This window comes from Papio anubis, chromosome 2 (genome assembly GCF_008728515.1).
Source record: "Papio anubis isolate 15944 chromosome 2, Panubis1.0, whole genome shotgun sequence".
NCBI lineage: Eukaryota > Metazoa > Chordata > Mammalia > Primates > Cercopithecidae > Papio > Papio anubis.
In genome coordinates this window covers 133,990,826-134,062,914 of record NC_044977.1, presented here as the reverse complement: position 1 = coordinate 134,062,914, position 72,089 = coordinate 133,990,826, and positions in this window count along the sequence as shown.

Below are 72,089 nucleotides of genomic sequence, written 5' to 3'. Positions count from 1 at the left end.
AATTAAATATTTATATATTATTTAATTGATTTTCAACAAAAATGCCAGGGTAATTCAATGGGATAGGATAGCTTTTGCAATAAATAATGTGGAACTATTGGATATCTATGTGCAAAAATATAAACATTGACCCTTACATAATATGATATACAAAAATTAGCTCCTAATGAGTAAAAAGTCTACATGTGGGGGATGAAACTATAAAACTCACAGAAGAAAACATAAAATAAATAATTTTTAATTTATACAAGCAAACCACAAGAATAAAATCACAAGGACAAAATCTTTGTCATCTTCAGTTAAAGGTCAAATATTCTTAAAATAAGAATAATATGAGCCATAAAAATTGATAAAATGGACTTCATCAAAATTAAAAATTTCCTCTTCAAAAGACACTGTTAAGAAAACACAAATGCAGTCAGATCTAGAGAATATATATACAGAACTTACATATATTAAAGTTATATCCAGAATACATTAATTTATAAACTCTTACAATGAGACAACAATAAAGAGAAATAATCCATTTTTAAATTTTTTCCATAGATTATTGGGGTACAGATGGTGTTTGGTTACATGAGTACGTTCTTTAGTGGTGATTTGTGAGATTTTGGTGCACCCATCACCCAAGCACTATACACTGCACCCTATTTGTAATCTTTTATCCCTCGCACCTCTCCCATCCTTCCGCCTGAGTCCCCAGAGTTCGTTGTTTCATTCTTATACCTTTGTGCTCCCCCACGTATCAGTGAGAACATTCAATGTTTGATTTTCTATTCCTGAGTTACTTCACTTAGAATAATAGTCTCCAGTCTCATCCAGGTCACTGCGAATGCTGTTAATTCATTCCTTTTTATGGCTGAGTAGTATTCCATCATATATTTATACCAGTTTCTTCATCCACTTGTTGATTGATGGGCATTTGGGTTGGTTTCATGATTTTGCAATTGCAAATTGTGCTGCTATAAACATCCATGTGCAAGTATCTTTTTCTTACAATGACTCCTTTTCCTCTGGGTAGACACCCAGTAGTGGGATTGCTGGATCAAATGGTAGTTATATTTTTAGTTCTTTAAGGAATCTTCACACTGTTTTCCATAGTGGTTGTACTAGTTTACATTCCCACCAACAGTGTAGAAGGGTTCCCTGATCACTACATCCACACCAACGTCTACTGTTTTTTTAATTTTTTTATTATGGCAATTCTCGCAGGACTAAGGTGGTATCCTTAGTGGTTTTGATTTGCATTTCCCTGATCATTAGTGATGTTGAACATATTTTTGTATATTTCTTGGCCATTTGTATATCTTCAAGAATTGTCTATTCATTTTCTTAGCCCACTTTTTAATGGGATTGTTTGTTTGTTTTTTTCTGATTTGTTGGTGCTCCTTGTAGATTCTGGATATTAGTCCTTTGTCAGATGTATAGATTGTGAAGATTTTATCCCACCCTGTGGGTTGCCTGTTTACTCTGCTAACTGTTCCTTTTGCCATGCAAAAGCTCTTTAGTTTAATTAGGTCTCAGCCATTTATCTTTGTTTTATTGCATTTGTTTTTGGGTTTTTGGTCATGAAATCCTTGCCTAAGCCAATGTCTAGAAGGATTTTCCAATGTTATCTTCTAGAATATAATTTTTATAGTTTTAGGTCTTAGATTTAAGTCCTTAATCCATCTTGAGTTTATTTTTTTATAAGGTGAGAGATGAAGATTCAGTTTCATTCTCCTACATGTGGCTAGCCAATTATCCCAGCACCATTTTTTGAAAACGGTGTTCTTTCCCCACTTTATGTTTTCATTTGCTTTGTTGAAGATCAGTTGGCTGTAAGTATTTGGGTTTATTTCTCAGTTCTCTATTCTATTCCTTTGGTCTATTTGCCTACTTTTATACAAGTACCATGCTGTTTTGGTAACTATGACTTTATAGTATAGTTTGAAATCAGATAATGTGATGCCTCCACATTTGTTATTTTTGCTTAGTCTTGCTTTGGCTATGCGGGCTCCTTTTTGGTTCCATATGAATTTTAGAATTGTTTTTTCTAATTCTGTGAAGAATGATGGTGGTATTTTGATTGGAATTGCACTGAATTTGTAGATTCCTTTTGGCAGTATGGTCATTTTCACAATACTGATTCTACCCATCCATGAGTATGGGATGTGTTTCCATTTGTTTGTGTCATCTATAATTTCTTTCAGCAGTGTTTTGTAATTTTGCTTATAGAGGTCTTTTACCTCCTTGGTTAAGTATATTCCTAAGTATTTTACTTTTTTGCAGCTTATTGTAAAATGGGTTGAATTCTTGATTTGATTCTCCACTTGGTCACTGTTGGTGTATAGAAGAGTTACTGATTTGTGTACATTAATTTTGTATCTGGAAATGTTGCTGAATTATTTTATCAGTTCTAGAAGCTTTCTGGAGGATTTTTTAGGGTTTTCAAGGTAAATGATCATCAGCAAACAGTGACAGTTTAACTTCCTCTTTACTGATTTGGATGCCCTTCGTTTGTTTCTCTTGTCTGATTGCTTTAGCTAGGACTTCCAGTGCTATGTTAAATAACAGTGGTAAAAGTAGGTATCCTTTTCATTTTCCAGATCTTAGAGGAAAGGCTTTTAGTTTTTCCCAATTAGTATGATACTAGCTATGAGTCTGTCATATATGGTTTTTATTGTGTTGAGGTATTTTTTTCTACACCCAGTTTGATAGTTTTTATCATGAAGGGATGTTGAATTTTATCAAATGTGTTTTCAGCATCAGTTGAAATGATCATGTGGTTTTTGTCCTTCATTCTGTTGATATGATGTATCACACTGATTTGTGTATTTTGAACCATCCTTGCATCCCTGGATAAATCCCACTTGGTCATGATGAATGATTTTTTTAATGTGTTGTTGAATTTGGTTTGTGTGTATTTTGTTGAGGATTTTTGCATCAATGTTCACCAGGGATATTGGCCTGTATTAAAGTAAATCTAAATGTATTAATTTAAAAACTCTTACAATGTAATAAAAATAAAGAGAAAGAATTCAACTTTTAAAATAGGCAAATGACTTTACAGATATTTTAACAAAGAATATACACAAATGGCAAATAAACACTTTAAAATATTCTCAGCATCATTAGTCATCAGAGAAATGTGATTTAAAATCACAATGAGATGCCACTATACACCCACTAGAATTGCTAAAATTAAAAAGATTGAAAATGTCAAGTGTTTGTAAGAATGTGGAGCAACTGGAATGCTAATTAACCACTAGTAAGATAGTGAAACTGCACAGCCATTTTGGAGAGCAATTTAGCAGTTTCTCAGAGAGTTAAATATAACATAACATAACCATGCATATAAAAACATAATATAACTCAGTAATCCCACTCCTTTGTTTTTACCCAAGAGGAATTAAAGCATATATCCACAAGAAATTGCATGTGGATGTTCATAGCAGCTTTACTCATAATAGCAAAAAACTGGAAACAACCCAAATGCCCATCAACTGGTGAATGGATAAACAAATTGTGGCATACAAAACAATGAAAATGAATGAACTAGTGATATCCACACAGTACAATGAAAAAACCTAGCAATGCACATAACAACATAAAAAAGGAGCAAACTGATATATATATATGTGTGTGTGTGTGTGTATGTGTATATATATATATATATATAAAATAACATTGATGACTCTCGAAAGCATTGTGTTAAATGAAAGTAGCTGGATACAAAAGGCCATACATAATTCCATGTACAGTTGACCTTTGAACAACATGGGGGTTAGGGGTATCGACCCCTCGAGCAGTAAAAATCCCCATTTAACTTTTGATTCCCCAAGACTTAACTACTAATAGCCTACTGTTGATCAGAAGTTTTATTGATAGCATAGTTAATTAATACATATTTTGCATGTTACATCTATTGTATACTGTATTCTTACAAAAGTTAGCTAGAGAAAAGAAATTGTTGTTAAGAAAAGTATATAAAGGAGAAAATATACTTACTATTTATTAAGTGGAAGTGGCTCATCATAAAGATCTTCATCTTTGTTATCTTCACATTTTGTAGGGTGAAAAGGAGGAGGAAGGGGTTGGTCTGGTCTCAAGAGTGGCAGAGGTAGAAGAGGTGGAGGAGGAAGAAAGGAGGCAGGAAAGGCAGGCACATTTACAGTAACTTTACAGAAACATTATAATTCCTGTCTGACTTTTTTGCTTTTTCATTTCTGTATAAAAATGTTTCTATACAGTACTAGTCCTTCTTTCATCATTTGCTTTGGTTTCAGTGTCCCTGCATAGAAGGGTTCGTGTCATAAAAGAAGTCAAAAGCAATCTTGAATAATCAGAACCCTTCTGCCAGATTGTCTAATGACAATTTGCTTTCTGGTATTGCTTCTTCTATGTCTTCTTCCTCATTACCTGGACTCATCTCCACCAAGTCATTTTCTGTTAATTCCTCTGGTGTGGTGTCTATTAGCTCTAAGTTCCTCCATGATTCATATCTTGAAACCATTCACCCCACACGCCTTTTCTGCCATAGTCACAATTTTTTTCATGATTTCTTTGATCAGCTCTGTTTTAAATCCTGTGAGGTCATGCACAACATTTGGACAGTTTCCTCCAGAAGAAATTTATTGCTCCAGGCTTGATTGATTTCACAGCTTTTTCTATAACAATGGTGTAAACCTTTCAGACTTTCATGATACTCTCTCTAGCAGAGTTTGTTTCCTTTCATGATATTTTTTCTATCAGAATTCGCTTCCATAGCACTGACAGTCCTTTCCATACAGTAACGTGTGTAATGAGTTTTAAAGGTCCTCATGACCTCCTGAGCTAGAGCCTGATTTAGAGATGTTGTGTTTAGGGGCAAGCTTTGACACCCTCGGTGTTGAGCTCTTAGGCTTCTGGGTGGCCAGGGTCATTATCCAATATCAAAGGAATTTTAAAAGGCAGTCACTTTGTGGCAAGGTACTTCCTGACTTCAGAGACAAAGCATCAGTAGAAACCAATCAAGAAAAAGTGTTCTAGTTGTCTAGGCCTTCTTGTTACACAATCAAAAGACTGACAACTGGTGTTTATCTTTTTCCTTCAATGTTCTGGGGTTAGCAGCTTCGTAAGGGCAGTCCTGGTCATAAACCTGACCATATTTTCACGAAACACTAGAGTTAGCCTATACCTTCTTGCCTTAAGTCCTGGTGCTCACTTCTCTTCCTTACTAATCAATGTCCTTTGTGGCATTTTTTTTTTTTTTCCAGAATGGGCACGTTGGTCTTCATTAAAGACCTGTTTGGACAGACATCCTTTCTTCTCAATTATTTTCTAAATGGCATCTGGAACTCATCTGTTGCCTCTTGGTCAGCAGAAGCAGCTTCTCTTGTTATCTTGTTACATTGACTTTGTTGTTGTTGTTGTTGTTGATAGAGCTTTGCTTTGTCACCCAGGCTGGAGTGTAGTGGTGCAATCTTGGCTCACTGCAATCCCCACCTCTTAGGATCAAGCGATTCACATGCCTCAGCCTCCCAAGCAGCTGGGATTACAGGCATGCACCACCACACCCAGCTAAGTTTTGTATTTTTAGTAGAGACAAAAATGCACCGTGTTATCCAGGCTGGTCTCTTACTCTGGGCCTTAAGTGATATACTCACCTCGGACTCCCACAGTACTGGAATTACAGGCATGAGCTACCATGCCCTGCCCTATCTTGAGATTTTTTAAGTGAAACTTATTTCTAAAGTTATGAAACCATCTTTTGCTGGCATTAGCTTTTTCACCTTCCTTTTGCTTTAAGTTGTGATATAATCACTTTGCTTTTCATTGAATAATATTTGTCTATAGGTGTCCTTTCTTCTTCTTCTTCTTCTTCTTTTTTTTTTTTTTTTGGAAAAGGTCTTACTCTCACCCAGGCTGGAATGCAATGGCATGATCATGGCTCACTGCAGCCTTGACCTCCTGGCTCAAAAAATCCTCTCACCTCAGCCTCCCAAGTAGCCAGGACTACAAATACGTGCCACCACACCTGGATAAATTTTTTTTATTTTTATTTTTTTACAGATGGAGTCTTGCTTTGTTGTCCTGACTGGTCTCAAGTGATCCACCTCAGCATCCCAAAGTGCTGGGATTACATGTGTGAGCCACTGCACTCAGCCTGTATGTCTTTCTTACAGCAATTCTGTACCCATACAAAAGCAGCATTTTCAATATGAGAAAAAAAGGTGTTTTGTAAAAAGTGTAGGATTTTCACACTTACTAGCATAGCTGCAGCATCAGCTTTACAAATTTCCTTTTCTTTTTTTATGATGGTACTTATGCTGGATTCATTTATCTTGAAAATGGTGGGCAACCATAGCTGCAGACCTCAGTCTGTGGCACGTATCAAGCAATTCAACTTTGTTTGTTTGTTTTATTGTTTGTTTTTGATTTGTTTTGTTTTGTTTTTGGAGATGGAGTTTTGCTCTTGTTGCCCAGGCTGGAGTGCAATGGCATGATCTTGACTCACTGCAACTCCACCTCCCAGATTCAAGCAATTCTCCTGCCTCAGCCTCCTGAGTAGCTCGGATTATAGTCATGTGCCACCATACATGGCTAATTTTGTATTTTTAGTAGAGCTAGGGTTTCTCCATTTTGGTCAGGCTAGTCTCGAACTCCCAAGCTCAGGTGATCCGCCTGCCTCGTCCTCCCAAAATGCTGGGATTACAGGTATGAGCCACCATGCCCAGCCGCAATTCACTTTTTCTTTTTTCTTGTAATGTAATAACTTATCTCTACTTCTTGTGGGTACTTTTAGAATCACTTTCATATCAGCTTTGTGGTATAATTTGAAGCAGGGGTGTTCAATCTTTTGGCTTCCCTGAGCCACATTGGAAGAAAAATATTTGTCTTGGGACACACATAAAATACACTAACACTAACAATAGCTGATGGGCTTTTAAAAAATCACCAAAAAAACTCATAATATTTTAAGAAAGTTTACAAATTTGTGTTGGACTATATTCAAAGCCATCCTGGGCTGCATGCAGTGGGGCTGCAGGTTGGACAAGCTCGATTTAAGATTTATGGTTTCACACCAAACACAATGAAAGACAATGCAAGGACTGTGAGAGACCACTTACTGCAATACATAATTTACTGCAGAGACCAGTTGCTCACAGAGATGATTAGTGTCACATGGCATGTTAAGCAAATACAACACTGGAGCTCACTGCAACAGCAACAAGATGTGACTATGAAATTATCACAGTAGTATGGTATGTGCTACAGTTAATTTTATGCAATTACTACATAATACTGCATCTTTATGTTTGTTTATATTTCTCTCAACTGCAAATGGCACCATATATGGTGTATAAGTGTTTGTATGCCTATGTTCTTATAAATTTTAACTTTTTGTAATACATTTGTGTATACTTTATAATAGTAGGTGGTACAATAGACTAGTATATATATTATATTTATATATTTATATTTATAAATATAAATAAATAATACATAATATATTCATAAATATGTAAATATATAAATATACATTTATAAAGTTATATGTAATATATTATATATTAATAAATACGTAAGTATTTATAAGTATATATTTATATAAGTATTTATATATAAATATAAGTATTTTAATATGTAAATTTATATATTTATATAAGTATTTATATTTAAGTATATATTTATAAATATATGTATATATTTACATATTTATAAATATATTATGTGTTATTTATATTTATATAAAATGTACATATATATATATATATATATATGGAGAGAGAGAGAGACCCTTGCTCTGTTGCTAAGACTGGAGTGCAGTGATGTGATTATGACTTGCTACAGCCTTGGACTCCTGGGCTCGAGAGATTCTCCCACCTCAACTTCCTAAGTAACTAGGACTACAGGTACATGCTGCCATGCTTGGCTAATTTTTAATTTGTTTTTTTGTGTATGTGTGTGTGTGTTTTAGAGACAAGATCTCGCTATGTTGCCCAGGCTGGTTTTGAACTCCTGGACTCAAGCAATCCTCCCACCTCAGCCTCCCAAAGTGCCAGCATTACAGGTGTGAGCTACTGCACCTGGCCATACATATATTTTATGCATTCATGACATATATATCTTTTTCTCTGTTTTTAGGGGGTTATTTCTATGCTACATGGTTTGCCTGCATGTTTTTTCAAATTGTCACAAATCAATTAAAACATTTCCAATATATTAATACTTACTGAAAAAATCTGCAAAAAACTGGACTCATGCATTTTAAACTCATGTTGTTCAAGGGTCAACTGTATATGGAACCCTAGATGAGGAAAGCTTTAGTGATAGAGAGCAGGTCAATGGTTATTAGAGGGTGGGGTTGTGGGGAGAGGATTGATTGCATAAAGGCACAAGAGAATGAAAATATTTTCTACTGTGATCATAGTGTGATTACACAAATTCAAGTACCTGTGAAATCACTTTAAATTACACATTTAAAATTGGTGAATTTTATTTTATGTAAATATACCTCTCTAACAATTTTTTAAAATTAAAGTAACATAAATTTACAAACAAACAAAAATAAAATAATTTATCACCAGCAGACTGTGTATGAAAAGTATATATAAAGAGAGGTTTTGTAGACAAAAGCAGAGGTTCTTCAGAAAAAAAAAATCATATGGAAACACAGAAGATGAAATTAGTTAATAAAGTTAGAGTTCTAAGGTTTTTACATTTTTCAGAAAATGTGAAAGTGGTCATTTGTATTAAAATTTATGAGTTGAGAATACATACTGTAACTTTAAGATAACCACGCAAAGAATAGTAAAATAACGTAATAGCTAATCAATGAGGAGGAGATGAGATAGCAAAAGTAATGGATTAATAAAGAGAAGACAAGAAAGGAGAGGAAGAGGAACAGGAACAAATGAGACAAACAGAAAAAAGAGAAATATGGTAGATTTAAACACAAATACATCGGTAGTTACATCAGCTGTAAATGGACGGAATACTCTAATTAAAAGACAAACTTTGCAGACAAGATAAAAATGTAACTATATGCAAATTAGCAAATGACAGATGTTAAGTAGAGATTCACAGAAGAATCAAGAGATGGAAAACTTTGTATAAGGCAAACACGAATCAAGTCTAGCTATATTAATATAAGATAAATGCAAAGAGCATTACTGAAGATTGAAAAGGAGTATTTTATAATGACATAAGGGTCAATTTACTAGAAATACATAACAATTCCAAATTGGACTACACAAACGAACTTGCTTTAAAGCAAAACTTGACAACTAAAAGGAGACATAGACACAGTCATAATCACAATCGGAGATTTTAATACCTCTCACATAGCAACTGATAAAATAAATAGGCAAAAATAAGTAAGGATATAGATTAAACAATTGGATTAACAAAAATAACTTAATTCATGTGTAGAGAAAATGGCAGAATACAGTTTTCTTTTTTTTGAGATTTAAGATAAAGTTTAATACATATTAGGGTATTTTGGCACAGCTGATTTGGTTCATATTTGTTTATAATGGCTTTCTTAAGATGTAATTCATAAACCATAAAGTTGACCCTTTTAAAGTCCATAATTCAGTGGTTTTTAATATACTTATAAAGTTTTGCAAGCATCGCCACTATCTAGTTTCAAAACATTTTCATTACCTCAAAAAAAAAAAAAAAAAAAATCCCATACTATTAGCAGTCACATCCCATTCTACCTTCCTCCATGCCCTAGCAAGCCCTAATCTACTTTCTTCCTTAAGAATGTGCCTCAGAATATAGTTTTCAAATACATAGTAAATGTTTACAAATATTGATCATGTTCTGATTTATAAAGTGAATTTTAACAGATTTCAAATAATTAAATTCTAGAAATATAATCCCTGAACTTGGTGAAATTGTTAGAAATCAGTAACAAACAAACAAAAAAAAACTTTAAAAGTTATCCAAAGGTCAGGCGCGGTGGCTCATGCCTGTAACCCCAGCACTTTGGGAGGCCAAGGAGGGTAGATTACGAGGTCAGGAGATCGAGACCATCCTGGCTAATATGGTGAAACCCTGTCTCTACTAAAACTTATCCAAATAAAGGAATACAATTTAAAGAAATTTCATGGTAATTTTTTAAAGACCTTACTGAAATTACAATGAAATTCAGCAAAACAAAATGTGTGAAATGAAGCTAAAGCTACACTTAGAGAGAAAATTGTAGTCTTAAACACAAATATAGGAAAAGAAAAAAGGGCCTGGTGTAGTGGCTCACACTTGTAATACCAGCACTTTGGGAAGCTGAAGTGGAAAGATCACTTGAGGTCAGAAGTTTGAGACCAGTCTACCATAAAGCAAAAATAAAAATAAAGAAATAAATTAACTAGGCATGGTTGCACATATCTGTGGTCCTATAACTCGGGAGGCTGAGGTGGGAGACTCTCTTGAACTTCGGAGTTTGAGACTGCAGTGAGCTATGATTGGGCCACTGCACTCTAACCTGGGTGACAGAGTGAGACCCTGTTGGAAAAAAAAAAAAAAAAAAAAAAAGAGGCTGCAAATTAATTATCTAAGTATTCATCTCAAGAAGTTAGAAAAAGAGCAGCAAAATATACCCAATGAAAGAACAAAGACAAATTAAAAGTTAGAAAGACATAAATGAAAGCCAGGCACAGTGGCTTATGCCTGTAGTCCCAGCTATTTGAGAGGCTGAGGTGAGAGAACTGCTTGAGTCCAGGAGTTTGAGGCCAGCCTGAGCAACATAACAAGACATCATCTCTAAAAATGAGTAAATAAATAAAAATTGAACAATTTTTAAAAAGAAAGATGTAAATCAATGAAATAGAAAACAAATGTACACTAGAGAAAAATTAACAAAGTCAAAAGTTAGTTCTTTGAAAAGAACAATATACTCATATACCTCTGCTACAACTAATCAAGAACAAGAAAGAAAGATAGAAGGTGCAGATTATGAATATTGGAAAGTATGAAAAGTAACATTAAAATGAAAGGATATTATAAACAACTTTTTACCAATAAAATTGAACATGTCAATAGGGGAAGTTCCTAGAAAAACACAACCATAACTGACCCAAAAAGAAATAGGAAATTTGATTAGTACTAAATTTATCAAAGAAATTGCTTCAGTAATTAAAAATCTTCAATAATTTAAAGAAGAAACAATACCAATCATTAAACAAACTCTTACAGAGAACAGAAAATGATATAATTCTTCCCAACTTATTTATAAGGCCCCTATGATCTGATACCAAACCCTGGCAAACACATAATGAGAAAGTAAAATTATAGACCAGTTTCTTTCATGAACATAGGTGCTGAAATCCTAAACAAAATATTAGCCAATCAAAATCAGCAATAAATTGAAAATATAATACAACATAATTATTTTGGGGTTATTCCAGGAATGCAAGGTTGGTTTAGCACTATAAAATCAATGAATGTAATTCTCTAAATTAACAAAACAAAGGAGAAAATATTATAATCATCAAAATAAAGGTACTAAAAGCTTTTGATAAAATTCAAAATGCATTCGTATTAGAAACTCTTAACATTCTAGGATAGAAGGAAACTTCCTTAATCTGATAAAGAGCATCTGTAATAAATGAATGAATGAATGAGCCTACAACAAACATCATACTTAATGGTAAAAGTCTCTCTTAGATGAAGAATGAGGGAAGGATGTACACTATCTTTTACTCAGCATTGTGCTAAGGATGTTGACATTACAATAAGGAAAGAAAAATATAAATTACATAAAGATTAGAAAAGAAGATACATGATTGTTCTTTATAGACAACATAACTGTGCTTAAAAATCCAAAAGAATCTAGAAACACTGTTAAAATTTGAAAATGAATTTGGATATCATTTTTAAATTTTTGCATACAAGGCAATATCTTTGCATACAAGGCAATATAAAAATCAATTGTTTTTCTATATTCTAGCAACAAACTATTGAAAACAAAAATTTAAAAACATTTATCATAATATTAGAAAACATCAAACCCCTAAAAATAAATCGAATAAGGCCATACATGTCTTCTACACTGAAAATTACAAAACTTTGTAGAAAGAAAGTAAAGAAGACCTAAGAAAAATGTGTTGTGAACTGAATCATAACAAAATGCAACATATCAAAATGCTCACAGATTGGACATTTTAACTTTATAAGAAGTAGATTCTCCCCCAGTTGACCTATAGATTCAATGTAATCTCAATTAAATACCTGAATTTGGTTTTGGTTTGTTATTGTTAGAAATTGACAAGCTGATTTTAAGCCATATTTGGCAATGCAAAGAGCAAAGAATAGAAAAAACAAAAAAACAAAAACAAAAACAAAAATCCTTGATAAAGAAGGGACGTACAAAAAGCCAGCCCCCTTGCTTGAGGAGCTATCCATATTCCAGAGCTCCTCAAGGGATTACCATGAGGCTAGACTTTAGCCAAACATAAAGCCTTCTGTTGTGAGGCAATTTTTCCTAGCACTTTCACATTTCTGTGCACCTTGCCAACCAGAGGCATTGATGGCAATGTTCTGCACCATCCTTTCTAGGATGTTTGTATAGTGAACAGTCTTGGAAGATAAAAATAGCATCCCCCTGGAACAAAGGGCAGGTTTACTACCCAGTGGAAGAAAAATGACATATCCCTCCAGGGCAATGTTCAGACAGGTTACTACTCATTGTAAAAGATTCAGGTTCCCTAAGGTCAGGTTCCTCTCCTCTAACATAATCCACTACTTGTGCAGGACATTACCTGGCCATCTTTGCATCACTTTAGGGAAACTGAGGCTCAGGGAGCTGGTGCAAATGCTGATACTCTGGCTTCTGCTATTGCTGTCGGTGCTAAAACACTTTATTTGTGACCCAAGAGACTGCCAGCATCCATGAAACTGTGCCAGGCTAATTTGTTAGTTTGCAAGCAAGGCAAAATCTTGGACCCTTCACAGTTCTTCACAACTTTTCCCACGGAGCCTGCTTCACTTTTTCTCTCACAGGTTTCAATGGACAGTTCTCCCTAAATAAATCACTTGCGTAAAAATCCCCATCTCAGGCTCTGCTTCTAGGGAACCCATCCTAAAACAACATAGCTGTAGAGTTATGATTTGTGCAATTTTCTATGTGTACACAATACTTCTATTTTTAAATAGGACTTTTGTTTCTTTGTTTTTTGAGGCCCTTTGTCATTCAGGCTGGAGTACAGTGGTGCAATCATAGCTCACTGTAGCCTCAAACTCCTACTCTCAAGCGATCCTCCTGCCTCAACCTCTCAAGTAGCTGGGACTATAGTTATACACCACCATGCCTGCTAATATTATAATTATTTATTTGTAGAGACAGGGTCTTGCTATGTTGCCCAGGCTGATCTTGAACTCCTGTATTTAAGTGATCCTTCCACCTTGGCCTTCCAAAGTGCTGGGATTACATGCATGAGCCAGCGTACCTGGCCTAAAAAATAGTTTATGTAACTATGCAAAGTAACTGTGGCTAGAATGTGGAGCATGGATTAGAGGAGGAAGGCATTGGAGTAAAAAATACCAGTTAAATACTACTACTAAAAAAGAGAAAAAAGAGTAACCAGCTAATAATCCCCCTTAAAAAATTATTACAAGAGTCTAGATTAGAGATAACTAAAATTTGACCTAAGGTAGTGGCATGTTAATAGGGATAAAGGGGCAGATTCAAAAGATATTTAAATAGTAGAATGTAGTGGTAATATGCAAAATATTTAGCAACAAGTGCGGCTACTGTACTGCACAGATATCACCGATACAATGAATACCAGCTATAAACAACTGCTTTGACAGAACTGATGCCTACAGGCAGAATGTCACCAAGCCTCATAAAATGGATAGGACTTGATAGCCAGTTGAACCCAATGGCTGAGAAACAAATTGAGATATTTCCAAAGTTTTCAAGCTCGGAGGACACAGAGAATAATGGTGCCTTTAACTGATACGAGTAACATCATTTTTATTCACATAATCTCAATTATTTCATTCCAGCTTGAATGACTCCCAAATCTATCCAGCTTCTCTGAAAACCAGAGAATTGTCTGAATATCTTATTCCACACACACAATTTAGAATGAGATGTGTTTTTCATTTTAAAAATATTTTCAAAATCACACCAATTAGAAGCCATAAAGAAAGGAATGTAGACCAATAAAGTAAGCCAGCCTGACAGATGATGTATCACTTTTAATCACACAGCACATGCGGCTGCCAATTGCTATTTTTTTCTCTTAAAGCACACTTTACAAATCATTTGGCTTTTTCACAAATCTTCCTAAGGTAGCAGAAAAGCAGCTGGATTTTATGGAGTGAGACTCTGAATTGCTAATTCACAGTCTTTTAACATATATCCCCTTTTAATGCAAACAGCTCAGAATGAACACTCCTTAAACGATTAAGAACCCATGGCTTTCCATCTTCCCTTCCGCGTAATTACCAGTATCTTTTAAGGAAGAAAGTGTGTTTTCTGTTCATTAACGGTAATACTACCTAGGCAGACCAATCAGTAAGTCCATGATCCCGCAGTCACTGTGGAAGCCAAATTACCCTCTCTACCAGGACAAAATCAATTAACACCACTAGGGATGTCATTATTGTCACATTATGTCACCCGATAGTCTCCAGGGCCTATAAGTGATTTAAATTTTTTCTTTTTTTTTTTTAACTGCTATGATTCTAGTGTGCCTGTGTGGTATGGGGAGGAGGAATAAACTTCACATTGACAAGGGAGATTTCTATTATAGAGAAATTAATTTTACAACATAGAAAAATGATAGCCACTGTTTTAGGTCTTTGGGAGAAAAATGGTTATACACTAGGATAATTCTGAAGCCTAAATGATTTCTCATACCAAAGAGTATTTGAAAGCTTTGCTTAAACAAAAGCCACATTGGCTGGAGTCATGAGGTACTTTCATCAATGCAGAGTAAGCCAGGGGATGGAAATCAATCAAACCACGGCAAGCTACACAACAGTTGTAAGTCCAAGAGTCCAAAGTTGTGATCTCTCTTCTAATAAAATCAACTTGCTTCCCTTCATGATAAGTCGTGTAATTCTAGTTTTGCAAAGTTAGACACTTGATGTGTCAGAAAAGAGGTTGAAATGCCATGAGTGTATCTGGCAAAACCAGGTCTCATCTGGGAAGACTAGAATTCATGCTTGGAATTCCGAGGACACATAACAGCAGAGGGTATGATAGTTTGCACTCGAACTATTCCCTGTGCTTAATCTGTGGATTGGTTAGGCTCAGTAGCCAGACACTTGGAAGAAAACCACATTTGATATCAGTATCTTCTGACAGTTGTCTTTTTCTTCTCCATTTTTTTTAACTTCTCATTACTACCAGTGAATATTAAATGAGATCTGGATTCAGAGTCGTTTTTGTTATTGTAGTTGCTGTTAAAAACAAATTAAAAATTCCCAAGTAAATTAAGCAGAATGTTTTTAAATGGCAGGTTTCCTTTTTAAAAAGTAGACTCAACTTCTGTATTTTGGCCTCCATCAGGGGGTATTTAATTAAGTCTATTCTGTCTAACATGATCTGATGTCATTGTACAAGGATATGTTCTTTGTTAGCAGCACTCTTAGTTTCAGTCTCCTCTGTGTATTTGAAACCATGGTAACAGAGCAGTAAGCTAAAGCCAATGAGATAATGAGATATTCTCATTGTAATTGTGTTTCATGAGGGCACAAGATCCCACGGGTGGTATCTGACTGTCTTACAACTGCTAACAGAATTTAAGAAGCAGACATATATTAGCATGGTACCGTTTTCCATAACAGCCATGTAAACACTTGTGACATGGCATTTTTAGCTGTTTCCAGCACATAAAAGTGTGTACTGTGCATTTATGTCACAAAAGCCACACAATTAATGAATATCAATATTTAAAAATCCTTAGAACTTCAAGGAACTTCAGATTTGAAATGCACCAAGCAGGCTGTGGGGATGCTGTTTTGCATTATAATTATGAGCTGGGCTTTGGTTGATGAGGGGAGGAATCCATCAAAGCAAAGAAAAAGAGAGCAACTAGCCCTTTTTCACCTCCCAAACACCCCACATGCACCTCCTAAAGGAGGGACAAAACTAACCCTAAGCAAGGTTCCCTGCATTTTTATAAGGAAAGCCAAGTTGGGGGTTTCTAAAAGCATTTTACCTTTAAAAGAGAGAGAGGGAAAAAAAAAAACATTTGCCAAATAAAACCAAAATATTTACAAGCCATCTCTTCTTCTGAACTGAAATCAGAAAGGGAACACCTCACTTTTGAGTTTTTTCTCTTCTGTCACTGAAGTTTCCCCACAGTTTTCATTTGAGTTGCAGATTTTATGCACAAGTCACTGGATCCATGTTCTCCATCCTGATGAGGTTGCCCTAACAGGGATTGTGTCTTTTAATAAATAATTTAAAACTAAAAAGAGAAAGCACAATATAGAACGACTGGTGATTTAAGCAGGGTTAAGATTCATACACTCTTGTATCACCAAGGCTTTCCACCAGGAGGCCTGCTTTAGAAAATAACTGACCTGAGAATGCGCATTTTTTTTTTTTTTTTTTTGGTGGGGGAGTTGATAGCTTCTAGGACAGAGATGATCCAATTCACAGGAATGATATGGGCAAGGATTCTGTTTGCTTTTCACTTTTCAGACAAGGGATCACTCTGGTTTTTAAAATGTGGTGGTGCCATTTCTAAAATGTTTTGGCATAGGGAGCTAAATTGATATGAAAGCCATCTTGATAGAGCAGGGGAGTTGGTTTTCTTGAAAGTCATTCAAGTGTCTACTGTTTTGGGGGAGAGTTCTCATTCAAGATGTCAGTAGTGGCACATTCATCACTAAATGTCACTTAAAGACAGGCAGTTCTTTCTTCTGCTGTGTATGTGAGATATATACATGCGTGTAGTTGGGAAATAAAATCCAAGCCCTAAGTGGGTGCACAGAAAGAACATGCCACAGGGTTGGAAAATATGGTCTTCATCTTTGTAAGATAAGGGTGGCTTCATCACTCATGGCTGCTGTAGCAAAACATAACCACAAGTGCATAATGGGGCCACCCCTCCTGAGGGGAGATAACTTCTATATCTGAGCTGTCATGACCCATTAGGTCCTCACACTGCCTATTCTTGGATGTGTCTCTCAGCCAGCCCTTTATTTCTACATCTGAAAGGGGGAGACCTCATTCTTCTTTAAAACCTCTCCTTGTTCCTGACAAATAGGTAATGGCTGTCAGGTTTGAAGGCTCCCCTGGGAGCCATGGTGAGATGTTCAGTGAGAGCTAGGGTTGACAACATTTGCAAGACTTTAAGTATATAAATATATAAATAATTGCAAAATGGCTTTACTTGTGCAGGCTTTGAAATGGGTTACTCTATTTTATTCTAGATGAGTTCTTTATCCACTTAAGCCCAGGCTAATCCTAATTTTAGAGATTCAACAAGAATAAGGAATTGAATGTGTTTTCATAATATTGGAATCACAAAAGTGTCACTTATAAAACTGATTTGGTAATGTACTTTCTCAAATTTGAAGCCTTCCAATGCCATAATTTAGCCTGAGAATAGCAGATGTCCACAGAAGTTGATTCTATTGTGTTTAAATGATAGCCAGAAGCCGGCATTGATTTTTTTTCTCCCCTCCTATATCCCCTGCCTTCTACCCTGACAGGAGCCGACATTTCTAGGTTAAAAAACGTGGGTAGGAGCGGGTGTGCTTGTGCGGAGGGGCTAACAAAATCTGCATTTTACAAAGTGGAGGGAAGCAGGCAGAATGACGCAAAGGAGGGACTCGCGGTTCCCAGGTGCTGCGGTTCCCAGGTGAAAAGCAGGGTGAAATGGCTTTAGAGAAACAGGGATGAAGGGATTAGGTGGGCAGAAGGCAATAATTGATTGCATGTAGGTAACAGCAGCAAAATGCCTGCCTTTGGTTACTTAGGCTGGGACCAGCACCTTTCCACATCCACACCACGGAATTTCAGAGGCTGTGAGTGCTGTAGGTAGGGCAACCACCCGGCTCCCTGAGTGGGGAGAACCTGCTGTCTTGGCGGAATACGCCTCCTGAAAAAAAGCCATTTCCACGGACGGAGGTCATGGTGCGTAGAGATGAGCTTCCTCCCCGGCCAGAACAATGCCAGCCCTCGGTGGGGTAGGGCAGAGGTGGGAGCAAGAACACGGGGTTTTGAGGTTGGACATATCTGCCTCTGGATCCTGGTTTCTCCGATTAAAAGCTGGGTAATGCTCACTTGTCAAAACATAAACCCATAAATAATGCCTGCTTTACAATGCTGTGGTAAGAATTATACGAAATTATGCAGGGAGCATCTATGTGGATCTTTTTTCCTCCTAGTCACGAAAAAAAGATAGTAGGTTACATAGAGTTGCTATGTGGCTCAAACTAGAAAATGTATAATAAGGACCTTGGGAATGATAAAATACACCATAAGTGGTAATTAAAATAATATTTAAACATCTTAAATTCAGCATATATGCAAATAAGTATATTTACAAATATAAATGCTGAGCATTATTTCTAATTTCAATCTTCTACCTTTTAATTTTGAAAAAAGATTAAAAGAATGAAACATAAATAAACAAAACTTCACTTTCTAAACAATGATTACTTAGAAGAATAGCCTTGGTATTCTTTTAGTCACCCTCCTTTGCAGATATTTTGCCTGGTTCAAAGTTCTTGGGAAGGCTGAAGGCAAATAGTGACAGAAAAGGGATGGGTGTTGGGTCTCAAACTCAAAGCATACTTCAGCAATTGGTCTAAAAGGCCACACTTTTTGATGCGGGATGATCTGACAAAAACTATTATGCATGGGGTACACTTACCCAATTTTAGAATGAAAAACATGCTTTTAAAAAGTCTTGTCAAAATATGATTCTAAGCTCTTAGAATTGCTACTGGAAAAATTTGTGTAAGTAGGGGTTTCTCATGTGTGGTGAACGAGAAGCTTTGCCAGAACTACACCCAAATGCTTCCACCTTCTCTCTATCAGTGACAGACAGGTGAGAGCCTTGGCAGATTTACGCATTTAGAGAATAGGCAAAGAACTGAAAGCCCAAAACCCTCTGCCCTTTCCCTGGCTCTGCCTGAAATCCTCCATTACTAATTTATTTGGCCCATAGGGACATTAACAGTTGCTAAAGAGAAAACCAGGACCCTTAATACAGTACCTACCCACTACAGTTCAGGTTGAGTAAGTTTATCAAATACTTCCTGTCACCTAGCAAGATCTAGCAAGATCTGGAACTGAGATACAGGAAAACTACAGCTGGAATTGGGAAAACAGAGTCTGACCCAGGAAGGCAACACCAGTATGGTGCTCAGTACAAGCATTTGAAGGATTATGTTTGATTACCAAAGGAGGACAGAAAGAAAGTCACCTAAGCTTACTTCCCAATTGCATCCTATTTTGCTCTCACCTATTCTTACATCAAGGAACTCAAGTCTTTGACCATCCTGCAAAGATATTCCAACTCCATTTAAGGATAATGTACATGTCACTCTGTAATTATTCTTTCCCCAACAAAAACAAGTCTGTCTGGCAGAAATAGTCACAAACTATGGCTTGCCAACAGCCTTTCAGACTGTGAACATTAAAAATTGTTTCCTTAAGCCCATAGCTTTTGTCACTGAGGAACCACCGTGAGGCAGAGCCAACATGATGAGGACTTATTGCTCACCTGAATACATTCTGGAAAGACTGAAAGAACCTACCAGGTCAGGTGAGTTTCTCTCTTTCTGAGCAGGGGTAGGATGTATGTAGTGCCTAAATATACTTTTTAGATTGGCCTTCCTCATAGATCATAGGCTACTCTAGGGCAATAAGGGTGTCCAATTTGTTCATTGTTGTATCCTCAGCAACTAGCACAGTACTGAGCACAAAGTAGGTGCTCAGTTTGCTAAATGAATTAACAAAGGAATCAGCTGGTGTCTTGCCTTTCGCACCTCTTGTTTTCTCCTCTTTCTTTTGTAGCTCCAAGTCAAGGTCTACTATTTTTTTGCTACTTTTGTATCCTTCTATTTCTCCATTCTTATAGTCCCCACCACTATCTTGTCTTTGTTTTTTTCCTTTTTTTGTTTTTTTAATTGAGATGGAGTCTTGCTCTGTCACCCAGGCTGAAGGGCAGTGGTGCAATCTCCGCTCACTGCAACCTCTGCCTCCTGGGTTCAAGCAATTATCCTGCCTCAGCCTCCTGAGTAACTGGGACTACAGGTGCATGCCACCATGCCTAGCTAGTTTTTTTTGTATTTATAGTAGAGATGGGGTTTCACTGTGTTGCCTACGCTGGTCTCGAACTTCCAAGCTCAGGCAATCTGCCCGCCTCGGTCTCCCAAAGTGCTAGGATTACAGATGTGAGCCACTGCACCTGGCCTATCTTGTCTTTTATTGTCTCTGCTGGGTCTAAACCCTCAGGTTCGAAGTGCCAACTTCCAGATAAAAAACTGTATGTGGAGTATGTGAGCCCACACTGTTGCCTTGCTTCAGACCAACTAACATTTCCACTCCAACCCTACTCTCAGGCCATGGGACTGAAAGCATCACACACATGCAACTGATTACAGCAGAACACACCGTATGCCACATCCATCTTGTGAAACTTCAAGTCCAGCCAGCTACAACAACCTAGGAGATTACTGTGGCAAAGAAAATTATTTTCTTTAAGTGAAGACTGGTTGACCACCACAGTGTGGTCAAAAATAACTAATTCCCCCGACTCTTAAGAAGCACTAACTCAAATGTGACAGGAACTTGTGCTCACACTGAGCCCACCCTGTCATTTTCCTGCTTCTGGCATGGCCCCTGAAGAAGTGAGGCTCTCCACGGTGCCTATCAAATGAAAAGGGACTTGAAAATTCACAATCCTGCTCTCCTAAATTCCTTCACCAATGCTGTGATAAAAAAATGAGTGTCCTATGTTGGAAAACCCACTAAAAGAAAATTTGAGAAAAATGCTTCCTTTTTAACGTTCAAAACTAAAATTTATAAAAATAATGTTTGTTCCAGATCCAGGGAGTAGAATAGACTAACATTCAAAATGGAATGCATTATTAGTGACTCTCAAGACAGTAACTGAAGACACATAGCTTAATCTTCATGGTTTGTTTGAGATAAAAACAAAATTCTTGGGGAGAGAAAAGGAAAATTTTACAATTTATTTCTTAATGTACAAACTTTGAAAAATTGAAGAAATCAAGAAGTTCACAAATATTGAATTAGATTTTCTGTTCATGCTTGATTTTTTTAAAAAAACAAAATTCAAGGATAATTTTTACTTAGTGCAAGATATTTAGTATTTTTTGAAACATAAAATCTAGTCAATTAACTAATATGAATTTTCAAACTGAAATTGTTCAATAGCCAAATATTTTTAAATTGGGTGCTGAAGAAATGTTTACTGAAATGATAAAAGACCTGCTGGGATTTACAGAGACGTTTCAGGTTATCCTAGAAGAGATTTCTAGTCTCAGTGTTACGAGCTTGTCTTGGGCATTTTACGGTCATCTTGTGAAGCACTGACTATAAGTAGATTGCTTCTTACAACTCTGATTCTTAATACATCTTGAAGAAAGAACATAAAATAGAAGCATATAATTTCCGCACAGAATGGGACATTAGAGTTCCTTTTGTCAAACACATTAATTCACACATGAGAACAAAAAAGTTTTGAAAAATCAAATGATGTGCCCAGGGTCATCCAGCTAATGACTGAACTCTATCTCAGGTTTCCTGACTTCAGTTCCAAGTAGGTTTAGAAATCACCATATTCAAAAAACATATATACCAGAAAACTTTTCACTCTAATTTTTAAAATAATTATCTTAAAACGTAAGTTAACACAATAAACATTTGCATTTCATTTTGCCATTTTCAAAGTTTATTCACAATATATTTTCATTTAATGTTTGGAATAATGTTGTAGAGTAGTTGATCTCTGTTGTATATTAGGAAAGTGAGGCTCAGAGAGGTTTAGGGACTTGTCCTGTGAAACACAGCCAGAGCGTGCTAGAAGATGGTTCACCTTTGGGCAGAGCAGTTTTAGTGAACAAAGTGTGATGCCTGAACATTGTGGGCAAAAGTGAAAATTTAGCCAGAACTATGAGAAGTGATGAGAGTTATAATTGAAAAATAGATGAGCTATGTGGTAGTAATAATTTTAAAAATGTCCCCACACCCCCAAGCTTTCTGTCACTTGATTATTCAACCCACACTAATCTATATATGCTGTAAAGGGGCTTTGCAGATAGAATTAATCAGTCACTAATAAACTGAACTTAAAATAGGGAGAGTAGCCTCAATCATCCAGATGCATCCAATTTAATTATTGGAGCCTTTAAAAGAAGAAAGTGGCAGACAGAGACGAAGCAGAGGAAATGGGAGACAGAAGAGAGGTCAAGGAGACTCAAAGTGTGAGAAGGACTCAACCTGCCATTGTTGGCTTTGAAGATGGAAGAAAGGATCATGAGACAAGGAATATGGGCAGCCTCTAGGAGCTGAGAACAGCTCCTTGATGACAGCCAACAGGAGAACAAGATCTCAGTCCTATAGCCTTACGGAACTGAATTTTGCCAACAACTTGAATGAGCTTAGAAGCAGGTTCATGCCCAAGCTTTTATAAAGGAACACTGCCCTTCCAGCATCTTGATTTCAGCCTTGTGATATCCAAAGCAGAGCCAGCTGAGCCACACTATGCCAGAACTTCTGACCTCCAGAACTGTGAGACAATAAATGAGTATTGTTTTAAGCCACTAAATTTGTGGTAATTTGTTATGATGGCAGCACTAGGAAACTAATAGAACTGAAATTCTGTTTAACTTCTAGATTGTTTCAGTTATTATGTTAGGAATTTGGGGCCCTTCACCTCTTTTCCTCCCCAGGGGTTCTTGCGGATAGTATATATGGTCAAGGAACCATGGAACAGGAAGTACTGCTTTAATAATCTGGGCAAGAACCAAAAATCCTCTGAAAGCAGGGTTCCTGCTATTCTCATATCCATGAATATGGTTTAGGCCTCCAGCCAACAGGAGCATCCCATCTCCACCTTTCCTGAATCTAAGATGACTGGAACTGCAGCTCTTCAGAAGCTAAAGACAGAGGGCTGAAAATATGGCCATGGCCCTACCTAAGTATGCTGTCAATAAGGAGGTCACTATCCCAAGGGCAGAAGGGACTTGAGGCCATTTGGAGCACAGTGACAGCACCCACTGGTAAGAGGTGGCCCAATGAATGTTAGACTCTTACCAATCAGATTAAGTGTTCCTGTTCCGCTGAGAAAAAGTGAGTTTGAATAGGTGGGAGGAGTGTTGAAAGTTTCTTCTATGAGCAAGGCTGCTATATGAGGAGAGTTATAAAGGACTCTGCCTACCATTTTACGATCCAAGTATTCATTTTGGGTGGGAAGAGAATGAGGAAAACTGTGAATAAGGACCATTTGGAATACTATGTCTGAATTTGGCAGAATGAGTTTCTTTAGACACTAAATTCCAGATGCTTTTACAATAATTGTGATGACAGAAACAATCACTAGATATAAGAAAAGGAATAAAGAACTAGATCTTTCCCTATAAGTCTAGCATTTGATTCTCACATGTGTTTAAAATTCTTGACTCATATAAAAATGGATCATTTGAAAAGAGTCCTTTAGGATAGCAATATTCACTACTTTTGTCTCATGAATAAGAGTGAAGGGAAATTATGCTGAGTGATCTGAAGCTGTGATCATTGAAAGAGTAAGGTTAATGGCTACTTTAGACACATAGAGTTTGAAGAGTTCAATCGTCAGAAAATTAGTCTGAGAGGTATTATGTTGGGTGCAAAAGTAAATTAGTCTGAGAGGTATTATGTTGGGTGCCATTGCTTTTAATGGCAAAACTGCCATTACTTTTGCAACTAATTAAAAGTAGTGGCAAAACTGCTATTCCAGTGAGGAGACTGAAGAGGACCTTGAATTCTGGGAGTAAGTCATTCGTTTTAGGACAAAACTTTCAAAGGTATTGGGGCATGTGAGGTTATCTAGTAGCTGAGTGGTGTTTCAGTACAGATGGTTCCTGACTTACGATGTACTTAGTACGTTTCAACTTTATTATGATGCGAAAGTGACATGCATTCAGTAGAAACAGTATTTCAAGCACCCGTACAATCTTTCTGTTTTTCTCTTTCAGTACAGTATTCAATAAATTACATGAGATATTTAATACTTCATTATAAAATAGGCTTTGTATTAGATATATTTGCCTAACTGTAGACTATTCTAAGTGTTCTGAGCACATTTAAGGTAGTCCAGGCTAAGCTATGATATTCAGTAGGTTAGATGTGATAAATACATTTTTGACTTGTGATATTTTCAATGTACGATGGGGTTACATTCGGATAAATCAATCCCTGTCAGGGACTTATCTATGTAAGTATAAAGACAGTACACTAAACAACTATTTACAATGTTCTTAGCCCTGATATTTGCCCCTAGTTTGAGAATATATACAATGGCTACATCTCAAGAATACACTTGAGTTCACTCTTCCCTTGGCTTTCAAAAAGAATCTTAACTTCTCTCTGATTTATAAAGAGGATAGCATCACTTGGTCCTTATGCCTCCCTCTTCTTTGTACCTCTTAGACATCCATGTTGAGATGTTGATTTCTGAGACGGTTAATTTTATGTGTCAATTTGGCTGGACCACAGTGCCCAGATATTTTATCAAACATTATGCTGGATGTTTCTGTGAGGATGTTTTAGGTAAGATTAACATTTAAATTGATGGGCTTTGGGTAAAGCAGATACCCCTCCATAAAGTGGGTGGGCCTCATCAATCAGTTGAAGGCCTGCACAGAACAAAAGACTGACCTCGCCTAAGCAAGAGGGAATTCTGCAGCAGATGGCCTTCAGACTTGAACTGCAGCATTGGCTCTTCTCTGGGTTTCCAGCTTGCTAGCCCACCCTGCAGATTTTAGTCACCAGACTCCATAATTGTGTAAGCCAATTCCTTAAGATAAATCTTTCTGTTTCTCTAGCTCTCTCTTTGTGTGTGTATATATATATTATATAGATTATACATATAGAGAGAGACAGAGAGATATACATGTGTACATATATGGATATCTACATATCTACATATCTATATCTATATATGTAGATAGATAGATATGGATCCTATTGGTTCCATTTGGACAGTTGAACAAACAAGTCCAGAGCTGGACATTTGAGACCCATTATTGTATGGATATATTAGTACCACAAAACTAGAAGAGAATGCAGCTGGAAGAGCTTACTGTGATCAAAGCCTGAGATCCCTACATACAGAATTCTTATAAAGAAGGAAGATCCAGAAACGGACATGAGATAAAGTGGCCCTGAGGTAGGGAAACCAGAAGATTGGTGTCACAGAAGCCAGAGAAGCATGTTTCAAGCAGGATGTGTTTCAAAGGCAGAGTGTGTTCAACAGCAGCTGCTACTGAGAGGTGGAGTAAGATGAGAATGGGAAATTGGCCAGTAGCTTTGGCAAGATATAGGGCCAATTTAATGGAATACAGGAAGAAAGCCAAGATAAAGCAGGTTGGGTTGAAAAGAAGTGGTGAGTAAGTAGAGGCACCAATTATAGACAACTCTCTCTTTAACTTTTTCTGGGATGAGAAGGTAATAAATGGAGAAGTATCTCAAGAGTGTAATGTTCCTTTTTGGTTTTTTGTTTGTTTGTTTGTTTGTTTTTAGATTGGTATGCCAATGAGGAATGATAAGATAGAGGAAGAGAGAGAAAGAGAGAGAGAGTTGATAATGCAAGACAGGCATGCAAACATAAAAATATCCAATATTATGCAGCTGGAATCCATCATTCTTAGCAAACTATCACAAGAACAGAAAACCAAACACCGCATGTTCTCACTCATAGGTGGGAACTGAACAATGAGATCACTTGGACTCGGGAAGGGGAACATCACACACCGGGGCCTATCATGGGGAGGGGGGATGGGGGAGGGATTGCATTGGGAGTTATACCTGATGTAAATGACGAGTTGATGGGTGCAGCAGACCAACATGGCACAAGTATACATATGTAACAAACCTGCACGTTATGCACATGTACCCTACAACTTACAGTATAATAATAATAAATAAATTTAAAAAAAAAATAAAAAAAAAAAATAAAGTGTTTCAGAAAGTACATTAATATGTAATCATTAAAGGATAGTATTTGCTTGGCATCGTCTCAGATAGAATGAAAATACAAGTATCTTTCAACTTTGTAATGATGTAAAAGTGATATTCATTCATCAAGGAGGTCTTCCTAATCTAAAAATGCAGTATTTCACTGTCACTCTCACCCATGTCTTGAGTTCATAGCCCTTTCCAAAAAGGTAGGTGTAACAGCAAATATAGTATCACTTTTGCCATTCCTGAAGATGGCTTTTTAATTTAATGTTCCAGAGACAAAAAAGAAGAGCAGGGTGAGGTAGTGTCTCCAACATGCCCTAGAAGCTGTGCACTAGAATTCCAGTACCCAAACCCTCTCTTCTTCATCACACACCCTGTCAACTCCTGAAATGGAAATGAAATGACAAACACAAGAGACTGATTGCTTGCCAAAGTCTTTATCCCATCAAAAACTTGAGGGCATGAGTAACATGGAGAAAAACTACTCCACAATATACCACTCACATTGACACAAGGTCTGAAATCTGAGAATCTCTTTCTGAATTTTCTTTGCCCAGATCGAAAAATGATGAGAAAATTGTAGGCTGACTGCTGTAGAGTAAGAGGCTCCACTGATCCCCCCATAGGTGGCCAACGGTTAGGTGGAGTATGCATTTTCTTGCATTTGACGAATAAATAAATGTCCAGCTTTTGCTGTCTTTGTGATATAGGAGAATTCTGATATAATTTGTGGAAAATTAGAACTATTAATAGAGACAAGACATTTTAAAAAACCATTGCCTTTGTTCCCTTGAAATGAGTGACACTGGTTAGCAAGATTATTCCATTTGAAATAATTAGGTTTCTGGTTCCTGTAATTTAGGTCTTACTTGTCACTGTAAATTATCTAAATTGTTATATATATGTATATATATATGTCATGTCAATATGACTAAACATTTTTAAACATTATATTCAAAGATTATGTTTATTTTCTAATAAGAAAAATGAATATATTTCTAATATTTCTAATACACCTTTGACAAAAATTAAAAGAATATTTACATAATTTTTTTATTGTAAGATACTGCTAATATCACACTTTGGTAAAGTTATAACATATTTAAACTCTTGTGTGCTTGAATTTTCATCTTGTCAAAGAGATTTTAAAAGATCATCCAACATACTATTAAATAACTTTAATATTTGGAGGACAGAGATGTTTTCATCTATAGTGGTAGTGTCCCTTGTTATAACCTTTCAGATCTTACTAAATCCAGTTTTGACAGTAGGGAATTAATCTGATTCCATTATTTATCCATTAAAAGGAAAGTACTAATTCCTTTCACTGAAGTTGAGTGTAAGACATTTTTTATTATATTTAATTACAACCCAGTTGAGTCCTGGGACACTGCTAGTCCACTGATGGGTTTCTAATGTTATTATTAATTTAATAATAACTTTTATTGAGCACTCATTCCTTATTCCATGCTGGGCACTAAACTGCATACTTTACATACATTACTTTGTTAAATCTTCTAAACAACCACATGAAGTAAGTACTATTTGTGTCTCAAATTTACATATTAAGAAAGGAGGTTTAGAAAGGTTGTGTAATTTGATCAAGATCACACAGTTTGTTATTTGAGCAAGAATTGCATCTAGGGCCTATCTAAGGCCATATAATTATATATTGAAACAGAGAAGTTCTCTATCCCAAACCTGATAACACTGGAGCATAATCTTACTAGATGATAAAACCTACTCATTTTAGCCACTCAATCTCTAACAATTTGCTGACATAAGGGGTGCTTATGGCCACTTCCTATGGTATTCTTCATTGTTCTTTATTGTTCAAGAGTGGAATAAGGTCAGCATGTAGCTCACTGCAGATGTGCAGGTGAGTAGGTAACAGTCGCTCATCCATCCAATCATCTGCTGTTTAGTAATAGCTATCTAGTATTTACTAAGCATCACCTTGTACCGGGGACTGTGCTAGAATGAGGAACAGAACAGACATGGGCCTCATTCTCAATAGAGCTTTCTAACAAATGGATGAAGTCCACATTAAACCACAAATAAGTGAATATAGTAAGTACTTTAAAAGGGAAAAAAAGCTGATATCTATGAAAGACAACAACCAGTACTTGGTTATTCCATTAGGGGATCAGGGGAAGCCTCTACAAAGAAGGGGCATTTGAACTAAAACCATTATAGGCATATCCCCAAAGAGGTACAGATGAATAGACTCTGTGTAATTCACTCATTCAATAACATTTGTGGAAAACTTATTACGTGCAAAGCACTGTGCTAGCTTTAAGAATGGCATCAGTTAACAAGTGAGAAATGATTCAAACAAATATTATGTCTCACTGAAGATGTAGGAAATGTCTCTAGAAAAAGCAACTTAAAAGAGAAAGGAGCTAGTGAATGTAATACCTGTTAGTAATATGTGTTTTTTTTTCCTCTGGTCAATTAAGATTACTTGAGACATACTCAGTGCAAAAACTGTGAGTCATAGTGCTATGCCTAGAAAGCATTATCATTAAGTTCTCCAAAACAAACAAACAAAAAAAACAAAAAACAAACAAAAAAAAACCCCACCCACCAGTATTTAACATGTTGTACTTATCCAGTCAGAAGTCAAGGAAAATAAACTATCCCTGTTTCTAAAACTAAAAACTAAACATACCCTGGGTCATCGTACAGTGCAACACCCACACATAGATTTCCTACAGGTGGTGCTGTGCAGCTAAATTATTTCAGGTAGACTTCAGTGGTACTTCAGCCTCCCAAGCATCTGAGTAGCTGGGACTACAGGAGTACACCAGCATGCCTAACTAGATTTTTTTTTATTATTTTGTAGAGACAAGGGTCTCTTTATGTTGCCCAGGATTGTTTCCAACTCCTGGACTCAAGTGATCCTCCCACCTTAGCCTCCCAAAGTATTGGGAATACAGGCATGAGCCACCATGCCCAGCCTGTGATCCTCCCACTTTGGCCTCCCAGAGTGTTAGGATTATAGGCATGAGCTACCATGCCCAGCCAGTTCTGTCATTAAAAAAGAAAAATGTGGCTGGGCGCAGTGGCTCACGCCTGTAATACCAACATTTTGGGAGACCGAGGCAAGCGGATCACAAGGTCAAGAGATTGAGACCATCCTGGCCAACATGGTGAAACCCTGTCTCTACTAAAAATACAAAAATTAGCCGGGTGTGGTGGCGTGCGCCTGTAGTCTCAGCTATTCGGGAGGCTGAGGCAGGAGAATTGCTTGAACCCAGGACGCTGAGGTTGCAGTGAGCCGAGATCATGCCACTGCCCTCCAGCCTGGTGACAGAGTGAGACTCAGTTGAGAAAGAAAAAAGAAAGAAAGAAAGAAAGAAAGAAGGAAGGAAGGAAGGAAGGAAGGAAGGAAGGAAGGAAGGAAGGAAGGAAGGAAGGAAGGAAGGAAGGAAAGAAAGAAAAGAAGGAAAGATTGATTCTTGCTTATGATGATCATATATTACTAAGGGCTCATTTTTCCTCGAAAGGTTAAACACTGACTATTCGCTTCTAACAGGGTACCTCTGTTGGTTGAGGGTGTTACCCAACTTTCTCTAGGTATTTTTGAAAAAAATAAATAAACCAGCCAGATAATGAACAAAAACAAAAAATAAAAATAAAAATTCACCCTAGAAATAAAGTACCAAAGAGCTATTAGGCAGCTACCTCTTTCCTTAGTAAAATACTGCCCAGGTCCTCTGAAGTGGGCCCTGAAGAGAGAAATCCATCCAGTGGTGAAACAGTGCCAAGGCCCTGGCATTGACTCTGAGATTCCCCACGTCCCTGCACCTTGAGCTTTGGGTATTTATTGCTAATTCCTGCTGCTACCACCCCCTAATCCAAAGGGCACTGCCTCTTTTAACACTCTGGACTAGATATAGCCTAAATCCTCCCCTTAAAGTCCAGCTGAGACCAGGCCAGGACATTTAAGGGAATGCTAGTTGTTTGAAGCAATTAAGGAGAAGAGGCTGAAACAGAAACATGTAACCAAATCTTTTATATAGCTTCCAAAATATGACTTGTTCTCCTGGGTTCAGGACCCATTTCACCCTAGCCCTAAGTCAGCCTCCTTCTGGTAGATGCCTTCCTGGTCCCCACCATTCCAGAGCACATTCCAAAAGAGTAGAAATGGCAGGAGAGATACTATCCCTAACCTTGCAGCCTAAGTGTTCAGTGCCCCAGCGTCCAGTTCAGGGTAGGCCTTTTTCCCTAGGGACTGAAACCTGGGATGACACCTCCTTCAGAGAACAGATTACTCTCTACTTACAGGGTGAGGCCTCACCCTCAGGCGTAAACAGGACAACTACATAGTAACAAACTTTGATAATGTTCATACAAGTAGTACTGGTAAAGAACAGCAGGAAGATCACTCCAAAAAGAAAAAAAAAAAAAGAAAAAAAAAAGGTCCTTAAGATGAGGGATGAGGGATGCAGATTGGTAGGCACTGCCATGCAAAGCTAGCTTTAAGGAAATGTCCTGGGATATCAGTGGCCAATTCTTTGCTGTGCCCCACCAATGCACAACATAGCAAGTAAACTCTGAGTTTCAGGGAAGCCCTGGAGAAGGGCTCTTTATGGCTCTCTGAGCCAGTGATGTTGGCTGATACAGCTACATTCTGCCTAACATCCCACTTCCCCAGCACCATCACCAAATCTGAAAAATGTGGGTAACGATGACTTTCAGGTATATCTCTGGACCCAGCTCAAATTTATCTCAGAAAATAGACTCTCCAGAAAAACTATAGGTAAGTGACTCACTGGAGGCATCAGGGCACACAACATTGGCTTCCTCAGGGACAAGATTTTCATGCAGTCAAGAAGAAATGGGGGAAATAACTGAAGAGAACAAAAGTCACCCTTTGTCCCATGCATCCATTTCTCCCAACAACCCACCAAGTCTCTGCCCATAGTAACTCAGAGGAGATAACTAACAACAGCTCAACTTTACAGGTTGTCAGAGCTATTTATCTGCTAAGCATTTCTTGTCAAAAGGATGTGTAGGTTTCATAGTGACTCCAGACAGCAAGCGTCCTAAGACACTTCTGATGCTCTCTACAGACAGTGAGAATGGGCTTGTCAAAAATCAACTCAAAACTCTTTATGTGTGGTTATGTGCATGTATTTCTGTGCAGAATGTTTGTATGAAACAACCCACATCTTACAAAAAAAGATCATTGCCATCAACTCTTTCTACTTTAGACAGAAGATACTTTGATAGGAGACCTTACTAGGTCTCCTGAAATATACAAGTCAACTAAACATTAACAAGATCTTAAGAGGAATAATAAAGCCAAACCACACTGGATAAGAATCACAGCATGATATTCCAGTAGATAACTAATAATAACAGAGTCCAGTGGAGTCTGGAAGGCAGCAAAGGAGATCATGACTTGTACTATTTCCATTCTGTTCTACAGCTATCCAGTCAAAACATCTGAAGTCATTCTGCAAATCTAACATATAAAGGGCCTCTTTTCTCCTTGATGTGGGGCTGTGCAAAATTCATGATCTAAATGCCAGAGAGAATAACTATGTTAAAAACTTAGTCTCTAAGCCAGAGGAAAGAAAGAAGTTCTCTGATCTTGACCAATTCCACACGTGGAATATGTATCATCCAACTAAACTCTGACGCCCAAATGGCTTTGCCTACTCTTTTGAGAACAAAGTGAAAAATGACAGATAATCTTCATCAAAAACAGAAACTCCTTTTGTGGTTCTTCATTTAAGTCAAATGAGCTCAGTATTGTTGGTATTATTAGTAATGAGCACTTAATAAGTACTTTTGAATATGAATGTTTTTATCATCAGAATATTATGAAAAATGATAAATCTGCATGTTCTTATTTAAAAATTCAGCTAATGAAGTATTCTGGGAGTATACATAAGGCAATAGATGCGAGCACTTTTTGGCAGTAAGCATCACATGTATTAAAGTATTGTATTGTTTTACTATCATCATTATATTTGGGTGTGATTTAAGAGCAGGCTAATTTCCCTGGGTATTGATTGACTCAAATTTAAGTGGACACTAATTAATAAAATACAATTTTAACAGTGTCTCCAAGGAGAGTTCAAATAATATATTTTTTTTCCCAGGCCTTGGTCCAAAAGTAGCTGGAAGCGGGTATAGCCTACTGATTACTAATGCGACTCCCTGTAGATCTGTCTGCCAACTACCAACTAACTAAATTTTTTCTTGGCTTGTAAAAACTGGGGATTGCACAGCCTAAAGAGATATCATTGTAGGCGGTATGTATGCTGGGGGAGAGGTGAAGCAAAGATGATAATTTACCTCAAATAGTTACAACAGTTGGAAAAAAAGCAAAACTTTGCTTGCAACTAGGTAACTCCTAAGTATTTTCAAAGGACCCAGCCAGACAATCACCACTCACATAACACTTTCCAATTCTTCCCTGCCAAAATTCCTCCCCACTTGGTACCTTTTAAATTCTCATTTATGTCCATACTCCTCCCTGTCTGGACAGTTGCCATATAAAGCAGGGGGAGTTGGGGAAGAAAGGGGCAATAGGCTGCAGGAATCCGTAGCTGCACCTGCCCATGTTTTTAAACAGAAGAAAAAAATAATGAAGTGTCCCTTTGTATTACAAGCATGCAGGATCCTTTTTTTTTTTTTTTTTCTATTTGTGTGGCATGACTTTGGCATTCAAAGAAAGCTGGTGATCAACACTCCACCCCATCACAGAGACTTCAGGCAGCACCCACTGCAGCCAAAGGCCCTCTTTCTCTGCTCTCTGTTTCATGGTTTTCGTGTCATATGGCTGTCAGGAGCATGCAATGAAATCAGAAACTAAAGAGTCCTAAAAGGACACACCCTTCTCAGGAAAGGAGTTCCCAAAGATGATATGTCACTTATTTGGCCACCTCTGCTTTTAGAATGTGAACTGTCTCCCACAAAACAAGGAGGAAATGTGGGTTTCAAAACTCAACAACAAATAAGGTTGACATTGTCAGTGTAAAGGAATGTCAGGGTGAAGAAATGGGTTCACAAGCACAATGTATTGATGCCCCACACTGACTCTGTCCAGGTCCAGCTCTTTAAATCTTCTTTATGTTACATTTTTAACAAGCATCCTCAATGCCTATTACCTATAAACTGCCACATCACTGAAATTATCAGAAGGAAAAAGCAAGATTGTGATTTTAATCATTCAGTCGTATATTATCCGACCATCAGAATCTCATATTTTTAGTGAGAAGAATTCACCAAGGTTTCCGGGACTTTATAGAGCTTTATAAGTAGGAAAGTGAGGCCGTACCTGTTCAAACACTGGGTCTTTCTGTAAAACAAAATGAACTGTGGTCCCAGCTCTACCACAGGCTTGTGCGTAAACCTTGAGCAAGCGTGTGTATGCCTCCCTCAGTCTCAGTTTTCTCCTGTAGAAATGCATAGCCAGACTTAATTGTTTCTAAGGGTTCCTTCCAGCTCTGAAACTCTATAACCTAAAATGAGTATATGGATGATATATTTCAATACTTAGAAGAAATTAGAAATATCAAGCGAAAAAAGTCTTCTTTAAACATTTCTAAGACTTGGAATTCTAATTTCATAATAAGCTTAAAGGCTTAAAATCCTGCCAGTGTTCCCAAGTTTCTGTCTTTGTCGACCAAGGATGGAAGAACTAGAAGTGCCTGAGAAAATCCCAGTTTACAATTTTCTGCCCAGGGGAGTTTTATTTTGCTTAATCTTTTTTACTGATGTTAATTTTGAGGAGAATTGGGTCCAATTGTTTCTGAGTCATTTTGAAACTCAACAAAATCAATTTAGTTCCAGTTACTTACTGTTTAATCCCAAACTCGAAAAGCTCATTTCTCTTTCAACTAGGCTTTCCCTTGCCATGATTAGATACTAAAATGTACAAGACCAAAATCTGGTTTTAGATATGGAGGCCACTGAGTCCAAAATATTCTGAATTTGCCCAAACTTTCTTTCTCTTGACTCAGACTACTTGGCAGGCTTATATTGGGAGCGTGACTGTCCTTAGAGCCAAACCATGAAGTCCATTTTTATAACATTTGACCCAGCCTGCCCTTTCTTCACAGATGCTCTTATCCTGGGCCTTCATGAGGACATGGGTTTTTCTCCAGGCCAACCTAACATCTCCAGGCCAGCCTACCACCACTTTCTGGCTTCCTTGAAGTTTCATGAGGGTGGCATCACATACCAGTTGTGTTCATTCTAAATTCCTACAGAGGGAAATTGTTAGCCAACCTTTCCCAGAGCAAGGATATTCTCTGTCTGGTTCCCATGGGCTCTCCAGTGCCAAGGTAAAGACCTGGCACACAGGAGGTGTCCAAAACATATTGGTAGAATGAATACGGCCAGGCAGGTTGACTCACACCTGTAGTCCTAGCACTTTGGGAGGCTGAGGCAGGTGGATCAGCTGAGGTCAGGAATTCGAGACCAGCCTGACCAATAAAGTGAAACCCTGTCTTCACTAAAAATACAAAAATTAGCCAGGCGTCGTGGTAGGCATCTGTAATCCCAGCTACTCGAGAGGCTGAGGCAGGAGAATTGCTTGAACCCAGGAGGCAGAGGTTGCAGTGAGCCAAGATCATGTCACTGCACTCCAGCCTGGGCAACAGAGCAAGACTCCATCTCAAAAAGAAAAAAAAAGAGAGAGAGAGAAAGAGAATGAATACACTCTACCGTGAGGTGATACACACTGGAATGAAAGAAGAAGAGTTACAAAAAGAATAAAATCACAGCCTCAATCCTGTAAGATTGAGCACTAGGAATTACTCCAGAAACAATTATTTTCTGGGAAAATAAGTGATCGATGTTCTATAGTTTTTATCATTGGTAAAAATTGAATGGGAATTGAAGATTTCAAGCATGATAAGCAGCCCTGACTAGTTTAACCAAGAAATATCAATAGCTAAAGGATGCTATAGCACCTCTTATTTTATCAACAGTTAGTTACGTCTGTAACTGAATTAATCTCTTTGGTTGGTGAAAAACAGTCACTTTGACTACCTATCTTCATTGAATTGAATTTTGCTAATTGTTTTAGTGACTGCCAACATAAACAAAATCACTTTTTTGTAACATTTCTATTTTTTCTCAGTCAATAGTTTCTGCCTTTAGTTGGCACTCAGTTATTCAGCAGATAAACCAGAGTGCCTTGTGCCTTGTGTGCCAGACCCTGTCCTAAGCCCTGGAGAAACAGCAGAGAACAATATGGACCCAGCCCCTGCCCTCAAAGAACATACATTTGATCTGAAAGAGATGAATAATAAATGAACAGTTACATAAGATAATTTTGAAAAGTAAGAGCTCAAAGAAAGTAAGGTAAAGGACGCCAGTGCAGGGGAGCAGGCCACTGTGGGTCAGATAGCCAGGGAAGGCCCCCTTGAGGAAGGAACATTTGAGCAGAGACTTGAGAGATGACCAGGCAGCCCACATAGAGATCTAGGGAAATGGCATCCAAGATAGAAGGAACAACAAAGGCCAAACCTACGGCAGAAAGAAATTTCAAGTATTTGAGGGACTGAAAAATAAGGGCAGTGTGGGAGACAGAGACACTGCAAGAAGAGATTGAGAGCAAGCACGGCAGGACCCTACAGGGCCTTATGGGCCATAATGGAGCACGCACTGCAGGTCTGAAGCTGGAAGTCCCTAACACAATTTCTGAAAGACCACTCTGGCTGCCATGGAGGGTAGATTGTAGGTGGGCGTGTGTAGCCGCTGCTCAGGTGTGACATGAGAGGTCACAAATTCAGGTGATGGCAGTGGGGACAAAGCAAACAGTAAGAAATACCTCTGATAGGGAAAGGCAACAGAATTTGCTGACTGATTGACTACAGGGGGGAGAGTCAGAGCGATGCCTCATTGAAATTAATGAGATCTACTAATTAGGATAGCATTTTACCATAAACAAATTATTAAGCACTTTTCCTGCCAGTATCACTGTCCTGCCTTCAGGAATAAGGCTTAAAGATCATTAAAAAGGAACCTGACAGGAGTCAGGGGACCTCTAATAATTTCTAACCATGGGGAAGGGAACTGCAGAAGTCAAGCTGTAATAATATGTCACATTTACAAAGCACATTGCTGTTTACAAAGGACTTTCATATCTGTGGTCTCCTTCACACTTTTATTTTTCTTCTGTTTATATGACATTTCCAAAGAATGGAGTAGTTTAGTAGACTGATGTACTCACATAACAAAAACTGCATTCTGATGAAGAGTTTGTGACCACTCCTCTGCCTGTTATAATTTAGGAGGATTTTTTCCCCTAAAATCTTGCCTAATGACCTGAACTCATCTTCTAACAGGAATAATTTTCAGTCATTTAAAAGACACATTTTTCATTATCTTTTTGTTTCAGTGCTGCCCAGAAATTGCCCTGACCAGACATAAAAATAAGATTCAATTGGATTTTTAAGAATTTCAGCATTATGAAAGCTTTGAAATGATTATGCTTTTCTCTGAATGAAAAGGAAAGTCAGATTGTTATGCATGAATTAATTAGGGCCATAACCTCCCAGGCCTGCACACAGATCAAAGCAGGTTTCTGCCCCAAAGCAGGCTGAGGGTGGGAGCTGTATCCAAACAAGGGCTGTGATCTTTCCAAGTATATGGCCATGACCCTGTCTCAGCCAGAGAGAGCACTCGCCACAGGGCTCCGGAGTCTTGGACAAAGGTACTGGTGGATGCTGCTCCTTCAGAAAGGGAGCCAAGCAATATACCCAGCCCATGTGTGGTGACCTGTGGGGAAAGGTAGCATGGCTGCAGGGAAGTGGAGCCCACGAGAATGTATATACAAGACTGGACATCCCTTCCCATGAGAAATCTCAGCATAAAGGGGCAAGATCAGGGACTTTGGAGTCCAATCACTTGTCTTTGAGTGCTGGGTCCATGACGAGAATTCAGCCTCCTCTATGAAAGGGAGATAATCCACTCCTTACAGGTTTAACGAGAGGCCCAACCTGTAATGCTCTTTGTAAAATAGATGTGCAAATGATTGTTGTGAACATGACTAAACTTATCAAAGGTTATCTTTATTATATTTTATTACACATGAAAAATATGCTGAAATTTATTAATAATTGTTCTCACTGATCACTCTGCAAGTCAATTTGGTGACCATTTACTGAGGTATGGTCATAGATAGATAGATAGATAGATAGATAGATTCAAAATGATACCATTTGAGTGTTTACTAGATTACATAAAGTTTAAAAAAAAAGTGTGTGGATGTAAACACAATAGAAAAGCCAGATCCAGGCTATTTCATAATTATATCTGTTTGTGACTAATCGTCATCACTTTCTATTGAAAAACATTTAATACTTCACAGCACTTTAGGACAAGACTGCTTTCAACATGAAGGTGTTCCTGTCATTCCTTATTTTTTCCTTGCTTTGTGATTACAAGTGCTGATCACAGCTCAGATCTCGGTAAAAAAATAAATAAACCTGCTATCATAGCTTGCATGTAATTAGTTCTAAATGTGTGGCTTCTTTACAACAGCAAACTCTACGTTAGGCACCACACACACTTAAAATGCCAGATATTGCCACATTTTTATGACAGCCATTAACTGAGCCAACAGCAGCAAATATTTAATGTGACAGTTGTATTAACATACATCTCTGCTGATAAAGAAGCATGTCTTGTCATTTACATTGCATGATGCAATGCTTAGCTGTATACTCCAACAAAATGATGTTCTTCTGCTTGATCAAGAAAGCCTTAAGGAAACATGGAGTTTCCGAATCCTCTACCATGTTGGCAAGTGAAGGAGAAACATTTTCATTCCGATACCGATTGAACATCACCTGCCTATGGAAAGCACATCTCTCATTTGACACATGTCTCTGGACCTCTGACTAAGTTTAATTATAGGACATGACCTTTGGAGCACTGTAGTTTGAAGAACAGAAATATCCTTTTATCCCATGACTTTTTTCAAAAGGTGGTTCCAGGGCCAGTGTGATGGTTTGGTGGGAGTAAACACACCTATATTTAATATTTAAGATATATTCCCCATCATCCTGGATATACCAAAGACCAGCCACATTGTTCCTTTGGCCATCCTGCTTTTAATTCTGTAAGTGGGAACTTGGTACCCAACTTAAAATGTCTAACTGCTAAAGATGTCCCTGCAGCTGGATTCCAAATGTCTTTGTTTTATTCTCTGGTATTCAGGAAAACTATTTTTCCAGAAGTATTATATTACAAAGCCATAATTATCAGGGATTATTTTCATTTAAACATATATTGTGTAACTCTAAAAATGGCATGTTAATCTAGGTACTCTTTTTAGTGCCATGTCCTGATGGTTTCGATTCTATAGTGAACATTTTCTGGTAGTAACTGCCAGTGTTAGACATCAAGGTGGTACACCTGAGGTGCGTAAATTGACTCTACTTAGAGATATTGATAACAGTTTATGTGAAATGACCAGTTTTTAAGCTGAGGAAACATGTCATGAATCAAGATTAGATGAACAGAATCTCTCTCCACATTGCATGTACCATCTTGCCCTGATCCCAGCAACACTTCTTTTATATTAGTTTACAGTAGGAGCTGCAAACTCAGAGGCCTACAGGGATCAGACAATAACACAGATGACTGAAGTGGGCCAGATATAAAGTAATAAGAAGTAGTGAGGACTGTGGAAGAAGAAAAGTGAATGAGCAATCTAAAATGAGCAGCTCTACACAGTTAAAACAGATGGCTGTTTTAGAACTGTAGATCCTCTCATTGTTTGAGAGGAAGGAAGTCCAGAGTTTTGTGAGAAACAGCCCCAATTTTAAATATTGGCAACCAATTTATCTTTTTTTATTTCCTGGGCTGGCCAAACAGAACCTATCTATGGGCACAGTTGGGTTCATAGGCCAACAGTCTGCAAGTGTAGCACATGGTATTTAAGAAACCACCAACCACCTGGTGTCTGGAGGAGCCTGGATCAAGGCCTGAAAGTCCCAGCCATCTAAGCCACTGCCTTCTGCAGACTTTTGTTGCTACCTTACCTACTGCTAGTAATTCCCTGTTCTGGTACTAGAAATCATTCTAAGTCTAGAATTATTCTCTAGAAGTTGGAATTTAGATTCATGGATCAGAGATCTTTAACCATGTTTTGTAGAAACAGCTAACATGGAAAGTCTTAGCCAGGGCAATAAGACAAAGAAAAAGAAATAAAAGGCATCCAAATTGGAAAAGAAGAAGTGAAACTTGTGCTCTTCACCAATAATATAATCATATACCTAGAAAACCTTAAAGACTCATCCAAAAAGCTGCTAGGTCTGATGAATGAATTCGGCTAAGTCTCAGAATACAAAATCAATGTATACAAATCAGTAGCACTGCTATGCACCCAAATGACAAAGCTGAGAATCAAATCAAGAACTCAATCCCCTTTACAACAGCTGCAAAAATAAAATAAAATACTTAGGAATATACTTAACCAAGGAGGTGAAAGTCCTCTACAAGGAAAACTACAAAACACTGCTGAAAGAAATCACAGATGACACAAACAAATGGAAACACATCCCAGGCTCATGGATGGGTAGAATCAATATCATAAATACTGCCAAAAGCCATCTACAGATTCAATGCAATTCCCATCAAAATATCATCATAATTCTTCACAGAACTAGAAAAAACAACTCTAAAATTCATATGGAACCAACAAAGAGCTCGAATAGCCAAAGCAATACTAAGCAAAGAACAAATCTGAAGGCGTTGTACTATCTGATTTCAAACTAAACTATAAGGCTATAGTTACCAAAACAGAATGGTACTGGTATAAAAATACATATGTAGATCAATGGAACAGAACAGAGAATTCATAAATAAAGTCAAATACTTAGAACCAACTGATCTTTGAACAAAGCACACAAAAACACAAATTGAGGAAAGGACATACTATTCAATAAATGGTGCTAAGAAAACCAGCAAGCCACATGTAGAAGAATGAAACCGGATCCCAATATCTCACCTTATACAAAAATCAATTCAAGATGGATCAATGACTTAAACCTAAGACCTGAAATCATAAAACTCCTGGAAGATAACACCGGAAAAAAATTATTCTGGACATTGGCTTAAGCAAAGAATTCATAGCTAAGACCCCAAAAGCAAATGCAACAAAAACAAAAATAAATAAATGGTACATAATTAAAGTAAAAGGCTTCTGTACAGCAAAGGAAATAATCAGCAGAGGAAACAGACAGTCCACAGAGTGGGAGAAAATATTTGCAAACTGTGCATCAGACAAAGGTCTAGCATCCAGAATCTACAAGGAACTCAAACAAATCAGCAAGAAAAAAAACAAATAGTTCCACCAAAACATGGGCAAAGGACATGAATATACATTTCTCAAAAGAAGATACCCAAACAACCGACAAACATATGAAAAAAATGCTCAACATCTCTAATCATCAGGGAAATGCAAATTAAAACCACAATGAGATATCACCTTACTCCTGCAAGAATGGCCATAATTCAAAAGTCAAAAAACAACAGATGGATGTAGTGAAAAGGGAACACTTTTACATTGCTGCTGGGAATGTAAATTAGTACAACCATTACAGACAACAGTATGGAGATTCCTTAAAGAACTAAAAGTAGAACTACCATTTTATCCAGCAATCCCACTACTGGGTATCTATCCAAGGAAAAGAAGTCATTATGTGGAAAATACACATGGAAGAAAAAGATATGGAACCAACCTAAGTGTCCATCAACCAATGCATGGATTTACAAAATATGGTATATATACACCATGAAATACTACTTAGCCATAAAAAGGAATGAAATAATGTCTTTTGCGGCAACTCTGATAGAGCTGGAGGCCATTATTCTAAGTGAAGTAACTGAGGAATGGAAAACCAAACATCATATGTTCTCACTTACAAGTGGGAGTTAAGCTATGAGCATGCAAAGTCAGAAGAACTATATAATGGACTTTGAGGACCCTAGGGGTAAGTTTGGGAGGGGATTGAGGTATAAAAGACTACATATTGGGTACAGTGTACACTGCTCAGGTGACAGGTGCACTGAAATCTCAGAACTCACCGCTAAGGAACTTATCCATGTAACCAAAAACCACCTGTGCCTCCCAAAACTATTGAAATTTTAAGAAAAAGAAACAGGTAACATGTACTAGACACTATTCTAAATGTCTTATGGGCACTAAAAAAAATATGGTAGCAACAATCACTGTTAATAGCCCTTACTGGCACCAGGCACTACATGCTTTTTACATATTAATTCATTTAATCCTTAGAACAACTCAATGAGGCAGGTTATATAATTATCATTCCCCCCTTCCTTTGTCATAAGGAAATTAAGGCACAAAGAAGTAAAGTGTCTCTCAAGAATGATGCAGTTAAATGGGGGTGAAGCCTCAGTTGAAACCCAGTCAGTCTAGCTCCAGGGATCGTGTTCTCACCATTGTGCCATCCTGTCACTTACCAATGGGTACTTTATGACCAAAACAAAACACCCACAGCTGAGACCCATGGAACTACAACATTCCAGTTCTAAACAATTTAAAAAGTGCATAAATGCATGAAAACATCAATAAACATTAGGAAAAGCAGGATATCATTCACTGTCAACTGATGTGAATTAGCACTGGGGGCTCTGTATGTGCAAGTGATTCACCTGTGTTAATATCTCATTTAATCTTCACCAAAGTATTATACAGTATATTCTCTTCCCATTCTGCACCTGGGAAAATGGAGGATCTCCAGTGGAGGTGTGTCTGATTAAGGAAGTGCAGTAAGGAAAACCACAGAAAAGACTCCAGAGATTATTTTGACTGGAAACATACCACTCTATTTAGAATGAGCAATCTTTTCTAATCATGTCAGTATTTGGCTTTGAAGCTATTAATTCCTCTAAGAGAAAGACTGGGTTGGAAACAAAGAGTATATGTATATTAGTACCATTGTGGTGGGGAGAGTGGGGAGATGTCCAAGATACACTTGACCCCACCTCTTCTGGAAGGCAGGTATGTACAGAAGGAAGAACACAGTCCTTCTAGCTCAAGTATAAAATTCAAAGACAACACACCTCCAAAAAAGAAAGATGCTTTTTGATGAGTGAATTCTGAAAGTTCAAAGGAAAGAATATTTCCACTTTCCCTGGTCTAAGAATATGCTCTTGTCCAGCAGTTTAAACCGCTGGGACATCTTGTGTCATGCTTCCCTCCTCTATCCAAGTTCTCCTAATCCAGCTCCAACCGTACACACTTAAAATACTCATCCTCCCTGGTGTTTACACATTTCAAATATTTGTAGTCCATTAAAAAGATATCGAGCACATGGAAAAATAGGTGTCCACATTTGGAAAGCATAAATCTGAGGCACTGGGGATTACAGGCTGTCTTTATACATGTTTCTTAAAGATGAGAAAGGTTTCCTTTGATATTAAACAGAACTCTAACCCTAACTGGCTGTGCATTCTTTTTAGGGTATGCCTCCCAAAGAGAGTTACCAGCCCTCAAGGGACTTCTGGATTGAATGCTATGCCTTGTCATCTCTCCCATTTTAAGTTGCATAAGATGGCACTATGTAGCTTCTCTGTTGACAGACAGTGACAGGGACTTCTCCCAGTCCCAAAGGGAATATGTATCTTCCCTGTCCTCTCCCATAGTCTCTCACGTTTTCCTTCCACAGGACTACATGCAAACATACTTCAATGTATAAGCAATGCAAACCTTGACAGAGCACAAAATACCCAGGTAGCCTATGGGAAGTAAGGTCCTGCCATCCCTGACTCCCCAGCCAGGCCCCAGCATTCTCTTTGGGAACGTGGAAGGTAAATATAGGTGGTTGAGAAGCCATTTACCTTCAGAGCTCCAGCAATTAAGCCTTCTCTTCCCAAGATGGGGCCCCTCCTCCCAAGTAACTCAATGTGGTCCTCCCCATCATTTTTTCCCCAGTGACACTTTTTCCCAGGAAAGGAACTAACTCATTCCTACAAAGATAGGCATGGCTGGCTGGCCTTTCTTCTTGATATATTTGCCTTAACAGAAGATAATGACCCTGATTTGAAGGAAAGATCTAGTTGTGAACTGAATGAAGAAGGTTTTGTAGAGAATCGTGGGATAGATGTAGATGTACTTCTTAGGAATTCCTGAAATCAGTCTCAAACAAAATGAAATGATTTTTTCTTCCATTCCATGTAAAAATCACTTCCTCACTAAAGGGAGGGGTAGAATACCTTGCTCCCTTCTCTCTTCCAAATCCTTACTCCTTAACATGCCCATCTCTGTTCCTACTCCTAGGTTGCTGAGCATTGGTCAGGGAAGATATATATATATGTGTATATATATATATACACACACACACATTGGTGAGGGAAGAGATATATATATACACACATATATATAATACAAGATATGTATTATACATACATATCTACATATATATGTATGCATACATACATATCTTATACATACATATATGTAGATATGTATGTATAATACATATCTTGTATTATGTATGTGTATATATATACATATATATGTATATATGTATGTATCATACAGCCTCAAAAAGTGATGCCAAAAAGGGCAAGGCTTTGGTATGCTGAAGGCAAGACTTAACACCGCCTAGCCTGCCCCGTCCCCTCCACTCTGCACAGGGGCTATCGTGAACCTCTACCTTACTGACTTTCAGTTGATGAACTCCCCTTCTTCTACACAAAGAAATAGAGAAGTTCTCATACCTGGGTGCCTCCATTTCCTTCTACCCATGCCCAAATACTCCCATTCCCACCATCGTTATCACTCCACCATCTCCATCATAAGCAGCATCACTAGCATTGCTCTAAAATGCCGCCAGAAACAGTGACACTCTTCCTAGCAACACATCCTGCCTATCCCACAGGCTGACACCTGTCTCTTCTCCTATGCACTCAGACACCTATTTCCAACAAGTGTCTCTCCTTATCCTCTTTTTTTTTTTTTTGAGATGGAGTCTCACTCTGTTGCCCAGGCTAGAGTGTAGTGGTGTGATCTCGGCTCACTGCAAGCTCTGCCTCCTTGGTTCATGCCATTCTCCTGCCTCAACCTCCCGAGTAGCTGGGACTACAGGCGCCCACCACCACGCCCAGCTAATTTTTTGGACTTTTAGTAGAGATGGGGTTTCACTGTATTAGCCAGGTTGGTCTCGATCTCCTGACCTCGTGATCTGCCCACCTCAGCCTCCCAAAGTGCTGAGATTACAGGTGTGAGCCACTGCACCTGGCCCCTTATCCTCAATTTTTAAAACGTGCTCATCTCTGGCTCCTTCTTTTCAGCTTTACAACATTTACTCTACAAATGCTTTGCCAAACAAGTAAACAAACTCACATCCACTGCCTTATGGTGGACTCTGACCCTGTGATGTTTTGTCTTTACAGTACCTCCTAGTTCATCTCTCTGCCTTTAGCCTTGGCCCCAGTGATCGAGGCTCTACACTGCCAGTGCAAGAATCTCATGAAGACAGCAAATCTGATGATGCCCAGACTCTGAGGAGAATCTTTCAATGTCATCTGCATGAGTTTACTATTGCTGCTTTAACAAATTACCACAAATTTGGTAGCATTAAACAATACAAATTTATTATCCTACCCTTCTATAGGTTAAAAGTTTGACATGGATCTTACTGGGGTAGAATCAAAATGTTAGCAGGGCTGCGCTCCTTTTATGAAGTCTCTAGAGAAGAATCCATCTCCTAGCACCTTGCCCAGCTTCTACATGATGTCTGCATTCTTTGAGTCATAGCCTCTTCCTTCCCTTTAGCAAAAGCAGGTTGAGTTCTCACTCTGCCTCATTCTGACTTCTACATGGAAGGTTTTTTTACTTGTTTTGTTCATAGCTATATCCCCAGCACCTAGTAGGAAGTTTTTACTAAATGTTTGTTGAATAAATGAAAAAAAAAATCAAAAACTTAAAAAAGATGTACTAAGTGTACTTAATAAATGCAGTTGTTCCACAGTCCCATCAGACCTGTAGTGTGAAGACAAAATTAGTACATCCCTTGGCCAGTTCACACATTTTTCAAGCCTTGATAAATGAAGAAGAATATAAGCTCCCTGGGCAGATAGGCAGATTCAAATTGGTCAGTTACCCCTTATTAGCATGACTTCTGGCAAGTTATTTATCCCATCAGCTTTGGTTTCACCCTGAGGCCAATAATATTAATTATAGGGTTATTTCAAGAAGTGAATACAATGATCTAGGTAAATAATCTAGCAATAAGTTAGTGTTAGAAATTATTACTGAGAAAAAACAGAGAAATACACTTTTTAAGGACACAAAGTACATGAGCTCTCAACTCCACACAACAATGGCAAGCACTTGAAAACAAAGACTGGCGTCTTCCTCCTTTCTCATCCTAGGAAGCTCACATCCCATGACCTAGGGGAGTAAGGTAGGTTAATAGCAAAACTGGCCTTCCTCACCTCACGCAAGTGAGATTTGCTAACGAAAAGATGTTAAACTCATATTTTAAAAAGTCAAGCTTGCTTTCTAAAACTATGTCTAGTTGTAATTATAAAGAAATTAAGGAACATGTTCTATCAAAGACTCTGGATTTCATTGTAAAGCACTGGAGGTAATGGGGTTATAAAAGTTATGTGGATCTGTTGTTACACTACTATTACTCTCTGGAATTAGTTTCCTACCATGTAGAAAAATGGGAGTGCGAACATGAATGAATCTCCCTTTCCTGTTGATTGCTTCAGCTGAACCCAGAGCTGGGCAGCCTGCTTCACTGGCTCCATAAGTCCCATTTTGTGGTTTCAGCCTGTCAAGGAGGTCACTCACTGATGACTCAGACATGCTGGCCTGAAGGTATTTATGTGATCTCCGGAGTCCGCAGAAAGCCTGCCCTCAGAACAAGGCAAATATATCCCTGCTCTTGATGGCTTCAAGCTCTGCAATGGGGGGCTGACCTGACAGCTGCTTGTCCTGAGGGAGAAATAAAGGAAACTGGTGAAACACATGCTATTTCCATGAATTCCCACTCATCTGCTGTTAGAAAATTCAGCTGAGACCCTGACAATAAAGGTTAGACTTGTAGTGTCACAATAGAAAGGAAGGGAACTTTAACTTGCCTTCAGCATACCAAACAGGCTGCACTTCACAAGATCTGTAACTCACTGAACCATCTAAGATGCACCACAGAAAAACTATCAATGGGCATTTGTCTGAATTCATATTTATGGCATCTGTTTGACATGCGGTTTTCATTTAGATGGCAATCCAGATACTGCTTTGCATAAAGTTCTGGCTTTTTGAGCTGTCCATATCAATTGTCTTTTACCAAATATCGAATTTTCAGATGTTTACAGATGCACCAGAAGAATATTTTCAAATCATTCAAAAGAGTGGCATCCAACAAAAAAATCTGAACTGAATGCTAATGAAAATTCTTGTGTTCCATGTAGAAAAATGCTCTAAAATGGAAAAAAATATTCTACCCGAATTTACAGCAAAAGAATAATTTTTCTCTCTTTGAAAATGAGTTATAATATTGCCCTCCTCTCCTCATTCCCAATTTAGGCAAAAGGCCCATATCAAATGCATTAAATCAGAGTTTAATCATTTTTATAACTAAGTGTAGTTTTTTTTTTTAAGAAAAGCTGTAAAAAAAATCCCAGTGCAATGACACAAGCATCTCTGAGTCAACTGTTATTTCAGGGATTTATGATAATTCCTCATCTTGAGGAGAAATGAAGCTAATTGAAACAAACTCTATACTTTATATTAATGCCATTTGAATACAGTGTGCATTGCCAGTTACAAAGTGACATGGAAAATGAGGCCGCTCTCAACAACACCATCGTTTCTCAGTTTTATGTATTTTTTAATTTCCTCTATGGAAAATCTGTTCTTCATAAAAGAACTGCTAGAGAAAAATGTGGAAAAAGTTGATTCATTCCATATTTACATTCTTTCTGGTACCTGGAAATGAACCAAATGCAAAAGTATGCCAAAAAGAAGTTAGTTGAGTCATTTAGAAAACTCATCTTCCCCCAGGCAAAAGGATAAACTGCCTTGAGAAAGCCCTGCTTTGATAATATAAAACACCTTCCAGCCTAATGAGATCTGTCCTTATAACCTTTTACCCAGGCCTCAAGGAGGCCAGTCTCAAGAAATTGCTAATTTTCTTTATCACACAATCTACCCTACAAACTTTCCACCAACCTAAGAGTCAGTACTACCCAAATTCAAAAATTCCTCCTCTGATATTTGAGTAGAGGGGGCACTTAACACAAATACATCCAACAGCAAAGAAGCACCAAATTACATACACCACAAAGTTGCCTTCAGTCCTCCTGGCCTGATCTGCTAATGCAATTTGCCATTTCACTTTGAAGAGCTGGGCAAAATAAAAGCAAGGTGTCGCTCTCACAAGGAGAGGGCAGCTGATTCATCCCTCACAGGGCTGCCAGATGCATTTCCCATTCAGCTTGTCATTAACAGCTTCATTTCATTTCATCTGCGATAAAAAACAATTTAGAAGCATGGAAATGACATTACAGTTAGGTTGTCCTGAAACATCACAGCAGTGAGAAAGCTATTACACAATTGAATCTTTCTTTATGAAAATCCATGGTTTTTCCTGAGTTCACAGAACCATGGAAATCATGGCTTTTGACTTGTACAGGTGACAAAATTTCTCCCGGAACAAAGCAGCCCTTCATAACTCTCACATAGAGGCAAAGTGACCCCTCACCTAAAGAAAGGGGGAGAAATCTGGGCCTCCAGAAGGTGGACAAGCCACGAAAATTTGACTGCCTTTTAGGAATGCCGTTCAAGAGGCCTCTCCCCTGGCTACCATCACAGGACCTCAGAAGTTGGTCTGGTGTGTTGGTGTTGGGTGAGAGCCGGGATGGTCACCTCATTTACCACTACTTGGTAGCAAACTCCTGCTTCTTGCTCTCACCAAGTCAGTTTCCTCTTTCATGCTTTTCTTCATTCAGTTCTCTCTTCTATGTCCACCCCAGCAGCAATATACAACAGAAAGACAACTGGATGTAACTTCATAAAGCCTAGGTTTCTGAATCCAACTTGAGTCACTGTGTAATCTATTAGACTAGATGGTCCTTGAAGCTTCCTCCAATTCCAAAGAATCCACAACTCCATTAATTTATTCACTGATTTATTCACTTGCATCTGCATCCTATATGTGCCAGAAGAAAAGCATGAAAGAGGAAACTGACTCCACATTATTCAACACTCATTGCAGACACCATCTTCTCTGCAAAGCCTCTGGTGCCTTATGTGATGTGTTCCCTTAAAATTCTGGGTAAGCTCCCCTTGATCTCACCCATCACACTGAATAATTGCTTATTTGCTTTTCATTTCTTGCACCAAATTCTAAAATTCCTGAAGATAGAAGGTATGTTTTATTCTTTTCATATGTCATCAGCATAGCACCTGGCATACAGAGGTTGCTCGATAAATGAGTCTGATAATCCAAGCAAATTTCATCAAAGGCTTTTTTTACTTGTGTTTTACTCATATTATAAATTTTCAGGAAATTCCATGGCTATGATCTTCAAAATGATGTAGAGAATCTGTATACTAACACAAACATCTGGAACACAAAATACTAGAAGCTAACTATGAAAATATCACTTCTTTAGACAGTCAAAAAAGGATCATGTTCATATTGTAATAATCATTCACATGGAAGTTTACAAAGTACTTTCTCATATGATATCTCATATTAATATTTTCACACCCATGCCCAACAGCCCTTGCAATTTTTAATGTATTACATGAACAATATTATAACTACAGAAGTGACGTTTTTAGAAAATCAATGATGTCTCATGACACTGCAAATTGTTTTTTAAAAGAGGCAGAATATGAAAAATTTAAAAATAATCCACCATCTTAACAAATCTGCTGTGTTTAATTTTTCTATTTCCCTTTCCTACTTTTATCTGTTTACAAACACAATTTTTATATAGTTGAAGTCATACAATAAATACAATTTTTTACCCTGTTCTTTTTATGTTTTCATATTCTACTTAGTCTTAGTTATTATCATTTTAAGTAATTATAATTATCAAGAGCTGAATAATATTCTACCACAATTTATGGGTGCCAATGACAACTCATAGGCCTCTACCTTTAACCATCTCTCCTCATACTCTCAACTGTGTACTGGGTTGCTCTACCTGGATTCCTCATAGAAGGCTCACACTCAAGATGTATTATGACTAAGTCCATTGTTATTCCATTAACTTCTCCTTAAACCTGATCATCCTCCTGTGATCCTATTACAAGTAATATGGCACCACCACCCTGCAAGTTTTCTTAACCTCTCTCTCTTTCCTATTCTCTTACTTTTAAATCCAAGTCAGCAATTCTCATCAACATTACCTTTTAAAATATTTTGAATCTCTTTCCTTGTTTTAACCTCTCTGACATTACCTTTGTTCCTCAATTCTAACTTGAGTATTGGCACAGCCTCCTGTTATTCCCCACTTCATTCACTTTCCTCCAGACCACCAAGGTCATCTTTGTAAAATGGATATTGATCACTTCACTGCACTACTTCAATTCACCCAGTGGCTCACCAAAGCTATAGATAGACTCCAAATACCTTAACATACTATGCAAGGGCCTCAGCAATCTGGCCCTTTCCTACCACTCTGGTTTTGCATCCTGGTACCAGTGATCCCCATCCTAGTCATACAAAAAGGACAAGGTCTGGGCCAGGAATCTGGGACTGAGGCTGGTGTCACTTCCTTGCAGGCTGCCCCCAGAAGGGAATCCAATGAAAGCCGAGACTGTTTTGGGGAAAGGCTGGATCAAAATCCTGGCAAACATCCATGTTAGCTGTTTCCAAGACCGGACAGGAGAAAGGTGCTTGTCTGAAGGCAAAGGAACCAAATTCAGGGAACCCACATAGAGGTGAAGACGGTTTTAGGACATAAAAGTAACAGCAGAGACCAAAGCAATTCTCTGAATTGAAAAGCAAGCAACTGACACACTTTCACTCAAAAGCTGCAGGCTAAAGAGCTTCCCAGGCTGAGTTTAGGACTATAGTTTGGAACTACAATTGGTTCTGAGGCACCACTTAAAGTGCCCCAAGGTGTCAAGCTGTCTCCAACCTACATATAAATGTGCTGTTTCTTCTGCCAGAGGGCTCACTGACCTTTTATCTGCCCGACAAAGCCACTCTTAAAGCATCGCCTCCTGTAGGAGGTCATCCCTGAGTCCAAAGGCAGTATTAAGTGTAGGTGACATTCTGGGATTAGCAGAATGTGAAGCATATTTGCATTTGGTAGGGAGCATCCAGTTCATCTTTGAACCACAGAAAATCATTAGAAATGCATATATATATATGTGTGTGTGTATATATATATATACACATATATATATACATATATATATATATGGAGAAAGCCCTTTTTCATGCCACTTACAAATGGAATTCACTTTCCCCACTGTGATTTTGATGTGGTATGTAGACAAACGCTAAAAGAAACTTTGAAAGGCTAGATCAAGATCAGATGACATGCCTAATTGACAGTTCCTGTATATGATCCAAAAGCCATTGATAAACCAATAAACCCTACAAAGTGTCTAAAATTATTTTCTAAACTTTTTCAATGTAGTTATACTGAATATGGTCCTGGTTAGTGATAAAATTAGTAAGCCTATAGCCTACCTGCTTATCCTATGGAGTAACAGATGGAGAGACTCAGACCTGCAGCTTGTTGAAAAGAAAGTTAATTTAGAACTTTGAGGAGACACTCAAAAGCCAATTGGATGAATTTGGTTATCACAAGTTATTGCTTTTTGTAAATTAGATTGACTTTTCTTTGTGTCCATTCTACTTTAACTACATCTGATGAGTTAAACCAGGTGAGCCACCACTCAGAAAAGGATCTAAACAGTTTTGCAGCTAAAGAACTCCCTTTAGTAAGGGCTTTCTTCAACCTAGGAGAAATTAACAGAAAGGCTACAATGAGTGTGGTTACCTAGGTTTAAATGCACACATTTTGGCTAGCAATAAATCAGAGAGAACTATTTGTCTCATTATCAAGGGAATTTTGCTTACAGAATCCCTCTCTGGAAAGCCATGCTAGGAATACCCTGAGATTTGCCCTCGGGCTTACCAATAGTACCACTTGGGGACAATATTATTAAAGAATAGAGAAAAGAGTCTTGATTATTTTTTACAGTATTTAAACTGTCCTCATAGAGACAGGCAGGAAGGCACTAATTATTTTGATATCAGTAGCCCCTTGATTAGAAATATTATTGAAGTTTCCCCTTAGAATACCCATGGGTTACTATTTAACAGCCTGAAAAGGCTGTTATAAATTAATTTGATCAAATGCTTTCATCTCTGTCTCCAGAGACTAGTCTTGTGGTAAACCAAGAACCTAGTTCCAATCTCCTGTAGATGAATATTTAGGTGAACTTTTCCTCTGAAATTCAAATTTCTAAATATTGATATACCTCAGAGGAGGTTCTAAAGTTCTCAATGTCAGAACCAGGCATAACCAGCCTACACTTTCTACCCTGAGTTACATTTGTGACCAAATAAAAGTTACTGCAAACAGCCAAACTGAAATGTATTCCAAAATATTTAACTTGAAGGAACTCATTCTTGAAAATTTAGTGTCCTTATAAATGAGTCATTTTAAAGGATTGTCAGAAGACTATCAGGTCAGAACATTGAGCTTCATTCCCTATCCAGCTATGTTCCATGCTCCAATGTTGAGGCACTGTGAGTTCTGCTCTGGAGAGCCCTGGACATCAGGGGAAGTGCAGCCTGGCCTCATGAGGTCTGGCCTTATATGTTTCTTGTGCCTGCTAATTTTGCTAACCCTGTTGTAGTTGCATAAGCCCAGAATGCTAAGCTGAGGTATAGCACTGCCAATCTCATAAGCCCTTTGGACCCTTTCCTCTGGAAAGATGAGAAATTTGAATGGGAGCCAGCCACAATGATGACATTCTGTAACAGATGAAAATGGACTGCAGGTGTGTCAGCAACCCTGGGAACCAAAAAATTACCACACAGGGGATTTGTAGATGAGGAGGAGACTGGACTAGATAACAAAGACATATCAAATACCTACATCTATTATACTTTTGCACAGACAGTTCAAGAGAAAACAGTTTATTTAGATCCACAATCACATTGTAGAGGTGACTATTTACCTGAAGCAAGAATATCAATTGTCAACAGAACAGAGAGGCAACCAGCATCTTGTCTCTTCCAGTATGTTAAAAATAAGCAGTACATATTCCAAAAGAATTCAGTGATATTCTATGACCATATCTGTGCCAGTTACCTCTAAGAGCCTACCAATAATTTATAATCTATTTGGGAAGACAGCAGCCACACATGAAGCATTAGGGAACGATTAGATTCTTACCTGTACCAGAGTAAACGTTCAGTACTTTCCAAAGAAGGTGTCTTTATTTTCTATGGTAACAAATTACCACAAATTTGGTAGCTTAAAGAAACAGAAACTTATTCTTTCCTAGTTCTGGAGACCAGAAATCCAAAATCAGGGCCACACTTCTTACTAAGAATCCAGGGGAGAATTACGTCTTTGCCTCCTCCAGCTTCTGGTGGCTATAGGCCTTCCTTGATTTGTGACATCATTCCAATCTCTGCCTCCACAGTCACTTGCCTCCTCCTCTTCTGTGTGTCAAATTTCCCTCTCATTTCTCTTATAAGGATGCTTGCGATGGCATTTAGGGCCCACCCAGATCATCCAGGACAATCTCCTTATCTCAAAATCCTTAATTGTATCTGCAAAGACCTTTTTTTTTCAAATGAAGTAATATTCACAGGTTCTAGAGATGAGGATTAGACATATCTTTGGGGTGCCATTTTTCAACCTACCACAGAAGTGGAAGTTCACTGTAGGACCGAGTAGTCAGTTTCCTTCTCATCCTGAGATGATGGATTTTATGCAGCACCTTTAAAAATAGCTAACATTTCAACTGTCAGGCACAAAAAGTTGAGCGAGCATTCAATGTAGAGGGAACAGCAGGTGCAAAGACCATCATGCATTTTCAGCAAATGAGGCACGAGGCTGTATGTGGTGCCCATGGGGAGTGATTATCACTGCTCACCAATCCCTAATGGAAGGCATGTAGTAATGAGCAGGGTTAATCAGGCTGGACAGGTAGAATGAAGCCAGATTATGAAAGCTCTTGAAATACAAGTAAAGCAGTCCAAACTTGATTTAACAGACAACAGGGACTCATTATGGATTCTTAAATAGGGAAGTACCATGATGGCTAATTTTCTGGGGCCCCAGAACAATCACTACACCTTCCCAGCATGTACTCTATCCTATCTCATTAGCAAAATCTCAGCCACTGTATTGATTTTCCTAAATTATCTTTTTGGGGGTAAACATTAACAAGAATTCAGTATAATCCACATAATGAAAAGATTTTGCTACTAGATTTAGTTATTCTATTAGAAAAATAAAAAAATTAAACATAAGCTATATTTGTATATATACACACATCTGTATATATACACACACACACACATATATTTGCATTACTTTGCTTGAAGGAAAAGCTCTCTTTATGAGCAATTATTTATACATCTGGCTTATAATAAAATCATATTATGCAAATGAACAGAATCAACTCAAAGATGAAATTCTGATTATAACAATATGGGGGCTTTACAATATTCCATTAGGGAGAAAGGAAATGCTAGTCAGCAACCCAACCAGGAAAAACTATTTTGGTCCATAAATTATGCAGCTTTGTGTTTATTCAATTAAGTTAATCCTAAATGAATCCTTCTGTGAAAACGCTATGTAAACACTGCAACATACAACACGCAAGCAGTGCTGGGAGATGCCTGCACAGAGGATTGCCGATTGGATCTGTCCCACCATGGAGTGGCTCCAGTTGCTCATTCGCTCAACTCCACCAACATCTCCAACAGTGTGAGATCAGGTTTAATAAAAACTCCGTCTGGCTCCACGGCCGTGCAAATCCAGGTGAGGCCTCGCAAGTCCTTGAAACTTGATTGTTTGGGGCTACAGCAACCGAAATTTGATGGAGGTTTTATTAAATCTGTGAGAGCCTTAAGAAGCCTCCTATTGCTTTAAAAGGCAATATAGAGTATTGGGAGGGCTGCCCTGTGGGCACATATTGAAAGTTCTATTGTAGTATGAGGATTTGATGGGAAATTGTCCCGTTTCATGACTCTGCATTGAGTAAAGCAGGTCAATATTGCAATTCATATACACATCTGCATGTGCTATAATTCCATTTCTACATTCATAATAAATAATTGACTTAGCAGGGTTAAAACTAATAACTATGAGAACCTCTGTACTTCAGGAAAGAATTTTCTCTCTGCAATTTGCCCTGTGGCTGGTATCCTTCTCTAGGCCTTGATGACAATCACCTGGGAGCTCAGAGTTTGATTCCTAATTGATAGAGAGTGCCATGATATAAACTCACTTCGTTCTTCTTCTTTTTTTTTTTTATCTATAATAGCAATACAGTCAACACCGATTCTACTATTTGGTTACGATGAAGAGCAAGTGGTGGCCCAAATAAGAGAAACAAGGAAGAGGTGGTAACGGGACAGCTGGAAAACATTATCTACCCCAAGAAAACAACGCTGGTGGTCAGCTAACATTGCAGGGTTTTGAGATAACAGTACATGAAAACCCTTTGTGATTTTCTTCCCCCAAAATGTGGGTTATGTTAAAATTCCATGAAACTAAGATTTTAACTTGATGTCTTTGGATACCAAGAGAAACATATTTTCAAAATGGTATTCATTGTAGTAATTTAACCTCTCTAAGCCATCTGGAAGACACAACAATTTGGAAATCACCAATGGTAAACAAGGTATTTTGTTTTTCTTTCTGCCACTACCATTTAAAGTAGGACGACTCACAGCCTCTTGGAGCTAGTATACTTCTATTGTGAAATTTTTTTAAAAAAAGGAAACAATAAATACATAGTAGTCTCATGCGGTGATAGATCCAATATTTTTGGATGACTTATGAAAGCTCTAATCTCCACCAAAATTTGGAAATATGAATGGTCAATCTGAAAGTGCTAATATAAAAAGTCACTGAGTTATAAAACTAAGAAAGTATTTTGGATTACTTTGAATAGAAGGATGTGCAATTGTGGACCTTAATTAAAATTTGTGGATCTCACAAAAAGAACCACAGAGTGCCATGTCTCAGGCCCACAGTCAGCTCAATATTTTGCTACCACTAGTTTTATCCAATTTTTTTTACAGCGTGTAGTAAGTGAACAATAATAGAACTGATTCTGAAGGTTGTTTAAAGCAAGGTATTTGTAGGTGCATAGCTGTCGGATTTTTGAAGAATAATTCCAACTATGGCTTAAACTAAAATTTTGTTATTCTCCTGCACAATAGCATAAAACAAAATGTCCCACAGCAATTCAGATTGATGTTCTTTGTGCTCAATGTCCAACAACAAAGGGAACAATCTTTAAATAACTTAAGTAGTTATTTTAAAACTGTCTCCTTTCAAAAATATGTTATCCAATGTCTGAGTCTTTCAGAAGTTAAATCTTTGAGAAATGAAATGAGGAGGCTGGTGATTAGAACTAGGGTACCATTATGGCTTTGGTCAAATATGGACACTGCAATTTTTTCAGATACAAAAAGGCTGCCAAATAAGTCTAATAGTTTCCCACTCTGCATCCCCACCCCCGTTATTTTCTCTGTCTCCTCTCTGTGTGTTGGGTGGTGGGGGAGCAGTGAGTGTGTCCATATACACATGTGCCTGGGTGGGTATGATAAGTAAGCCTGTGTCTGTCTCTGATCTGAATTTTCCCAATCAGGAGGATGAAAAGAAGACAGATATTGTGAACCCTAGAGGGACAGTTTTTTTTTTTTAATTATACTTTATGTTCTAGGGTACATGTGCACAACATACAGGTTTGTTACACATGTATACATGTGCCATGTTGATGTGCTGCACCCATTAACTCATCATTTACATTAGGTATATCTCCTAATGCTATCCCTCCCCTCTCCGCCCACCCCACAACAGGCCCCGGTGTGTGATGTTCCCCTTCCTGTGTCCAAGTGTTCTCATTGTTCAATTCCCACCTATGAGTGAGAACATGCGGTGTTAACAGACAGTTTTTTGTTTTAAAAATGTTAACTGATACAGATACCATTCAGGTCCTGTATTTTATTCAAAATTCAGAAAGGCAGACTCATTCCACCTGTGGAGGAAATGTGCACTCTCAGCCCCTAGAAAGCCTATGATTTGGAAAATGGAACACTAAGGAGGACCGTTTGGAAATGTTTTTGATGTTGCTCCAGTGCCTACAGGGGCCATGATGGATATGTTGGCTGAAGGCTCTTCTGACTTCCTCCCCAAGCCACCACCTGGGTACACCACTGCTTCTCCCTGAAGTATTTTCAGGCCATGGACAGGGATCATCCACAAAAAGGTTTTTTGCCTTTATAAATGTTATTGTTACAAACTTGTAAATGAACGAAAAAAAAGAGTTTTCAATAGCCCTTCATGTGTTTGTTTAACAAATATTAATTTCCTGTCACTCTGTGCTCTAAATAAGATGGAAACAAAAAATATATACAACAGTGCCAGTCCACAATGCAAACATCAATAAACAACACGCCAGGCCACTGAATTGCCTCCTCCACGTTGTTAATAATGTTATCATCGTTTATTATTAATTAACTTTTGACAGAGAACCTGGTTCTGTTTGGCCCATGAAAAACAAGCCTTCTATGACCTAAGTGGTATGACCTCAGACAGACAGTTCTGCTTAGATAATACCCAGGATGATGATTAATCCAAGGAAGAGCAGAGTGCAGCTGGTACAACATCTACCCCTTCCACCGTACTCACCCACAGCCTTATTTTTAATCATTTTTGTATGATTCAGATTTGAAACTGAAACACAAATATTACTAGGTGTTTTTTAAGTTGTTTGAGGACACAGAACAAGTGTCACTTTCTTCATGTTCTCCTGTGCCTATTGTGGTGTCTTACACAGAGTAGTCATTTAACAAGTAGTTAAGTTGACTTGGACCTACTCCATTTTTCAAAATATCTAAACAATGACTAAAAACAAATTATAAATCTTAGGAAGAAAGCTCTGGTGTATTAAGAAGCTTATCCACTCTAATAAGGGGGAAAAAAAGTGTGTAAAAAATTTCAACATAATTACTCCTCAAAATCAATCGATTTATGAATAAAATGTATCTTTGTCCAACAAATTCATCTATAAACATAGTTATTAATTCAGAGTCCACATATACTTTTTTGAGACAGAGTCTCACTCTGTTGCCCAGGCTGGAGTACGGTGGTGAGTCAGAGTTGACTCACTGCAGCCTCTGCCTCCTGGGTCCAAGCGGTTCTCGTGCCTCAGCCTCCCAACTACCTGGGACTACAGGCATGTGCCACCACACTTGGCTAATTTTTTTGTATTTTTAGTAGAGACAGGGTTTCCCCACGTTGGCCAGACTGGTCTTGAACTCTTGACCTCAAGGGATCCACCCACGTCAGCCTCCCAAAAAGCTGAAATTACAGACATGCGTCATCATGCCCGGCCACATATTTTTATTAAACATCTACTATATACTTGATCTTTTACTGAGGTGTAGAGTTTTAAAATGTGGTCACACAGAGAAATGGGTGAGAGCTGGAGAGAGAGCTATTGATTACATCAAAGCTGTCACTAGGTGATCATGGTCCTCTCTACACAATGGTTTAAACCTCACAGAAGGTGGAAACGTCATGCACAAGACTGTTTTGTACTTCCTTACTGTAGACTTGTTTCTTTCTCACAGGCTTCATATTCTTAACTCACGCTCAGTTCCTTTCTCTCTAGCTCTAGGTTCCTTTCTCCCTGGCTCTAGCTCTAGCCTAGAGGTTATAATTACATTTCATGTTGGAAATGCCTACATCTGTAAAGAGAGCTTTAAAACTTCATTTTTGAAATGCTCATCTTGTAAAATAAAGTTGCTATACATTTTGGCACATCAGCTCTGGCTTCTCTCATCCTCTCTGACATGGTAGGCTCTCAGGAAGTTTACCAACAACCAACAACATGTTGGCTACTGCCAATTCTGATTACCTTTGACCTTCTTAAGAGGAAAACAGCATTACTTTCATCTTGCCTTCTGCCTCTGCCTTCTCACTCCAGAAAACCAACTAAAACCTTTCCCCTGGCCCCACTTTGGAAAAGCCTTGCAATTCCTCAAATGGCAAACACAGGGTTACCACATAACCTAGCAATTCTACTCACTGGTATAAACCCCAGAGAAATGAAAATGTATGTCCACACAAAAACTTAACGTAAAAGTGAAAACAACCCAAATGTCCATGAGTTGACGAACGGAGAAACAGAATGTAGTCTATCCATAAAATGAAATATTATTCTGCAATAAGAATAAATGAAGTACTGATACATGATACAACATGGATGAACCTTGAAAACATTATGCTTAGTGAAAGATGTCAGTCACATAGGAGAACATATCATATGCTTCTCTTTATATGAAATTTTCAAAACAGGAAAATCTAGAGAGACAGAAAACAGATTACTGTGTTTGTTCATTCCTAGGCCTAGGCGGGATGGGGGTTTGGGAGGTGATGGTTAAGGGGTACAGGATTTGTTTTTTCTTTTTTCTTCTTTTTTCACTTTTTTAAAAAAATTATACTTTAAGTTCTGGGGTACATGTGCAGAACGTACAGGTTTTATACATAGGTATACATATACCATGTTGGTTTGGTGCACCCATCTACATTAGGTATTTCTCGTAATGCTATCCCTCCCCTTGTCCCCCAACAGCCCCCAGTGTGTGATGTTCCCCTCCCTGTGCCCATAGATTCTCATTGTTCAACTCCCACTTATTAGTGAGAATATGTAGTGTTTGGTTTTCTGTTTCTGTGTTAGTTTGCTGAGAATGATGGTTTCCAGCTTCATCCCTGTCCCTGCAAAGGACAGCAACTCATTCTTTTTTATGGCTGCATAGTATTCTATGATATATATGTACCACATTTCCTCTATCCAGTAACAGTGATGGGTATTTGGGTTGGTTCCAAGTCTTTGCTATTGTGAATAGTGCTGCAATAAACATACATGTGCACGTGTCTTTATAGTAGAATGATTTGTAATCCTTTGGGTATATACCCAGTAATGGGATTGCTGGATTAAATGGTATTTCTAGTTCTAGATACTTGAGGAATCACCATGCTGTCTTCCACAATGGTTGAACTAATTTACACTCCCACGAACAGTATTAAAGAATTCCTATTTCTCCGCATCCTCTCCAGCACCTGTTGTTTCCTGACTTTTTAATGATCACCATTCTAACTGGTGTGAGATGATACCTCATTGTGGTTTAGATTTGCATTCCTCTAATGACTAGTGATCATTTTCATACGTTTGTTGGCCACATAAATCTCTTCTTTTGAAAAGTGTTTGTTTATATCCTTCACCCACTTTTTGATGGTGTTATTTGTTTTTTTCTTGTACATTTGTCTAAGTTCTTTGTAGATTCTGGATATTAGCCCTTTGTCAGATGGATAGATTGCAAAAATTGTCTTCCATTCTGTGGGTTAACTCTTCACTCTGATGATAGTTTCTTTTGCTGTGCAGAAGCTCTTTAGTTTAATTAGATCCCATTTGTCTATTTTGGCTTTTGTTGCCATTGCTTTTGGTGTTTTAATCATAAAGTCTTTGCCCATGCCTATATCCTGAATGGCATTGCCTAGGTTTTCTTCTAGGGTTTTTATGGTTTTAGGTCTTACATTTAAGTCTTTACTCCATCTTGAGTTAATTTTTGTATAAGGTGTAAGGAAGTGATCCAGTTTCAGTTTTCTGCATATGGCTAGCCAGTTTTCCCAGCACCATTTATTAAATAGGGAATCCTTTCCCCATTGCTTGTTTTTGTCAGGTTTGTCAAAGATCAGATGGTGGTAGATGTGTGATGTTATTTCTGAGGCCTCTGTTCTGTTCCATTGGTCTATATATCTGTTTTGGTACCAGTACCATGCTGTTTTGGTAACTGCTTGTAGTATAGTTGAAGTCAGGTAGAGTGATGCCTCCAGCTTTGTTCTTTTTGCTTAGGATTGTCTTGGCTATACCGACTCTTTTTTGGTTCCATATGAAATTTAAAGTAGTTTTTTTCTAATTCTGTGAAAAAAGTCAGTGGTAGCTTGATGGGAACAGCATTGAATTGGTAAATTACTTTTCAGAGTATGGCCATTTTCACAATATAGATTCTTCCTATCCATGAGCATGGAATATTTTTCCATTTGTTTGTGTCCTCTCTTATTTCCTTGAGCAGTGGTTTGTAGTTCCCCTTGAAGAGGTCATTCACATCCCTTGTAAGTTGTATTCCTGGCTATTTTATTATCTTTGTAGCGATTGTGAATGGGAGTTTGCTCATGATTTGGCTCTCTGTCTGTTATCGGCATATAGGAATGTTTGTGATTTTTGCACATTAATTTTGGATCCTGAGACTTTGCTGAAGGTGCTTAACAGCTTAAGGAGTCTTTGGGCTGAGACAACAGGATTTTCTAAACATACAATCATGTCATCTCCAAACAGTTAATTTGACTTCCTCTCTTCCTGTTTGAATATGCTTTATTTCTTTCTCTTGCCTGATTGCCCTGACCAGAACTTCCAATACTATGTTGAATAGGATGAGAGAGGGCATCCTTGCCTTGGGCTGGTATTCAAAGGGAATGCTTCCAGTTTTTGCCCATTCAGTATGATATTGGCTGTGGGTTTGCCATAAATAGCTCTTATTATTTTGATATACATTCCATAAATACCTAGTTTATTGAGTGTGTTTACCACGAAGGGGTGTAGACTTTATTGAAGGCCTTTTCTGCATCTCTTGAGATAATCATGTGGCTTTTGTCATTGGTTCTGTTTATGTGATGGATTACGTTTATTGATTTGTGTATGTTGAACCAGCCTTGCATCCTAGGGATGAAGCCCACTTGATCATGGTGGATAAGCTTTTTAATGTGCTGCTGGATTCGATTGGCCAGTATTTTATTGATGATTTTCACATCGATGTTCATCAGGGATATTGGCCTGAAATTTTCCTTTTTTGTTGTGTCTCTGTCAGGTTTTGGTATCAGGATAATGCTGGCCTCATAAAATGAGTTAGGAGGAGTCCCTCTTTTTCCATTTTTTGAAATAGTTTCAGAAAAAAAATGGTACCAGCTCCTCTTTGTACCTCTGGTAGAATTCAGCTGTTACTCCGTCTGATCCTGGGCTTTTTTTGCTTGATAGGCTATTAATTACTGCCTCAATTTCAGAACTTGTTATTGGTCTATTAAGGGATTCAGCTTCTTTCTGGTTTAGTCTTGGGAGGGTGTATGTGTCCAGGAATTTATTTCTTCTAGATTTTCTAGTTTATTTGGGTAGAGGTGTTTATAGTATTCTCTGGTGGTAGTTTGTATTTCTGTACCATCAGTGGTGATCTCCCCTTTATCATTTTGTATTGTGTCTATTTTATTCTTCTCTGTTTTCTTATTAGTCTGGACAGTGGTCTATCTATTTTATTAATCTTTTCAAAAAACCAGCTTCTGGATTCACTGATTTTTTTTGAAGGGTTTTTCATGTCTCTATCTCCTTCAGTTCTGCTGTGATCTTAGTTATTTCTTGTCTTCTGCCAGCTTTTGAATTTGTTTGCTCTTGCTTCTCTAGCTCTTTAATTGTGATGTTAGGGTGTCGATTTTAGATCTTTTCCACTTTCTCCTGTGGGCATTTAGTGATATAAATTTCCCTCTAGACACTGCTTTAGCTGTGTCCCACAGATTCTGGTATGTTGTGTCTTTGTTATCACTGGTTTCAAAGAACTTATTTATTTCTGCCTTAATTTTGTTATTTACTCAGTAGTCATTCAGGAACAGGTTGCTCAGTTTCCATGTAGTTATGTGGTTTTGAGTGAGTTTCTTAACCCTGCATTCTAATTTGATTGCATTGTGGTCTGAGAGACTGTTTGTTGTGATTTCCATTCTTTAGCATTTGCTGAGGAGTGTTACACTTCCAATTATGTGGTCGATTTTAGAATAAGTGCTATGTGGTGCTGAGAAGAAAGTATATTTTGTTGATTTGGGGTGGAGAGACCTGTAGATGCCTATTAGGTCCCCTTGGTCTACAGTTGAGTACAAGTTCTGAATATCCTTCTTAATTTTCTGTCTCATTGATCTGTCTAATATTGACAGTGGGGTGTTAAAGTCTCCCACTATTATTGCGTAGGAGTCTAAGTCTCTTTGTAGAACTTGCTTTCTAAGAACTTGCTTTATGAATCTGCGTGCTCCTGTATTGGGTGGATATATATTTAGGATAGTTAGCTCTTCTTGTTGCATTGATCCTTTCACCATTATGTAATGTTATTCTTTGTCTTTTTTTATCTTTGTTGGTTTAAAGTCTGTTTTATCAGAGACCAGGATTGCAACCCCTGTTTTTGTTTGTTTGTTGTTTGTTTGTTTGTTTTGCTTTTTATTTGCTTGGTAAATCTTCCTCTACCCCTTTAAGTTGAGCCTGTGAGTGTCTTTGCATGTGAGATGGGTCTCCTGAATACAGCACACTGATGAGTCTTGGTATCCAATTTACCAGTCTGTGCCTTTTAATTGGGGCATTTAGTCCATTTGCATTTAAGGTTAATATTGTTACGTATGAATTCGATCCTGTCATTATGATGCTAGCTGGTTATTTTGCCCATTAGTTGATGCAGTTTCTTCATAGTGTCAATGGTCTTTACATTTTGGTTTGTTTTTTCAGTAGCTGGTATAAGTTTTTCCTATTCATATTTAGTGCTTCCTTCAGGAGCTCTTGTAAGGCAAGCCTGGTGATGACAAAATCCCTCAGTATTTGCTTGTCTGTAAAGGATTTTATTTGTCCTTCACTTATGAAGCTTAGCTTGGCTGGATATGAAATTCTGGGTTGAAAATTCTTTTCTTTAAGAATGTTGAATATTGGCCCCCACTCTTTTCTGACTTGTAGGGTTTCTGCAGAGAGATCTGCTGTTAGTCTCATGGGCTTCCCTTTGGGAGTAACCTGACTTTTTCTCTGGCTTCCCTTAATATTTTATTCTTCATTTCAACCTTGGTGAATCTGAAGATTGTGTGTCTTGGGGTTACTCTTCTTGACAAGTATCTTTGTGGTGTTTTCTGTATTTCCTGAATTTGAATGTTGGCCTGTCTTGCTAGGTTGAGGAAGTTCTCTAGGATAATATCCTGAACTGTGTTTTCCTACTTGGTTCCATTCTCCTCATCACTTTCAGGTACATCAATCAAATGTAGGTTCAGTCTTTTCACATAGTCCCTTATTTCTTGGAGGCTTTGTTTGTTCCTTTTAATTCTCTTTTCTCTAATCTTGTCTTCCTGCTTTATTTCGTTAAGTTGATCTTCAATCTCTGGTATGCTTTCTTCTTCTTGATCAATTTGGCTATTGATACTTGCATATGCTTCACGAAGTCCTCGCGCTGTGTTTTTCAGCTCCATCAGGTCATTTATGTTCTTCTCTAAACTGATTATTCGAGTTAGCAATTCCCCTAACCTTTTATCAACGTTCTTAGCTTCCTTGCATTGGGTTAGAACATGCTCCTTTAGCTCAGAGGAGTTTATTACTACCCACCTTCTGAATCCTACTTCTGTCAATTTGTCAAACTCATTTTCTGTCCAGTTTTGTTCTCTTGCTGGCGAGGAGTTGTGATCCTTTGAAGGAGAAGAGGCATTCTTGTTTTTGGAATATTCAGCCTTTTTGCACTTTTTTTCCCTCATCTTCATGAATTTGTTTACCTTTGGTCTTTGTTGTTGGTGACCTAAAGATGGAGTTTTTGCATTGTTGTCCTTTTTGTTAATGCTGATGCTATTGCTTCCTGTTTGTTAGTTTTCCTTCTAATAGTCAGGCCCCTCTTCTGCAGGTCTGCTGGAGTTTGCTGGGCATCCACTCCAGAATCTGTTTGCCAGGGTACCACCAGTGGAGGCTGCAGAACAGAAAAGATTGCTGCCACCTTCTTCCCCTGGAAGCTTCGTCCCAGAGGGGCACTTGCCAGATGCCAGCTGGATCTCTCCTGTATGAGGTGTCACTCGACCCCTGTTGGGAGGTGTCTTCCCATCAGGAGGCACGGGAGTCAGGGACTCGAGGAGGCAGTCTGTCCCTTAGCAGAGCTGGAGCACTGTGCTGGGAGATCTGCTGCTCTCTTCAGAACTGGCAGGCAGAAACATTTAAGCCTGCTGAAGTTGCGCCCACAGCTGCCTCTGCTCCTAGGTGCTCTGTCCCAGGGAGATGGGAGTTTTATCTTTAAGCCCCTCACTGGGACTGCTGCCTTTTTTTCAGAGATGCCTTGCCCAGAGAGCCAGGATTTCTTTTATAGAGTAATGAAAGTGTTTTAAAATTGACTGTGGTGGTAGATGTGTAACTGTATGAATATATTAAAAACATTTAACTTGAAAAGAAAAAAGAAAAAAACTTTCCCCTGGCTCCATCAATGGGCGGTTTATCAATGGTTCTGGACTCCTGGGCCCCTGCTTTTTCTTCTCTAATCTGTAACTCCAGGATAGATCACTGTTGTTGTTGACTGAGGCATGGGAAGAGGTCATAGTGAATTTATTATTCTCCAGAATGACCCCTCCACTGATTCCTGGTGGCTAACATAAACCACCTCTTCTTAACAGCTCCTAAAACAAGTTTGATAAGCTCATAATTTAGGCAGCCTTTATGACCACAGCTAGATCTTCCCTGGGCTAATCATTGTCTCCCATAGGTAATTTCTTTAGGCTACTGATCAGTTGTCTCACTAATCTCTCTATTTGTTCCTGCAGCTAATAGCAGATCCCCAAATACCCTCTGTAATTTTCTTACAAGCAGAATTCCAATTCCCCATTAAGAAATTCTGTTTTAAAGTGTAATTAAAGATCATCTAAAAAAAAAAACAGGGCCAATTTTGAACACCCCACAAGCAATTTTTTTCCTCTGCCAGAAGGAAGGGTGTTTAGAGGAAATTAAAAATCACTTTAAAAATTATAAACTGGTTTAATACAACCATTCTAATCAACAGTCTCGTTATCAAGTAATATATCTAAAATTAAGGTAACAGACTTTAAAAGGAATAGACTATAAAAATCATCTGCTATTCAACAGGCATATCAACCAAGCAATTACTAATTCCGTTTATAACTACAGCCCTATACTCTTTTTAAAAGGGCAATGAAAGCAAAACTTGGTTTGTGAGCCCCTATTAAATTAGCATTGATTTTGTTTTACTGCCAAGCTAAGGAAATATCAACATTAAGGAGTTCTTTAACCCTATTTAGAGTGTGCACACTTACACTGAATTTAGTCCACAGATTGTTTATCTTGCTATTTACAATGAACCAAAAAAATCAATCCCCGGCATAGAAGTTTTATGCATGGTTGTAGAAGAAAGCATGGCTACCTGAGAAATTGGTAGAAAGCAGCAATGCATTAGCAGCACTACATTATTAAGTAGGACACAAAGGATTTGTGCTATTCAGATATAAATCCACTGAAGTGTGATCCAATGTTAATTGTTAACAATTGCCTGCATTTGAGCCATTACAGAGAGGAAGGACTCATTTAAAGCAAACAGTGACATGTGCCAAAGCTATTTTCTCAGTGGTTCTCATGTTTGTAAATATTTAGGGTTGTGTGGAGGTAAAAACATGCAAATGTAAAAGATAGAGACTATTCCATTATAATAAATGTTCAACAGTAAAATACAGGTTTCTGTTTTTGTAAAGTCTGTTCAAAGGAGAAATAAAAGTAATCAACTTTGAAACATAAAAATTCCAAAAGCTATGACAAAATATAGCACAGTGTTGACAGAGGTGTTGAAATCAGTCCTAGAAGTCAGCAAATGGAGCTAAGCCTCACTGATATCTGCAAATATGTCTTGCATCAGGTCTATTACAAATGTGATAGCACTGTGTTGAACTTTCCTACTTTGCAAGAATCTGATCTTTTTCAGATTATGTGAATCTAAAATTGATTGAAAGGACAGCTATTAGACTTCTGTCAAAAGGCCTTTTTTATAATAGAAATGTACCAGCCATTTTGAAATTTAATCATAATTCTTAAGATCTTTCTGCCCCTAGAAATAATTTCTTTTAAAGTATAACTTTAAATGAATTCTTTGTATTCTTTTTTTAACATTCTTAGGATATATTGGACATCTCAGGATCTAGAACTAGAAATACCATATGACCCAGCCATCCCATTACTGGGTATATACCCAAAGGATTATAAATCGTGCTGCTATAAAGACACATGCACACGTACGTTTATTGCGGCACTATTCACAATAGCAAAGACTTGCAATCAACCCAAATGTCCATCAGTGACAGACTGGATTAAGAAAATGTGGCACATATACACCATGGAATACTATGCAGCCATAAAAAAGGATGAGTTTGTGTCCTTTGTAGGGACATGGATGCAGCTGGAAACCATCATTCTCAGCAAACTATTGCAGGAACAGAAAACCAAACACTGCATGTTCTCACTCATGGGTGGGAATTGAACAATGAGATCACTTGGACTCTGGAGAGGGAACATCACACACCAGGGCCTATTATGGGGAAGTAGAAGTGGGGAGGGATGGCATTGGGAGTTATACCTGAAGTAAATGATGAGTTGATGGGTGCTGATGAGTTGGTGCGTGCAGCACACCAACATGGCACAGGTATACATATGTAACAAACCTGCACGTTGTGCACATGTACCCTAGAACTTCAAGTATAATTTAAAAAAAGAAAAAGAAAAATAAATAAATAAATAAATAAATAAATAAAAATGAGAATTAGAGAGTGGAAACAAATTATATGATCAAAATAAATCAAAGCACTCTCAGCTATTAAAGGGTTTATTTCCAGAGCCTGTCTAGGTATCCCAAGAACATTGGTGCATGAAAAAAAAACCACTAACCTAACCACCAACTTCTCACTCGAATAATGAAGCTTGTTCCTGTAGTTATATTTTTTTCTTGTTCTATATCAGAAGGGGCAGGAGAGCTAAAATTTATTGTACCTTTACTATGTGGCTATCATTGTGCTAAGCACTTTCCATGCATTAATGTATTTAATGTTCACAATGGTCTTTTGCATACTTCCATTTCATAGAAGAAATGGAAACTTACATGTAGAGAACCAGCTTTAAAGTAACTTCAGTTGGATCAAAAAAACTATAGATTTGCCTATCAGATAGCAAGATCAATACAGACCCAGAAACATCAGATGTTTGAAAATCTTTCCCCACCAGCTGTAATAATTCATTATTGAAATAAATGATTTCCAAGTTTGTTTAATTACATACCACTCTCAGAAAAAAAGAAAAACTCTGGTGCATGCACCCACAATATGTACATATTCATTTATTATAAATTATATAGTATTTAGAATATATTGCAGTCAACAGACATTATCAACTTAGGGCAAGGTTCATATTAATGGTGTTGAAATGTTAGGTGTAAATCCAAATGACACATAACCCTCCTGATAATTTTGAATATTTTTGGTTGAACTTCTTTTCAGAGAAGGATGAACTCAATATTGATTTTACCATGTGAAGTAGCTGCCAAAGAGTCCATCTGACAGGAAGAAGGGTATCACCTCCGCGTTTTCTTGTGAGTTGCTTTGTTCTACATTGTTAATACTATCTTCAAACCAAACCCATTCCCTTACAGGAATCTTACCTATCTGTTTATTTCATGAGGGTTTTTCAAAGCTATTATTCAAAACAAGATAACATTCATAAATACATTTGACACCTAAAAAGCAGTACATCTAAAGACCAGCACCACCCTCCATCCTCCTCTCAACATGGCACTGCCCTCTTCCCGTCCATCTCTGGAGTCCCATGAGGGCAACGCTGCTAATCCGTATCATAGAAGTTAGTGAAGTTTCATTTCATTCTGACTTTTAAAATAAACATCCCAGCACCTCAACTGGCTCACCCCCTGCAGCGTTGGGCCCTACTTTGGATTCCACCGTTCTAGCAAAGAGGGTTAGAAGTCAGCACAAATGCATAAACACTGCCTTCAATACAAGGTCTTCTTGATCATTTTTAACTAACTTCCCAAGCCACGTTGGCCTAATTTCTTAGGAGGGAATAAGGAGATAGAGACAATATTTGAAAATAGTTGGAAGTCCCAGCTCTGTCATGCATGAATCAGGTTACTTCATCTTTTTGAGTCTCAATACTTTAGCTGCAATTGTGAGGATGAGTTGAGCTCAGGAGCCAGAGAGTGAGCATAATGAATTCCATCTGAATTATTACAAAATATTTGAGATTTAAAAATGTTTCAGTGGGCAATCTCACACAGAAAATTGCCTTTTCCTGAATCAGAAGAGACATGGTATTTCTACGAAGACTGAGTCTCTCACCATATCATTACACTAATTCAAGTCCTAACCACGAGTTCCAACCCTTGACAGGAGTTTGTAAGGGACAGATACAAGCAATAAAGGTTTGAGTTTTTAAAAATATATATGTTAACCAAAAAACATACTTCCTCCCCATCGCTCTTCCTTTTTTGAATAGAATAACTCAGTGGTTCACAGACCAGTAATAGTTCAGCATTACCAAGGAGCTTGTTAAAAATCAAAATGAAAATTATCAGCCCCACCCTAGATCTCCTGAATCAGAAACTCCAGAGATGGGCCCTATGTATTAGCAACCTCTCCAGGTGATCTGATGCATGCTAAAGTTTGAGAACTCCTAGTATAGATTGTACCTGTTTTCTAAAGCAAAGGTGCAAGTGTTTGATTTTCAGTCTCAATTAATAGGTGCATGAACTTCATCTATATAACTTCCCTATAATGAAGTGAACTGTCTTTCCCTTGTGGACATACAATGTTAGAACATTGATAGGGATAATCATACTTGTTAAATTTGATTTGATTTGGTAAAACTGCTCAAAGCTGAATACAGACATTTGGCTATAATTCAGGAATGCTACAAACTCAAGATTGTTGCTGTTCATGAGACATTTTTAAACAAAATTGTAACCATGGGTTATACTTTTCAATGCCATTTGATATAATAAATAAATAAAGTTCAATGTCTGGTCACTGTTGCATTTTCTTGGTAATACATGTCTGGCTACCTCACAACTGTTTTTTGAATGAGGAAATAAAAGTCTCCACTTAATTTTCTCAATGTTGTATGTGGTATTATCAACCAAAAAAATTTAAGCCTTATTATCACTTTATCTTTTTTCAGTCATTTTAACTCACTACATGTCATTGGTTTGTGTGTGTGTGTGTGTGTGTGTGTGTGTGTGTGTGTGTTTATTTGACTAACCTAGTTAGTCCAGATAGCTGTTTCTTTGCCTTTTTTGAATTCTGTCCACTCTATAAAGATATCTAAAGCTCCATAAAGACAAATCTATACTTGATCTTAAGCCATTTGAAATAATAGTTAAAAAACAACAAAATCACAATTGTCCCCTAGTTTGGAAAGGAGGACCTAAGCATTTTACAATTACAGAAACAGACTTTTAGCTAGATAATTCAAAATAATGCTTAATTTACTGATTAAAGTTTAGCATACACATTAACAGGTGCCTCCAAAAGTCAAAAACACACAGAGCTGAGTCTCCTACATGAAGTACTTTCCTTTAGTACACATGACCCTTCCTTTTGATCAACCAGTATTTATTAATGGGCTGCTCTCTCAGTTACACATGGTTTGGAGCCTGTTGGCAAAGGCTTTTTCCCACTCACATGATGTTACTTATTTGACAGAATATGGATAATTTCAAGGCTTTGATGGCCTTTCAGTGTTAAGACTGGCAGATGAATATTGTAATGCATTTTAAAAATTTGGTGTAAGAAGAAAAGTATATTCTTAGATAATAAAGTATGGCCCAACTTCAGACAGCCAGCTGTGGACTTGATTCTTTAAAAATGATTTACACGGTCCAGTTGCACTGTCTCTATAATTTTCTTTTTGCACACCATTCTGGATCTAGATTACATATATAAGATTTATTTGGTGATTTTTGTTGATTTTGATTTATTATTTCACTATTTAGACTCAACTTTCTCTGAAATGTCTTCTATAAAAAATGATGTAACATTTATTGCATTTATTATACTTAATGATAAACCTTTCAGTAAATGTATCAATCTAAAAAATGATCAAAATCACACATGTTTAATTTAATGCAACACATGATTTTACTTTAAGAGATTTTGTACACATAAAAATCCCCAAGATTTTGACCTTTATCTAGGGCAACTTGCTTTCAGCAGGAGACTAATTTGAATCAATTCTCTTCCCTTTTAGATTATATTAGGGTCAGAATCCTTATGTGACCCTCATGGTTATTTGTGGGACATGACAAAGAAGGATAAAATCTAACCACTCATTTGTAGCCAAAAGGTTTAGATACTGCTTCTTATTTGATTATAACTCTTTGGTATAAGATGTGTTTTATTTCTACCACAAAAAAAATTTATAAAACCTAACTCTAAATCATCTTTTTGGAGCTCAGATATATACTTCTAAATGGAATGGAATACCTTCATCAGTTTAACGTGCTTTCCAAATCCCCCAACATGCTGTAAAACATGCAATCCTCAGTTGGGGATGGATTATAAGGGTTAACATATCTTTTCAAGTTAATCAAGGCTGAATTAGAACTAACTCAATTCTTTCCCCACAATTTAATGCTTCCATTTTTTACCAGTGACCTGAAAAGATTTGATTTCATAGATGCCAAAGTAGACAAAAAAAAAATCCAAAACACCAAAAAGCAGATTTTCATTGCAATTGTAACTTGTTCATCTTGTTTAAGCTGGTTGGTAAAGTTCGTATTTCCATGTCTAACACTCCAAATTTTATACTAATTCAATTTAGGCATCTTATTAATGTTGCCACAGAATGCTTAAGTTTATTTTCTTGACATACGATTAAGTTTAAAATTTCTGTTATTTCTCCTATAATTTATTTTGAAACCTAAAATCCTCACATTTTCATAAATCTTTTAAGGGTTTTGAAATGTGCTACCATAAAATTATCTAATTATGTATTTTATAGTCCAATCCACAAAGCAAATACAATCCATAGCATTAAAAACAAATGAATCTGAAGTTGCTAAATTCAGTCAAAGAGGCTTCCTAATTCAAAGTCAATACTAAATAAATGATATACTTTGTATCTGGTTGAAAATGTAACATTATCCAGTAAAAAAAAAAAAAAAAGATTGTATTTTAAAAGGAAATAAAGTTTCCCATATTTTTGTAACAGAAAACATCACTTAAGTCCAATCCACCCCCAGCATGTTGCCTTCATTTTGACCTTCACTAAGGAAAGTCAAGCCAACTGAGAAATAAATGTTCAGTGAAGGGAGCTTGTGGGGGGACCCCTGGGGAGAGTCAAGGAACAGTGTTTATTGGATAAAACACTAAGTATGTACAAATAAATCACAGATCCAAAATGGTTGAGGTAAGAATGGAGGATATTTCACATCAAATCATCACATCTTAGAATGGAGTTTTGGTTTGGTTTCTCTATTCTTTCTCTTCCCCTTTGAAAGATGAGACTCCAGATTTGTAACTCTTAAATGATAAGTCAGAGTTAAATTCCAAGTTTATTTTAACTTGGAAAATATCAGTGATTTGTTATTTTAATCACCCAATTGGCTTTGTTTTTCTGTATGAATATCATTATTTTCTTGTCTCTCACCCTTTAAAATCCATTTTCCACAATTTCAATATTATTGTTATAATATAATAGAAATTCACTAAACAATTGCAGAATTTCAAACCCTACTCTGCTGGCAACTGGCCCAGTCTTAATCACCAAGAGTTAAACCTGCATTTGGTCACTAATGCACTAAAACATTGCTAATGACATGGAGGTATGACAAGATAAGGCCAGTCTCATAATGAATGACTCCACAAAAGCAAAGTGGCAAAAGCA